This window comes from Cynocephalus volans, chromosome 12 (assembly GCF_027409185.1).
Source record: "Cynocephalus volans isolate mCynVol1 chromosome 12, mCynVol1.pri, whole genome shotgun sequence".
Lineage (NCBI taxonomy): Eukaryota > Metazoa > Chordata > Mammalia > Dermoptera > Cynocephalidae > Cynocephalus > Cynocephalus volans.
The window spans coordinates 50114028-50186116 of NC_084471.1; the positions used below are offsets into that span (position 1 = coordinate 50114028).

The window sequence follows — 72089 nt, forward strand, 5'->3', positions numbered from 1 at the left end:
TAGAAATGTGGAACTGTTTTGTATTTTAAAGTCTGCTGTGGGTTTAGCTGGCATCTGTGTGCAAATTCATTCCTATTTGTTTTCTAACAAAATAAGCTTAGATAATTTCTAGAATCTTCCTTATGGAAAGAAGAAAGTTTGCTAAAGTAGGCACAGCTCTCTGAAGATAATGCATATAACATGTACATACATACTCTATTTTTGATGTCCTTAATTTAACTGGGTTTCTTAGAAGGAAAATACAACTTTATGTGATTTTAAAAAGAAATCAATATGGATGAATAAGTTGAGCACAGAGGATTTTTAGGGTATACTACAACGGTAGATACATGTCCTTATACATCTGTCTAAACCCATAGAATTTACAACACCAAGAATGAGCCGTAATGCAAACTGCAGTCTTTGGGTGACCATGACCTGTCAAAGTAGGTTCATCAGTGTAGTAAATATACTTCTCTGAGGGATGTTGATAATGGGACAGACTATGCCTGTATGTGGAGAGGGAGTGAATGGGAACTCTCAGTACCATCTTTCAATTTTGCTATGGACTTAAAACTGCTCTTTATAAAAATAAAGTAAAAGAAAAAAAAAAAGAAATGAATTACCCTTTTCTAACTCCTGAGGACACAATTTATTACTAAAATGGCCCTATGCTGTCTATGCCAATCCTTCAGTCTGATCCAACTGAAATAAACAAACAAGGGTGCTTTCAATAGCCAAAGAATAAGATGTGATTAAACTAAAATCATGATCAGGTAATGGAAATTTCTCAGGAAATTATTTGGGGGAGAAAGTGCCCAAAGACAATTTTTACACTGATTCTACTTTAAAAACCATCTAAAGACCATGATAATTTTGTGAGGCAAATTTTCCACAGAAAATAGAATATTGTTTCCTGGTTTACTGTGAGAAAAGACTGTCCTTTGAATATTGCAAGGCATGATTAACATGACTGCTTTAGCAGGAAAGAAATGAAGTTGCTCAGGGAAATGCTTTGTCTTTTAAAAGGACTAGGCACATCTGTTCACAGCATCCATGTGGGACTGTTAAATCTTGAGTTGTACAACAGAAGCCCTATGAAGGAATAATTGTTGCATGACCTTTTTTCCCCCACCAATTTATTTTACTTATTTAAGACATAACAACTACAATTCCTTGAAGTGGATATGACAAGCAAACAGAAAGGACATTGTTGGGTGGGAGGGGGGAGAGGGAGGAGGGAGGGGGGTTTCGGTAATGGGCCACAATAATCAACCACATTGTATATTGACAAAATAAAATTAAGAAAAAAAAAATAAATAAAAAAGTAAAAATATATTTTTAAAATAAATATATTTTTAAAATATATTTTTAAAATAATATATTTTTTAAATATATTTTTAAAATTGTAACATAGTTGAATGTTCATATCTGTGGGGTACGGAGTTGAATATGACCTTATATTTATGTGCAGTGGACATCCTTGGTCTGTTCTTGTATAATACAAAATAATTTGCTGAGTTTAAAACCTATCAATTGTTACATTTAAACCACAGGGAAATTACTATGCACTTTATATGTCTTTATATAATATTACAAATACAGAATTTTCTAATCATATTAATATAATGCAATTTTATCATGTATGCAATATCACGCATATATATATATCATATATAAAATTAATCATATTTCTATACGGGTGCTGTCAAAAGTTCTCATTTTAAAATTAGTAAAAAGTATTTACATGTTTCCATCACCTCTGGGTCACGTGCAGAAGAGCAACAGAGATGGGGAATACAGTTATATATGCTTTTATTCCCAGCCATGGAATTCAAAGCTTGGTTCAAAAGATGATTCTATTGTTGCACTTTCTCCCAAACTCTCAGGCCTGGTACTCACTCTCAAGCTGTTCAAAGAAAGACATGTCACTTAGCCATTCTGAATCTCAATTTCCTTTTCCACATAACAGGGATAATAATACATAACTCATAGTGTTATTTTCAGATTTGTTAAGATAACACAGAAATAGTTTCTTACATGTGAACACACACACACACACACAAACACTCATATCCAAACCCTAGAGAATTCAGGAAAGATATTTGTAATAGGAGAGAGGGTGTTTATAAATTTTGTAGTGGGTGTCATCTGTTTTAAGGACGTGTATCAAATGTGCTATGAAATGAAAAGGAGAAGGCCTCTATGCCATCTTTTCTAAGGCCATTGCCAAGGTTTAACCCCTCATTCTTTTGCCTCTGGACCATGGCAGGCAGAGAAGTAGCACCACCTGCTATCCTAGAACTCTGGAGGGAGAAAGGCCTGAGTTTGAATGCTGGCTTGGTTACTTCAAATTCCTTAAAGTTGGGCTAATGTCATACGTATGCTCTAGGATGGCTGTTAGGAGAATAACATAAATTAATGAATGTATAGAGCTTAGCATAGGGTCTGACACACTGTAAATTCTCTATTAATGTCAATAATTTGTGTTTGAAACACAACCAGAAGTGATATACTAATAGGCACATTAATGTGAAAAAAACGGAAATTGAAAAATTAAACACTGTTGAAGAGAGAAGAAATAATTGATTACATATTGCTTTAGGGCTATGATTAATCACTGGGAAAATATAACCTTACAGGACATTGTTGGTGGCATCCCAGGCCAATGTAGTACTAGAAATGCATACAAAACAAAAATTGATGAACCTATGTTGAACTGCAGCTCCTAAGTTAAATGTAGAGTCTCTAAGACCTAGACTGGTAGCTACCACTGGATATTGCTGTTGCTTTAGTCTCCTTGAGAGATGCAAATAAAAAAATTTTTTAATTATATGAGAATACCAAAGTCCTCTTTGCTATGCTATCAGCATACTTTTTCCAGAAGGAATATTCTCAGTAAGCAGATGTCTATCAGTAAGTGAAAGTGAGTGAAAGTTGTGTGTGTGTGTGTGTGTGTGTGTGTGTGTGTGTGTGTGTGTATGAGTATGCGTTCATACGCACATAAGCACATGCCCACATTTGCCACTGCAGGAGTTACTTGAACAGGAGCTAGAAAATAAAGCAGGGATCTGTGTGTATATTGACCCTCCCCCCCAAAAAAAATAATAGTGAAGACTGATTCTGGAACTAGGAAGAGTATCAAATGTCTAGTGAAAATTCACATTCCATAATTCATTGGGTTTTGAGAAATTAGCATTGAATGTTGTGTATTCCTTTCTCTTCCCTGCCAGTGTCACCTTGAAATGATGTTTCTGCTGTTGATGAGACTGGCGCCATTTTAAGAAAACCCCTCCATTTTGTATAAACTCGGGTGGGAAAAACCTGGGTGGGAAAATGTGGGAGGGGCTGGGAGGAGCCATGCTAACCACAAAATTAGCTTATGTACTATTGGCTTGCTTGCATTGGCTAATAACTCCTAGCGCAGTGATCAGGCAACCAAGTTGCTGTGCTTGCAGCTTTAAAAACCGAAAGTAAAAATGTCTGGGGCTGCACTCTGAATTGGCTGGTGTGGTCCCGGCTGCTGGCAATAAAGACTTTTTGGGTTTTTTTTCCCACATCGGTCTCCGAGGGTGATTTCTCCTGATGCCTATAACAACCTCATTTTGGTCTGCTTCCTCATGTTACTTCCCTATCTTTCCTCAAGTTTCAGAGGAGGTGTCCCCTCTTCTGTTCAAAGGTGTGCTCTCTACATCAGTTCTTCCCACCCCCAGCAGGGCCAGGAGCATGCCGCTTCATCATTTCTTCTCTCATCTGTATTTTAAACCCCTCTTGATTTTCTGACTCTGTCGTTGCTACTTGTGTACATGCTTAAGCATCATGTATATATATATTAAAAAATCCTGTGTTTTTCTTTACCTACCTCCTATCAGTGGCCTTTTGTTCCCCATAGAGTTCATCCAAATATCATGTGTGCTTACCTTTACATCTTCAACTCTCATTCACTTTTTAAAAATTTAATTTAAATTTTTATCAAAATGTGAGATTTGATAAGAATCTCATTTTCAAGGGTCAGATAGTTCTCCAAGGCTTATAAGAAAAAAAATAGCAGTTTCCCAAGTTTTGTCTGTCCTGCAGCCCATTGGCAATACATGTTTATCTCATTTATCTTTGTATTCATACCTATACATAACATACTACTCCTTGATTTTTCAATTTTAGGAAATATCTATTGACCTCTTGTATACTATAAAAGATGAGGATTTGTCTCTTACTAACACCTCCCTTCACACATATACTTCCCAGAAGTCCCTTTCTGATATTGCTATATATTAACTTTGAGGTCACATGACTATAACTTTTAAATGCCATTCATAGGTGAATCACATGACTATATTTCCTTTCCTGCACACTTGTCTGTATTCCTTGGAGTTAATTTTCCCTTCTCTCATTTGTTTATTTTTCTATGTACTTGTTTACCCTCCACCCCCAGTTGTCTAAATCTGCTCTCATTGTGTTCAAACAGGCCAGGGATTCTATCTACTTAATCTTTTGCAGATCTCTCTCTTGAAGCCTTTTGACCTGCTCCAGTTTACACTGATTGTTACCTACACCTGGCACACAGCTGTCATCCTGAGGTCTCTCTTCATTATCGAGGATTTCCCTTGCTTCACCCTTGAAATGAATTCCCTGTTTGCACACCCTAATTTTGGTAGCATACCCCTTTCATTAATTTCTGGTGAAAGGCTGCATGAGGTACATGTGTAAATATTTTGGCTCCTTGCATGCCTATCATCATGTGCAGTCTATCATCACACTTAATTGGCAGTGTGGTTGTATATAGAATTTTGAGTTGGAAATCACTTTACCTCAAAGTATTCAAGCCATTCTGCCATTCTTACAGTATTGTTAAGAAATCTAGGTCAGTAAGATGGCAGAATAGGAGGTACTCCTGTACAAACAACAATCTGGCTGCTACAGATGAACAAAAGTGGACTTGTGGGAGCTTTAAGATCCCAGTGAAGCCCAAGACTGAGGAGAACCACTCTGAGGAGGTAGGCCTGAGTCCCACTGGCAGGCTCACCGAATATGGTCCTGGCTGTAGGCCAAAAATGGCCTTATCCCCTTATGGACTGGCTGCAGCTGCACTTCACCATGGTCTTGAAATGAGCCTCATTAACCAAGGGACTGGGGAGGAGTCACACCAATTGGTATCCCTGGTAACAGGCTCACTGACCTCAGTCCTGACAGCCCTGTGACCAGGCTCTAGCCCTCTTCTACCATACCTGGAGTCAGTCAAGGATCCAGTGAGAGACATATGTATTCTTGTGCCCACTAATAGGCCCAACAATTTCTATCGGATTGCAGTACTTGAAGCAGCCCTGTGAACCAGCTTAAGCCTACTCTATAATGGTCCCAGAGGCAGTCCTGCCCACTAAGGGAACTGGCAAGACCCACTCCCATGCATGCCCCTGATAACTGACCTGCTATCTTTAGACTTCACTGCAGAACTGGAAGCAACCCCTGACTTGGCTCTAGCCATGCTTTACCATGGTCCTGCACATAGTCCCATCCACCTGGGGACGTGGCAGGAACCTTACCTGCCCGTGTCCCCAGTTACATGCCAGTCAATGGTGGAACCAACTGTGCATGTGGCAGAACATGACCTGGCTCCAGCCCCACTTGACTGCATTTCCAGAAGCAATCACATCAGTTCAGGGATCCTGAAGGAGAAATGTCTGTATTTGCTGAAATTTGTAGATAGAAAGAGTTGTTTGCTCTGTAAAACACAGGCATCAGTGCAAGTCTACAAAGATCCTGAAGAATCATGCAAACATAACACCATCAAAGGAATCTAATAAAGCTACAGTATGTAGCCCTGAAGAAATTTAAATCTATAAATTGTCGAAGAATTCAAAATAATTGTATTAAAAAAGCCCAGTGTGCTCTAAGAGAACAAACATAGACAACTCAATGAAATCCAGGAAAATAATGCATGAACAAAATGAGAAGCTCAATAAATAGAGAAGAATCATTAAAAACAACCAAACAGAAACCCTGTAACTAAAGAATATAATGAATGAAATAAAAAAATGCAATAGAGAACTTCAACAGAAGACTCAATCAAGCAGAAGTAATCTGTGAACTCAAAGACAAGTTGTATGAATTTATCCAGTTAGAAGAGAAAAAAGAAAGAAAAAGAGTAAAGAAAACCTATGGGATTTATGAGACTCCAGCCAGCATACCAATATATACATAGTATGCAAAATGTGCAAAAACATATTTACATGAAATAACAAGAGGAAAATTAGAAAATTCACAAATGTATGGAAATTGAGCAACATAATGCTGAAAAAATGAGTCAAGAAAGAAATCAAAGAGAAATAAACAAATATCTTGAGACAAATGTAAACAAAAACACAGCATACCAAAACTTATGGCTGCAGCAAAAGCAGCGCTAAGAGGAATATTTATGGTGATAAATGCTTATATTAAGAAAATAATAACATCCAAAATTAACAACCTAACTTGGCACCTCAACAATCTGGAAAAACTAAAACAAACTAAGCCCAAAGAGAGCAGGAGGAAGAAAATAATAAAAATTAGAGCAGAAATAAATTAAATAGGGAATAGAAAAACAGTAGAAAAAGTCAACAAAACTGAGTTGGCTTTTTGAAAAAATAAACAAAATTGACAAACCCTTAGCTAGACTAACTGAGAAAAAAGAGAGAAGACTCAAATAAATAAAATAAGAATTGAAAGAGGAGACAATGGATGCCATAGATAAAACCCATTTCAAGAAGAAATAGAAAGCCCAAACAGACAAATAACTAATAAGGAGATTGGATCCATAATAAAAAAAACTCAGGTAAATCTTACCAAATATTAAAAGAATAATTAATACCAATCCTTCTTAAATACTTCCAAAATAACAGAGAGGGAACACATTTAAACCCATTTTACAAGTCTAGCACTAGCTTGATACCAAAGCCAGACAAAGATACTGCAAGAAAAGAAGACAACAGGTTAATATGCCAGATAAACATAGCTGTAAAAATTCTCAATAAAATCCTATTCAACTGAATTCAACAATACATTAAAAGGAACATACAGCATTACCAATGGGATTTATCCCTGGGAATGCAAGTATGGTTCAATGTATGTAAATCAATCGATGTGATACACCACATTGACAAAACGAGAGGAGAAAAAATACATAATCATCTCAATAGATAAATAAAAAGCATTTCACAAAGTTCAACATCCAATTATAACTGAACAAAGTGGGCATAGAAGGAAATTACCTAAACATAACAAAGATAATATGTGAAAAGTCTATCTCTAATATCACAATCAACGAGGAAAAACTGAACATTTTCCCTCTAAATTTCAGTAAAAGGCAAGAATGCCCATTCTCACCACTTCTACTTAAATAGTAGCCACAGCAATGAGATTAAAAGAAAAAAGAAAAAGAAAAAGAAATAAAAGGCATCCAAACCAGAAAGGAAGATTATGTCTGTAGATGACATAATCATATATGTAAAAAACCCTAAAGATGTAACAACAACAAAAAACTGTTAGAACTAATGAACAAATTTATTAAAGTTGCAGGATACAAAACCAACATACAAAAATCAGCTGTGTTTCTATACACAAATGATGAACTATCCAAAAGGGAAATTATGAAATCAATCCCAATAGAAGTGAAACAAATAAAATACTTAAGAATAAACTTAACCAAGGAGGTGAAAAACTTGTATACTGAAATCTACAAAACAGTGATGAAGGAAATTGAAGGAGACAAATCAATCGAAAGATCCTGTGTTTATGGATTGGAAGAATAAATATTGTTAAAATGTCTACACTACCCAAAGTGACCTACAGAGTCAGTGTAATCCTTATCAAAATCCCAATGGTATTCTTTCCAGAAATAGAAAAAGCAATCCTAAACTTCATATGGAACCACAAAAGACCAGGAATAGCCAAATCAATCTTGAGAAAGAAGAACAAAGCTGGAAGTATCAACTTCCTGATTTTAAAATATACAAAGCTACAGTAATTAAAACAGTATGGTACGGCATAAAAACAGACATATATACAAGTAGAACAGAATAGAGAGCCCAAAAATAAATCCATGCATTAATGGTAAACTGATCTTTGACAAGGGTGCTAAGAACATGCAATGGGGAAAGAATGGTCTCTTCAATAAGTAGTGTTGGGAAACTGGATATCCACATGCAAAAAATGTAATTGGACCATTATCTCACACCATATACAAAAGTCAGCTCAAAATGGATTAAATATTTAAATGTAATATCTGAAACTGTAAAATCCTTAGAAGAAAACATAGGAATAAAGCTTCTTGATCTTGGTCTGTGTAGTGATTTTTTTTTTTATATGACACCAAAAGCATAGTTGTTGGTATGCCCCAATGTTCTTTTCTCTCTTTTCTCTTCCAACTTTTCTGCCTACCTAGGGTAATTTCATTCCTTTTCATGGCTTCAACTACTACATTGCTAAGCAAAATTAATAAATTTTCATCACTGTGTAGACTTTCCCTCTAAGTTCTAGTCCTTGATATCCAACATTCTTCTAGATGTTTTCAGCTCAAACTCAACATGTCCATAACTAAGCTCGTCTTCCAAATCTGTTTCTCACCTCCCACCCCTCTTTTTTTTTTTTACCTTAGTGAATAATATCACATCTCTCCAGTAACTTAAAATAGAAACATTGCTACAAGTCATCATAAAATTACTGGTCTCTGACAGCCCTGTATCTGAGTTCTGTCAACTATACTTCCTTCATGATGTGTGTGTGTGTGTGTGTGTGTGTATGTGTGTGTGTGTGTGTTTATGTTTATTCCTTCTCTACCTCTCTAATATTGCTGCCTTGGTTTAGGTCTTTACCTCTTGCCTGCCCAACTCCCACAGTTTTTTAATAATTATCCCAGTCTCTAATCCATTTTCCATATTGCTATCAAAAGAATAAAGACCACAGTTCTTTCCAAAAAGGAAAAGAATCATGACTTTCCTCACCTTTAAACTCTTTGCCAGTTCTCCATTCATCATAGATATAAACATTTTTAGTTTGGCCTAAGAGGTGCTACATGACCTGGTCTCTTCTTAGCAATATGGGTCTTGGTATGTAGACTCCCCTTGCACCTTCATTTCAATATTCTTGACCTACAAATTGTTTGTCTTTGTATCCTCCTTTGAACTGTGTATAATCTCTTAACAATTCCATCACTGATGATGAGTTAAATAAAATCTTTAACACACGCTCGCTTGATATCTGTATGAGTCATGAAATTATCTTTTTTTCTTAAAAAAAATTATCCCTTTACATTGCCAGAAACTTGTCTAATGATGATCTTAGACATTTAAAAATATTTTATAAGATGGTCTAAAAAGGGCACACTCTAGAGATGATCTGAAATGGTTGGTACTATGAAATATCAAAATTGTCATTTAAGATTAACAAAACACATTAATCATTCAAAGCCAAATTTGAAGACTGTTTGTCTAATTGGAGGCCTGACTTATAGGTCTCTGTGCTAAAACTTTCACAATTCTTCTAACAACTCACCTCCTCCCATGAGGCAGAGAACAAAGACAATTTTTAAAAAGTATGTAGAGAATCATATGGGGACCTTATGGGACTCTGGGCATATGGAATCAGAGATGTGAGGGAATAGTCTTGAGGATTATAGAGAGGAAGATTTGGCAGAATAGTAAAGGAAGAAAAATTACATCTTGAACACCCTTTCAATTTTTATCAAATTATAACTATTGCAAAGATTATTTAAGCATAAAAGAGTCCACCTTAATTGGTTCCACTACCTTCTGGAAAATGACAAAGTATAAATTATCAAAAGCTATTAAGGGAAAGCAGGTCAATTTAGGACTGGTCCCACAGAAAAGTCTAATTTGGACTAACTGAAGAAAAGAAGTCTAAGCAGCATAACTTATTTATGGCAAACTTTGTCAAGAAATACAAGTTTACAAAGGTTGAGTGATATAGTAAGGTCTTACTTGCCTTGCTTTAATGAGAAAATCCAGGCCATCTGTAATCAACACATTAATTATATGCAAATGTATGTGGATAAAGCTACTCAGAAACAAAAGGTTTCCTTAATTAAATTAAACTTTCTCCCTCCTTCCATTTTGATTGTATTATTCACTTGCTTCATGGAACAAATATAGAATTCCTAATTATCAGCATATGAATTAGTGAAGTTTTGCCATAAAACTAAAATTCAGATAAGGGATTAATCAAGGACAGAACAGGAAAAGGATGCTGAATTTCTCATAAAATTTTCTCCAGGCTTTGTAAAATGTTCTCTACAAGGGTGCTTCAAAAAGTTCATAGAAAGATTCCTATTGTCATTTAATTCCATTTTTCCATGAACTTTTTGAAGTACCCGCGATGATTTCCTCTTCTTTAAAGATTTAACTGCTGATTTAAAGGTGTAATTGCTTATTATTTAAGCGACTGTTAGGATTTAAAAGATTGCCCAGTAATCTGTATGTTTTAATAGTCTGGCTACAAAGTATAGAAGGTCAACCACCTTAGCAATTACAAGAATCATCACCTGCTGAGCATTTACAATGCACCAATCCTGTGCCAATCACTTTACATGTAAACTCTTGTAAGAGCTCCCATTTTGCAGATCAGGTAAAATACCTTTCCTATCCCTCATTAATTATTTCCTCCACACTCTTTGTATGGCTGGTTTCTTATTTTTTGTGTCAAACAAAACATTACCTCCCCACAGGAGTTCTTCTAGATCATGCAATCAAAGTAGTTCTTATAATCACTGACATTCTTGACACCTTGTGATTTTCCTTCATGGCACTTATTATAACTTTTAAGTATAAATTGATTTATTCGATTACTTGCTTTTTGTCTATGTTCTGCTAGACTGTCAAATCTACCAGGGCTGAGATTACATTTGCTCTATTGCCTACTGTATATCCAGCACTTATTAGGCACTTAAAAAGTATTTATTGAGTAGTATTTATTGAGCTGGCAAGAAGAAGATTGTTACTTTCAAACCCAGAACTTTGTGAAGACAAAGCCGACACTTTTGCCAAGAGCCTTCTGCTTGCACCCCTCTGGATAGTGTGTTATTTCCCTTGTTTTGCCCTTCACCTCACAAACTCTCATGGAGCCATTTTGTCTTCCCTGAAAGCTGAGCGACTTCTCACATTACTGTTTCTGGAAAAAAGTGGTGAACCTTTCATTTTTGAAAACATTGTATTATTCTAATCTCAGTGGACACCGTTTTCACCCTGCTGTCTGTTAGCTTAATTGGAACCTGCCCTCCTCTTGGGAGGGCTGGGCTGTGCAAGGTGACTTCATGACAAGCATCGCTAACATGAAAGCCCTCAAAGGATGTCAAACAGTTAGGAAAGTTGGAGCAGGATTTTTGTCAAGATAAAAGGGATACAAAGAGGAATGCTGACAAGCCAGAAGGCAGTTTTTGGTTTTGCTTTGTTACTTTCACATTAGGTTAAAATATTAGAGTAGGTTTAATAACAGAAAGCACAGGGTTTTCTGCCAAAATGCCCAGAAAATCTGAAAAATATCTCTGATTATGGTAATGATGAAAAAAAGGAACAGTTGTTTTGTTGATAAAAGATGACAGTTTCTCAAAATTATACCTTTTTTCTCTAAAAATTCCTTAGAAATATACAAAAATCACAATATTTACTTATTCTTTCATTCACTCAATATTTGCTAGACATAGTTCTTGGTATGAGAGACACAAAGCTGAAAAAATATAGACCCTAGTTGCTTTCTTGCTAGTAGAGAGAAAATACAAATAGACAACTAACTGTAATAGAGAGTGTTTAGCTTGAGTTATGGGGGGAAAAGTGCTGTAAGAGTTTAGGAGAAGGAAGAGATCCGTTTTGAAAATGCATCATGTGAGAAGTATCATTTGACTTAATGCTTGAACAAATAGATCTGATTGTATCATTGAAGTTGTTGTTATGAGGAGAACATTTGAGACAGAGAAGGGAAGGAGTGAAAGGATAAAACTGATTAAAGAGAAGAAAAAGGCTGGTTGCTTAGCTCAGTTGGCTAGAGTGTGGTGTTACAATACTAAGGTCAAGGGTTCAGATCTTTATAACAGCTAACTACAAAAAAAAAGAGAGAGAGGAGAAAAAAAGCTAAAAAATATATATATATATATTAGCTGGTATGGATGATATATAATATTGGGAAGTTTTAGGAATTAAGATTAGAAGGGATAATTGGGAGACTGTTACTCAATGGTCTTGATGCTGTGCTAAGGAGTTTATCTCTTGTTTAGTTAATAGAGAACCATTACAGATATTTTTGTTAAACTTAAGAAGCTTTTTAAACATGAAGTACTTATCCTGGCAATTCACCATCACCCGGAGAAGTGAAAGCTTATGTGGGGAGACAATTCTCCACGGGTCACTCATGTTTCTGCATGTCTTCTGAGTAGAGGCATTGACTGCTTTGGTTCTAGACTATCATTTCAAGAACATTTATATAGAAAATAGACTTGGAAGATAGAGACGTGTCTCCCTTATGACAGAGGGGAAGGAACGCCTTTAAAATTGGGGGGATTTCTAAGTTCAGAGTCCCTCAGTACAAATTTACCGTGTACTCCACACCCACCTGGGCTGCTAGACAGCTCCACCATAGGAACTGGAGAAAAAGAGAATGCATACAAACTTGAAGTGCATAGAGCTTGCTGTGCCTGAGTTGTAAAGTCTTTTGTGTCTGACCCAGGAGTCTTATGTCTTCTGAAAGCAACCATTAAACTGTGGTGGGTTAACTTGTTAGTTTGCAAGTAGGATAAAATCTCAGAGCCCTTACATTTCATGACAGACTGAAATGTTGAAGTCCAAGGAAGGAGCTATTGTAGTAATTTGACAAGGCATGATTAGGTATTGGCGGTGAATACCAGACTACAGTTATTCCAGAGATAACAAAATGTGTCTATAAATTGGGAAAATAGTCAAGAATAATGGTTTTTGGGCCTCAGTTTCACTTGGGATGATATTTATCTCGTTAAAAATAAGTTGGATTAAGGGCCGACCCCGTGGCTCACTCGGGAGAGTGCAGCGCTGGGAGCACAGCGGCGCTCCCGCCACGGGTTCGGATCCTATATAGGGATAGCCGGTGCGCTCACTGGCTGAGCACCATCACAAAAAAAGACAAAAAAAAAAAAAAAAAAAAAAGAACAGTTGGATTAAGAGAATTCAAGACAAGCCACAGAATGGGAGAAACTATTTGTAAAACACTATGTGATAAAGGATTGGTCTCAAAAATATACAAAGAGCTCTTAAAACTCAGTAATAATAAAACAAACAGCCCAATTAAAAACTGGGCAAAAAATCTATAAAACACCTCACAAAGAAGACATACAGATGGCAAATAAAAACATATGAAAAGATTCTCAACATTATTAGGGAATTACAAATAAAAACAACAATGAAATCTCAGTACGTACCTATGAGAATGGTTAAAATTCAAAAAACACTGAAAACACAAAAACACCAAATGCTGACAAGGATGTAGAGCAACAGGAACTCATTGCTGATAGGAATATAAAATGGTACAGCCACTTTGGAAGACAGTTTGACAGTTCTTAGAAAACTAACCATACCATATAATCCAGCAACTGTGTCCCTTGATATTTACCTAAGTGAATTGAAAACTATATTCATAAAAAAACTTTCCATGAATGTTTATAGCAACTTTATCCATATTTGCTATAACTTGGCAACAACCAACATGGCCTCCAATAGATGAATGGATAAACAAACAGTGGTACATTCATTACAGTGAAATATTATTCAGAGTTGAAAAGAAATGAGCTATTGAGCCAAAGAAAGACATGGAGGAAACTTAAATGCATATTATGAAGTGAAAAAAGCTAATCTGCAAAGGGTACATACTGTATGACTCCAACTGTATGACATTCTTGAAAAGACAAAACTATAGCGACAGATAAAAGATCAGTTTTTGCCTGGTGTGACGGTGGGGAGCACGGGAGGAAGAGAGGGCTGAGTCAGTGGAGCACGGGGGATTTCTAGGGCAGTGAAACTATTGTGTATGATACTGTAATGGTAGGTACATGTCATTATAGATTTGTCAATATCTATAGAATGTATGGCCCTAAGATTGAACCCTAAGGTAAACTATAAACTTTATTTAATAATAATAAATTGATATTGGCTCATCAATTGTAACAAATGCACCACATTAATGAAGATGCTAATAATGCAGAAACTGGTAGGGGCCATGGGAAGGAGTATAGGGTAACTCTCTACTTTCAACTCAATTTTTCTGTAAACCTAAAACTGCTCTAAAAAATAAAATGTATAATCAAAAAATTAATGAATAGCAATGATAGGAGATGATGGTTGTTTGTTTGAAGGAGCAAATCAGTTTAATTTGATTAAGTCTTGAGTTTGGGGTTCTGAGAGATATAAAGACACCTGTATTGCACATAAAGAATTTAAATGGTCAGGAGAAAACGTGACCCATTAGGAAGGCCAGAAAAAATGCTGGGTGAAACAGCATAAAGATTGAGAACAGTAACCCACCCTGGTGGGACTCAAGGGCCTGTCCACTTTCAAAATACTGCTTGTATCTGGCTGACACACACCCTAGGAAAGACATAAGAATGCCGGGGCTTGAACTCGGGGATCCTTCAGAGGAACTAGCCCTCTTTCCTTGCTGTCCTCATTAGCTTCCAGCTTCAGCAGAACCCACTTTTCTCCCCTTCTGGATAATAGTCTACATGTACCAAACTAGAATGTATACTCTGAGAAAAAAGTTAAAAATCAAAGAATGGAGCGAAAAACCCCTGCCCTGGGATGGATGCTTATAAAACATTGTTCTTATATATATATATATATTTGCTTGCTTGTATTACATCCATGATAATTATGCTCAATTTCCAAAATCTGAAAATTTCCCTAAATGTTTGATTAGGCCCCTGGTCACTGACTTCCCCTTTATATATTTAGGCTCTGTGTCCACTCTGCCAACATAGAGCTCATACCACGCTGTTTCCCCTCTGATACAACCCAAAGCAACAAAAACTGACTAATACACTGGGGTTCCCCACTCAGTCCATTAGTGTTAGATCATACCATTTGCGTCCAATTGCATTTCTACAGTTTTCTGAGCTTCAATCATGCCTACAAAATGAAGCTTCCATGAAAACTTAAAAGAGGTGGAGCTCGTGTTCAGAGCTTCTAAGTAGCTGAACACCTGGAGGTTCCTGGATGGTGTGAAATCCTTTATAATAAATGGGTAAATGTAAGTATGTGTTTTCCTGAGTTTTGTGAGCCACTCTAGCTAATCAATTGAACCGAAGGAGAGGGCTTTACAGCTGGTCAGTCAGAAGTTCCAGGGGCTGGACTTGTGATTGGCATCGGAAGTGAGGGCAGTCTTGGGACTGAGCCTTCAGCCTGGGGGATCTGACACTATCTCCAGGCAGATGGTGTCAGAACAGATTCGAATTAGAAGACACCCAGCTGGTGTCTGCTGCAGAATTGGTTGCTTGCTTACTGGTGGGGAGAAATCTTCACACATCTGGTGCCAGAAGCATGTTGTGAGAGTATAGTGGGAGAAACTGAGTGTGTTTTTGCCTATCAGATTGAAACTCTGGATTTTCAAAAATTTAATTTTCTGAATAGCTAATACATTTGCACAGTTCAAAAATCAAAATAAAATGAAAACATTATTCCATGAGAAGTCTTGCCCCCACTTAGTCTGGATCCATTCTTTCACATTAAATTTCCTTGCTTATTTATTTATTTTATAATTATGTGTAAGCTGCCTAAGATTCTTTCTGGAACATTGCGTAATATAACTATTAAAATTCTCACTGTAGGTTTCCCTTAATTTTCCATCCAATATTTTAAATATTTAATTAGATTTATTAATGCACCTGTTTTATATCTTTTTAATATTGATCGTATAAGGTGCAATTCCTAGTTACTGTAGCATTTGAGAGAGATTTATCTAAGAGTCTATCAGAGGCTATTATCCAAGAAAGCTTGCATTTCTATTTTTTCTGTTTTATATTACACTTATTTAGCTGTGATCTGGATTTATGATTTCCTACAGGATTTCACAACATCAATGGAATTTAATTCTACATAATACAACATCATAATCCTAACTGTACATATGGCAGGAAACTCTTCTATTCATTTTATATGGGAATAGATTGTTATATCCCTCTGAAATTCCCAGCAGACAGTGGAACAGTCTACATGAGCCCATGTTATCACAGCTTCCATATACTGAGTGCTTCCCTTTACAGCAGGACTTAATTTGTCTAAAGTAAATGACTTCACTTTCATACTTCTCATTCCTTGTTTGGCCCTTTTCACTTAGTCTCTGCCCCACTATATGACTAAGACTAGTCTTCACTCAGACACGGAGCAATCTCCACACTGCCAAAACCAGTGGTGACTAGGAGTTCTCATCGGACTGCACTTCTCAACAGCACTTGGCAGGCTCCTCACACTCTCCTTAGACACTTTCTTTTTCTTGCTTCCTGGGCATCATACTGCTGGCTTTCCTCTTAACTCCCTGTTAACTGTTTTTCAGCCATATGTATTTACGCCTCCTCTTTTCAACTTTAAATATTGGTATGCTCCAGGGATAGGGTAAAGGTTCTGATAATAGGCCTTCTCCTTAGGTAATTTTTTCCAGTACTTTGCCTCTAAATATCTTCATGTGGTAATGACACCCAAATCTATATCTCCAGCCCTGTTGTTTTCCTTGAATTCCATATTAGTATTGAACTGCTCACTTGATATCTCTCCACTTGGGTATTTGATAGGCATCTCAAATCTAAGATTTTCAAAACAAAACCTCAGTTCCTCCCTCAGTTTTCTACCTTGGTGACATCACTAGCAACCAAGCTGTTCAAGTTAAAATCTAGGTGCTGTCCACGATCTCCTCTTTCTCTCACTCTCAATGTTGACTTTATCTCTAAAGAGTATCCTGAATCTGTTTACTTTTCTTCCCCTACACTACTATCACCCAGATACCACCATCTCCTGCCTTGACCACTGGGTCAAGTTACTTCATTACTTAAAATCTGCCTTCACTTCCGATACCACTTTAATAAACTGCATTCTCTTTTCCCTGGTTTACAGCTCTCCACAGGATCTGGGCTGAAGAGCTTCCTCTCTAAACTCATCTCATACTATGCTCCTCGTAACTCCCTTTATGCTACATACACGCTGGCCTTCCTTCTCTAGCATGCCAAGTTCGTGCTTGCCTTAGAACCACAGTATGGTTACCATTGCCTGTCTGGAATGCTCTCACCCTAGATCTCATCATGGCTGGGACCTTCTAATCTAATCAGGAAGTGCTCAGCTTAAACGTCACCTCCTCAGAGTTCCATCCAATGTGAAGTCATTCCCTCAGTTTATTAGCACAGGAGCCTGCTATTTTTTCTCTTACTGGTGTTTCCTTGCACATTTATGCATGTATTTGTTTGTTTGCTGTCTCCAATTGGTGGAATATAAAGCCCAGAAGAGCTGTACGGACTTTATTTTTTGTTTGCAGTGCGGTACCCCAGCACAGAGTGGTAATTATAATCTGCCCGTCACTGTGCTAGCAGTGGGAATGCAACAGTGAACACAAACAGATGCTCTGTATTATTTTTAAAAAATCAATTAGTATATTTACATGACCTGGTTAGTCAGTCATTCATTCAAGAACATTTATTGAGCCCGTATTATACTCTGGGCCCTGGGGATATGGCAGTGAACAACACAGAAAATGCCCCTGACCTCCTGAGGTTTGCATTCCAGAAAGGAAGCAGGAAAGAAAACATCAGATACACAGATGCGTGGAGAGGATGAACCACCTAGCTTTGTGGATGAAGAAGATTCCAGAGGGGAGGAAGCGGGAAGGCCCTGAGTTAAGAATACACTTGGCAAGTCCAAGAAGCAGCAAGGAGTCCACTGTGGCTGGAGCCACAGGAGTGAGGGAGAAAGTGCGGTAAATGAGGCCAGAGAGGCAGCCAAGGGACCATCCTGTGTGGCTTTGGATTTTATTCTAATTGTGATGGGAATCTATGAGAGGGTTCAAAGCCGGAGAGTGACATAATCTTTTACTGCACAGAGAATTGCTTTATGAAATATTTTCTTCTCAGAAAGCTCCGTAGGGGATTGGCTGGGAAGACAGTGATTCTGGAGAAACTTCAGATTTCTGGCTGTTACTTCTTATATATCAGATCCTGTGCTGGTAGCTAGAAATCCTGGAATATGTTCCCAGATTTGCACATTCCTTTTTGAGGGGCCCTTGTTAGGCCAATTTTTCTGGCTTAACAATACCTCTTCACACTCCTACTTTCAAGAAAGCATGAAGAGTGAAGAGGAAAAAGAGCAGAGCACTTACAGGAATTCCCTGGCTCTCTGAAGCCTCAAGTAGGAATATGGTATAAATAAATTAGCATGCAGAAAGCGTTTCGGTCCTTTCCATAGTTAAAAAAACCAGTGAGCTCTCTTTGGAATGTTTTCTGAAGGTTTAATGATTAGTGTAGGCAAAATTAGAGATCAACGTGACTCTGTAAAGCAAACAATCCCTGGGCTTTGTTGGACCCATTGGTGCTTGAATGACCCCCAAGAGTAGCTTATTTAAAAAAAGACCTCTGACTTCTTTACATGGTTGACTAATGGATGAGGCACTTTCTGAATCAACCAGGGTGTTAATAAGTAAGAGAATTGCCAGGAAGGTCAGGAAAGGATGCTTTAATGCCTGACCATAAATGCAGGCAGGAACCAAAAGAGAATTCTAGGAGAAATGGTATATTCCATGTATGACTTCTGGAAAGATGGCATTTGGAAATATATTCCTAAAGACATGCACCTTTATTTGACACAATTGAAATTGGGGTGGTCCATTCATATGAGATGACAGTGAGGAAAACACAGCCAGGCCATTGCCCTCTCCTTTCAGGAATGATGGTTTAGGCAGCCAGCCACAGGTTTCCTGGGGTATTGTTTCTTTGATCTTCTTCTCATATTAAGAGCAAATCATGTCTTCCAAGTGCTCAAGAAAAACCTAAAATAGATCTCTCTACAGTTAAAAAAAATCATTCAAACCATAATTTGAGTTATATTCTACCTAAGTTTGTTTGGGACATATTGTTCCTTCTTATAAAGGTATGAAATGGAGGTTTACAATTTCCTCATAAAAGACTTTTTACAACGGCTTCCTGTTGTTTTATTTTTCCCTGGCAACCAGAATAGCCATGCAATACACTCCCACTGTGTGAGGTTGAATAAATCTTTCTAATTTGGAATTAGTCACTTGTGAGATCCTAATTAGCATTACGAGTAAAATGTCTATGTTTACTTTTGATCAGTCATGGAATAAGCCTCTGTTAAATTCAGTATAACATTTTGTTGGCTCTTTCAGTTTGAGAAGCTAGCATTTGATACAAGTGTTAAACATCTCCACCCTATTCTTCTTTTCTTTTTTTTTTTTTTTTGAAGTTGTTTTCTTCTATGTTGGTGGCCTCGTCTTACTTCCTTACTTCTGAATCACTGTTAACTTAGAACCTAATCATAGTCAGCAGTTAATGTGTACCTTGTGAACTTACCAAACAAAGGACTGATTCAGAGAGAACTCACTGAAAATCAGGTTGGCATTTAAACTTTAAACTTTACAAGCAAAGAACTAGGCAAATATTCGGCATGAAAATGGATTATTCAATAAAGCTGGGGCGATTACAAAGTCTGTTTGTATTCTTCATTTTCTTGTTGAGCATTGTAGTCTGTACGTGGTCACAAGTCCTAATCTGAGAGAAGGAAAATAAGATGGACCTTTGAAAAACCAACTAGTAAAATCTATAGGAAAAGACTAAGAGATCAATTGTGTGTAAATGAAGAATTTCAGAGGTATCTAAATGAAAAATAAAATGTGATCTTGGAACAGGACTGAATTATAATCACAATCTGGTAAATGGAAACCTAGTCAATTATGAACTCTTGTCTGAAGATAGATTGTGATACAGAAGTCTCAGGGACTAGATAGAGTACAGAGAAGGCAACCTTGAAAACAAAGAATTTGGTGGTGTGTCACAGCAGTACTCAGGGAGAGGATGCTAAAACCACTGAGAGCTTCATCTGGAGCATTTGGCTGTTAGATCCCAGGATGGTTCTAGATTTACCAGCCTATCAAATCTGGGCAACACATACACTCACTCCTTTACTGAATTTATCCCCCAAGACATCATCTGTGCATGCTCTGGCTTCTGTGCCATTTTTTTACAGGGAGAGCATTTTCTGATCACCTACTAACTGTGTTGCATGGCTTGATGGGTGAATTTCTCATGATAATCTAAGAAATTGATGTTCTGGCTCCTGTGAGAGTATTTAAGGTGACTCTTTCCTAAGAAGCAGATCACCCCAGGAAAGACTGGCAAAGCCGAGCTTCAGGGGCTGCCAGGCCAAGGGCCTGACCCTGGGCCTTGCCCCGAAGCTGGCCTTTCTCAACTTGCTGTATGTATAAAAGGAGTATAAATGCTGTAGTGAGGCCTAATGGGAATTCACAGGCATCTCTAATCCACCACAGTCAGAAACTGCATTTTTAAACACTGCACCATTTTGCCTCAAACTTTACTTATAAACATCAGATTCACTTATGCAACATCAGGTTTTGATGATCTAAAGTCTGTTTTTCTCATACACATTTTCATATTTTTCCTTGCATGAACTATATGGTTAGAAACTTTATATCCAGGTGCAAATCATGAATATTTTAGAGTAAAAATATCTACAGAAGAGAAAGAATATTGGCTATCACATACTGGATACTTTTTCTCCATGAACACCATAATACTACTTCACAATGACAATCTTAAGCCACACTTTTTTTTCTGAGCTGGAATTACCACTACAAGTAGAGATTAGTGTTTTAAAATGTCCTGCAAAAACAGGAGAGGGCTCATTCTCACACCAGATGCTGTTCATCTCCAGTGGGAATACACGAAAAGCTTTTATGAGCCAGGCTCTGTAAGAGCACAGGGTAGGAAGCATACAGCATTGGGCTCACATAAAAGCCAAAGAGGCTCTGCTGCTGTGAAAGGGACTGTAAAACCCCTAAGTGAGCAATTTCAACTTTTCGAAATTAGAAAAAGGGTTTTCCAAAATGAGAAATGCTAAAGAGTACCAGAAATTTCTCTTCACTCCAATTATTTAGAGTACAGGATGTCATGCACTTACACACCCACCCCTAAATACAGTCATAAGGAAGAGAAATTTCAACATAATATTCTTACTGCTGCTTCCAACTTTTGAGAAAATTACTTGATTATTCACAATGTCATTAAAATAACATGAGGGTACTTCAAAATGTTCATGGAAAAATAGAATTGAGAGATAATATGAATCCTTCCATAAACTTTTTGAAGAATCCTTGTATAGTACAGAGGAGAGTGATAGTGGGAGAATATATAAAAGAAGAGAAAAATAATCTCTTCTCTAAAACACACGATTTGCTTTTTCACTATCTACTCCATTGACAAATATGCTGGGTTAACAGATTTTGGAAACAAAAATTCAAAGAGGAAGTTATCTTTCATTACAATGTAACCTCCACGAAGGCAGGGATTTTTCTTGTTTTATAAACTGCTGTATCTCCAGCACCTAGTACCATGCCTGGAATGTAGTAAGCATTCAATACATTTGTTGAATACATTTTCAAGTATATCTTATTGAGGGAAGATGATACCATGATAAAAATATGAATTCTCTATGTCTGCTTTCTGATTCAAGTCCCAAATGTAGGCCTGGTTTGCTTGATGACCTAGAGAAAATACCATATTTGATGTAGGGTATGTGATGGTCCTACTTGTGCATTTTCCTCTACTCTGAGCACAGGAAATTCTCTCTTTCTTCCTTGTCAGGGTTCCCATACTCCTATCAAAACCTAGTTCAATGGTGTCTGCCTTATGTACAGTTTTCATAATCAATCAGATCCAAATCCTTATCTTGCTTTACCCTTTGCACTCACTATGAGTAATAATAATTAGCATGATGGAAGCATTAGAAAAATGCTATTCATTCTCTCAGCTGTCATTTCTTCTTATGATATCTTCATTGCCTCTTCTTCCTGGCTTGGTCTTTCATGGGGTCTAAGGTTTATTACTGACACTCTCTAACCTTACCCTACCCCCATCATGGTTAAAATATCTGTTACAGGACAACTTCTCAAGATCTAAGGTGATAAATGACTCATACTTATATGACATAACATGAGAGACAGTTGATGCTGATGGGCAGAATACTGATTTGATAATCACATGACTTCTTTCTAGAAGGAGATCTGCTACTAACAGTTTTGTGAACTTGAACTACTCATTATCCCTGCACTGCACTTTTCTCATAGATAAAATGTGGGGATTTGTCTACATCGTGTTCCTGTAAGTATGTGTGTATGTGCTGTAAAACTGGTCATGCGTATGTCTTTCAAAAATATGCTCTAGGATCACATTTATTTGGGAATAGCTATATATTACCTTCATGAATATTAGAAAGTTAAAGGCTCTGACAAATCCTAAAATAAAGAAACTTTTTTTTTTTTTTTTACCTAATAATTGACATTTTAGTGGGTAGGGGTGGAATATTGGAGTCCCCTAAAAAACCCTATGAGGGAATCACTAGTTGAACTTTCTGGGGAACTTGGCTGTAATTGCACATCCTTTTATCTCTAATGCCGGCTGTTGTGGATACAGAGATGAGTAGGCCAGGATGTATGCCTTCCAGGCATAAAGGATCAAATGGAAGAGATGCAGATAAATGTAATATGGGATGGTAATTATAGACCAAAGCTTGTTCAAATCATAATGGGCATGAGGACTGAGAAGCAGGTAAGTCTGCCCAGAGCGGGGCAGTGGATGAGGACAGGAAGGCTCCATAGGTGAAGTGCCATTGGAGCTGAGCACTGAGAGGTGTTTGTAATAATTCACCAGATGGAGAAGGCAGGAAAGGATATTCCAGGTACAAGGAACAATATGGCGCAGAGGCATAAAATCTGAAGGTATGTTCTAGGCCTGTGAAATAATTTTGTGGTTATGGAGTGTAGGGAGAAAGGAGCAGGAGAAAGTTCTCGGGAGTGGGTAGATGTCTGATTGCCATATGCTGAAAGTGCGATTCTAAGGAGTCTGAAATTTATCCTGTAGGTAACAGGATAAAAAACCATCCTTAGACTGGTTTTTAATCAGGAGAATTACCTGATCAATAAGTATTTTCAAAAGAGAATTCTGGAGTGCTAATTCCAGAATTCAGGGAAACTAATTATGATTTTACTGAAAAGACTCAAGTAAGAGATGATAAAAGGGATGAATAATGATAGTGGCAAAAGAATGAGAAGGAGGAAACTGATTTGAAAGAAATTTAGGAGGTTGAGAACCATGAGGAATGGTTGAATATGAGGAAGGAAAGACAGAGGAATACAAAATAACTCTATAGTAATTAGCTTGGGCAGGTGTTGTGTGATTATAATACTGCGAAAGAAATTTAGGGAAGCAAACTGTCTCATACTGGTTTTGAATTGGACTGGGGAGTTCTATTACATGGTTATTTCCCTTAAATACACATCCATTGATTTTTGTGTTTCAGAGTTCAAGAATGATTTAACTATGACTAAAGATTACTGTATTCCTTTTAAGGAGATTCAGCATCCACCAAAAAAATCTATTTCAAAGTGAATTTTGGTAGGTACTCAATACATCCATGTCAACAAAGCAGCATTTAAAGCTGTATTATGTCTCTTTATTTTTCCTCTAAATGATAAATAATCATTTCTGGGACTATAAATCAATTTTTTTTTAATTCAACCTAAAACTTTTTTTTCTTTCAGGCATTGATTATCCTATATGTACTAATATCTCAATACAAGTTTGTGGAATTATTTCCATTTTCTAGGAGGAAACAGAACAAAATACTGACAATTTAAGTGATGATTTATATATTAAACCATTATTTTGGGAACTAATCTTAAATTTGGCCTTTAACATTAAATTTTATTGCCCACAATGCATTAAAATTGTGTTTATAGACAGGAAGTGGGATTGTTTCAAAAACATCTTCTTATGTCAGTGAAAATTAGAAAATATTACTTTGGAAGACATCGATGGTTTCTTATAGTATAGAACTTAGCAAAGATTTAAAAGAATTATTTTCCCAACTACTTTTTGAAGTATAGGGTTCTTTTATTTAGGGAAAGAAGAACTGCCTTGAGAGGCAGGATGTGGAAACTAGCATGACCCGGGTTGTTTACACAAAGTAGTCCACACCTCCCTGATTAGGTCAGAGAATTTTGCTTTTACCTGGGACAGCTGCCTTCTATTAGTACTAGAAGCATATTGTACAATCTATGGTCATTGATCCATGACCACCTTCCTATTTTGGATTTTTTACTCAAGAGAACTCAGAATGCAGAAACTGAGTTGGTGGAGAGGGGCTGTTGCTAGAAATAATTTGCTGGAAGGAGAATACAATGTCCACCTTAAAAACAAACCAGGCTATCAAAATGACTACACGTTATAAAATGAACACAATAGGGGCAGTCAGAGAGTGACTCCTAGGAATTATTTTTCTTTTATGTCATAAAGAAATAAAGATAAAAGGTGAATGATGTTGTCAGGACAGATAAGGCTGCCTCTCCATCTCCACTTCCCACAACTGTGGGACATTTAAGGCAGCTCTGTGGAATTATTTTGAAGTAAATTCAAAAGCTTTGGAAGGAAGGTACATGTAATGGTTGTTTCACAATTCTGAGGTTAATGATAAAAGATTGTTGTGTCTATACCTTGAGATTTTTCAGATTCATAAGTGCATTTTATTATATTTAGAAGAAATATTGTATTCTTGAGAAAATGCAATGCAAAAGTAAGTTGAGTCACAATGTCCACTTACCTCAGAGCAAAACAACCTTATTTCCTTGTAGTTGAAATCAAGGGCAGGGAAGTCAGGCTGTGGTTTCTGAAATCCAACAACCTAGTATCGCTGTGCCATTCTCTCCCTGGATCCAGCGCCACTCCCTTCACTTGATATCTGTTTACTTTACAGGAGGCAGTTTTTGAGAAAGGATCATAAATATCCTGGCCTGGTGCCCCAGGAGCCATGACAAGCAAAGGAACATACTCGCCTGGAGATAGCCTCTGTGATATTTAAATGTGTAGGTTAATTTTTTATCCACTTTAATAACTGGGTTTTTTCTCCCTCTACTTCTTTGCTTTCTATTTCTGCTCTGAAGCCGTGGGCACGGAAATCTCTGCAGGCAAATTACTCCAGAGCACATTGCAGGACAATACTATAACGAATAGTTAAATTTACGGGCATTTGGATTCCTGATCCTCTTCCGAAATGGCAGGTGTGAGTGGCTGTATAAAATATTCTATGTTTATCTTCAACTTCTTGTTCTGGGTAAGTGTTTTTCTTTTAATTATCAATTTTATGCAAGAAAGGAGATCTTGATATAAATATCATAAATGAGAACAGACTCTGCACTAGAGAAATAGGAGGAGGAGGAAACTGTATTTTCCATTGACTTGTTTGGATTTGTTTGTTCTTTCTTTGGCTATTTCAGTAATTGAAAATGAGCCAATGATTCAAAAAAGTGCACTTCAGGATCTGGGAGGATAAACATTTCATAAATGTTTTGATATTGTTGCAAAAACAAGCACAGAGGAAAAAATACCCCTTAATTAAAGGATAATTATTCTTAGTTGTATATCAAGCAGGCCTCCCTGGTTTAGGGACCCTGTGGGAAAAACATGGTCTGGTTCCATCCAGTGCCCAGCCCCTTAGTCCTGCCCTTCACACCTGGTTTTAAAATAGGTGAATAATGGGGTGTGGAATGATAAAGACAAGAGAAAAGGATCATTTTTAGAGCCCCAAAGTAAAAACTATGGGTCAGGAGGAAAACAATAACATTATTTCATCATAAGAAGATTAAACTAAGCCCATAGATATGTATTGGCATTTTAAAGTCAGTATTTTGATGTGTCATCATCCTCTCTTTTAATCTATGGTGTTTGTGTTTTAGCAAGTTGCTGTGTTTCTCTTGAAAGTCCATTGACATAGACATAGCAAATAATAAGTAGCATCCATCATTGGAAAATGTAAAAACAAGGTATGAAAAGGGTGGGCTGGGATGCTGGGAAATTGACATTATCATTTTTAGTTTACATGCTGTAAGTAAAGACTGTTCAAAAAGTGAATCAGTGGAAATAGCCCAAAGCACTTAAATGAAAAAAATAATTTGTGTAGTGGATTAAAAATCAGCTTATGCAGTATAAGGAGGAAAGAACTCTCGTTTTGTTTTTGTACCTGGTTGCCTTAGTAAACAGACAACTAGTAGGTACATGTTGGTAAATTTCTGTCGTATTAAAATAATGATGGATTTAATTAAGCTTAACTACATGAATACAGTTTTATTGAGTAGAATGACTTTCCATTCAATGGTCAGTAGCCCTAATGATATAAATGATATACCGGTAAATTAATAGATGTGTATATGAAGAAATAAAATAAAATAAATAAGGAAGGTTTGTCTTTTGTTCCTTTTCTTTTTCCTAAAATATGGGCTGCTTTTGCAAATATTAAATGAAGCTCATGCATATATGCCATTTTTTTTGTTAGTTTTGATACATTTTTTTCTTTGAAATATTTAAATTGGTTAAACATTGGCAGTAAAATATAAAGAAAGAAATGCCTGTGTTCTTTGGTTTGGTTTGGTTTCTAGTTGTTATTATGAAGAACTTCATAAAAGAAGACAGAATAGGGTAACCAACCCCAACATCTGGCCCCAAAAGCCATGAAACCACGGCCAACTTTTCTCCATCCCTACTCTCACTTCCCCCACCCTGTATTATTTTAAAGCAAATATGAGATAGATCATTTCATCTGTAAATATTTTACTATATATCTCTGAAAGGCAATAATTCTATTTTAAAAACTGTAACTACAATATCATTATCATACTTTAAAAACTTAAACAGAATTTCTTAATCAATGGTCAGATATCCACCAAGCGTTAACATTTTCCAATTGCCTCACAAATATTCTTCTTTGAATCAGGATCAAATAAGGTCCACACATTGTGATTGGTTGTACATCTTTTATGTCATTTTTAATCTGTAAGTTCTCTCTCCATCTTCATCTCTTATCATCTCCCTTGACATTTTATGAACTGGTGTGTGTTATTTGTCTTCTCACATTTTCCATGGTCTAAATTTTGCTATTTGCATACTCATGGTATAGTTTAACCTGACTTCTGTATCATGTGTAAGTTAGGACTTGCATATGGCAGCTTGATAAGATTCAGGGTTTGTTTATTTTGGTTCAACACTTCGTAAGTGACACTATTATTTCATCTGGAGGAATATGATGTCTGATTGTGGCACCTTTTTATGATGTTAGTAGCCATTAATGCACAAGTACCATTATTAGTTTATTAAAAAGTTCAAATTGGTGATATTCTTGTTCCATCAATTTATTTCATTTATTGGCTGGAACACTTTAATTAAGGAGATATTTCTCATTTACTGCTTATTTTCCAGTGACCTAATTTTTACATAAAAAAATGGTAGCATAAATGCTTCTTTCTTACTCAACGGATATCAAAATGGTGATTTAATTTTCTGGTATCCAACAGTAATAAGTTAGTATTTTTTCAAGTATCTTTATAAATGATAGATTTAAACTGCATTACAATTCTTATCCTTATCAATGTGCAATTTATTCCATCTTTGGCCAGTAGGAGCTTTTTCAAGTTGGCTGCTGAGTCCTTTCAACATGACCCTAATAACTTTGATAACCTATTCACCACTTGGTATGATAAGATGTTCCAGGCTAACTTGCCTATTTCTTGCCCAGACTTGGAATCAACTATTTTTCTAAGAAGTTCTGATACCTTCTTTTAAAGAACTGCAGCCACAGAACATATTAACATGCTAATAAATGCATGGGTCCCTGTTATTAAGATGTTCCAAAGTACCTAAACCAATAGCAATCTTCAAATTATAAAACAAGTAAAATATATCTTTGATGTATAAGTGCTGATGGTTATTGTGAAAACATCAGAGGTTAGTATTTATTAGATACCTAATCAGGAATTTGGAATAGATCTGAATTTTAAACCAAAATGATAAAGATCGTCCAGAAAAGGGGTATGTTGTAGATTCTGGATTGTATATCTAAGATTAGGGTTCAAGGTGAGTTGTAGAGACCTATACCATACCATTCCAAGACATTGTCACTTTTTCTGGGGTGCTCTGATTATTTTATGGTTACTATTATCTGCTTGCGTCTCTGATAACACAGAAAAGTCTTTCTGATGCTGTGGATTTCAGATAGACATTTCTAACTGTCCCCAAGAGTTCTTGACATCAGCGAATGTGGTGGGTGCCACAATTCCTGTATAAGAGATCTTAAAATGAAGTTTTTCAGTGACAGCAACAGTTGCAAAGACCAGTGATAACTTCTTAGCCATCAGGGAGCATCAATGTTTTAAATCAAAATTTAGGCAGCAGGAGGAGTCTCTGAAGTTAGGGAATGTTTCTATTTTTATTTTCCCATCTATCCCCAACCCAGAGCTCTCAGTTGGAATTTTATGATCCTTCATAGGAAATTAGCAATTTGTCACATTCCTAATGTTTACTTAAGCAAACATTTTAACAGTCCCACTGATGTGGTTTTCTTGTAGATGTCCATAGCTTTATGTTTTCAAATGCATTCTTTCTGGTGTGACTTGCAAAACTAAGCCTTTTCAAAGTAGGTCCAGATGTTGAAATATCTCTAAGAAATGCATATGGTCATTTAATCTAAACATACCAGTTTCTTTTGGGGGAGAACTTGAAATATGCCACATAAATTTGCAGTGATTTCCATTCATTAGAATTACCAATTGAAGAAAAACATGTGAAAGTGAAGATCATTCCTAATTATGTCAGAGTTTCATACAAGTTAGAGAAATAAAGGTGCTATAGATAACAGATAAATTATAGGTACAAAACCTAATTTCCTTAGTCTTATGTCAAAAAAACCATGAAATACACAAGTTTTCTTATATTCCTCTCAGATAGGTCAGGCCTGGGAGTACTATAGATGCTCAGAGTGTCCTAAGTGTCTGGGTAAGCATGGGACATGGGCCTTTGGTTGGTGGATGCAGTGGACTGATGACCAGAGACAAAGAGCTATGGAGAGGCCCGCTATTGATGAGGAAAAGCAGAGTGAGGCTACATTACCAGTCTCAAATGAGGCAAGGTGAGAAGAAGGAGTCAAGCTGTAAAGCCAGATGCATGAAGAAAGCCAATGCACGAGGAGGTTTGAAGAGAGCAGAAGGAAGTCAGAACTTGGAGGAAGTCCAGGAACCATCCTGGGCCTCTAGATTGGATGTGTTGAGAGCAGTTAAAAGATCGGAGGCAAAGCAGACATAATTAGATATAAAGAGACAGAGGTACATTAAAAAGAATAGGACACCATTATATTTTATTCTGTCTGTTGATGAAATCTCCCAAGGTAAAGTCTTAACAATGGCTGAAATGTATGAACTTTGTACGTGGAGTGGCTGCCTGCTGCTATGTAGTCAGTGTGGAACTATAACAATGACAAAAGGCATTAGACTCCAGAGGTGGAGAGCTCAGGTTGAAATCAGTTCATTCATCCCTAGCTGTGCTTCCTTGGAAAAAAGTAACCTCTCTGTGCTTTATTGTTCCTCTTCTGTAAAGACAGGATTAGTAGTAATATCTAGCTCATGGGGTTATTGCGATGATTAAATGAGTTAATACAGATAAAGAACTCAGAATAACAGTAAGTAAAGGCTTAAGAAAAAGACCTTTCAACTAACATTGTATAGGCATTTTTAGGAAACAGAAATATGAAACTACTCAGCATAGTAATAAATAATTTTCAATGTTGGATTTTGAAACAGAGGAGGACATTAGATGGCAAGAACTGTGATAAGGCAGGAATTCTTCTATCATAAATTAAGGGAATGAAAAAAAGTGAGTTTGTAAACAGACTGATTGAGATTCAGATCCTGAAACTACCACATTGCTTTGTGACCTGGAACACGTATCTGGACTTTCATGTGCCCCAGTCTGTGCAATTGTAATATGGGGATGATAATTTTATCTGGCAGAATTAACTGTAAAGATTAACTAAGGTTAATTTTTAATGGAAGCCTATAACCAAAGACTGACACATAATAACAGTTCAATTAATGCTATTTTTCTGGATTCCAATCATCATATTGCTTTTTAATGTAAAAGTATTAGAATCTGTTGTTTTAGTATTTTATACATAACAAACTTTTAAAATTCAAATATAATTTTAGCTCTACTTTGTCTCTTCCCTCTCCTCACAGGGCAAGGAATCTGTAGGGCTAGAGGGATAAGCCCACCATGAGGCTAGCCTCCATTTTGGATACCTGGGACCCCAAATTTCCCCATCCAAAAGGCCCTAAACCTGTTTCCAGGGTCTGCATAGGCTCTTCACCAGGAGTGATCAGGGAGAGCTATTTTCAGGAATGGGAGCTGGTTGTAAACAGAGTTTGGGCTTGTAGGCTGAGGTATCCACACCCATTCCTGTTAGGTCCCTCAGAGATCAAGACAGAACTAGGAGTGAGTGCTGGGGGTTGGAGCTAGCTCTTCCCATGCCACCCCCTTCTGGTAGGCAAACCCCAGGAGTCTGAGAATTCTAAAGCACATCTGTCTTCCAGGTCATTAAGTAGGCACATTTGTCAAAGATAGGAAGATAGAACACATTTTTTTCTATGCTTATTATCTTGAGTTAAAAGTTCTTAATGTGGAGACAAATGGGTGGTAGACTGTTATTCTTGTTCTTGCCGCAGGCCCTGCAAACATATGTACCAGTCTGTAGGTGTTACTTATAAAGAAGCTGTACTTTTGAAATGATGTGATAAATACTTTCCTGAATTTGCATCATTTACGATTCAGAAGCATTGGATGTGGGTCAAATGCTGAAAATTCATCTCTGCCTACATATTTTGAAGTTATATAGACTCTAGTGATTTAGCCTTTAACCAGGTCCTATTTGTGTCAGAAAGATATGTGGTTGATGTCTTCCCCCTAAATTTAGAGATGTTTAAAATTAGAATTCACAGCAGTGCACTGGGTGCTTGATTTACTTAACAGATTTAGAAGATGCACATGAATGCAACCATAGAGACACATGCGCTATGTACTAAACACTCATTGCTCCAATAAACATCATTCACAGGGGCTGAAGATAAACAAACAAACAAACAAACAAACCCATGACAGTAGAGCATGCTAAAAATTGAAAACTTTAATTTACTCCACTGGTTCAGAGCATCAGAAAATGAGATACTGTGTGAAGGGTAGGAGGTCATCTTAGTAAATCAGAGCTGCGTTAGGCCAAGTCTGTAGAGGGAATGTACAGCATCCTCTCCTCCAACAGGAGATCTGAGAATGACCGTGACCCATCACCCGTTAGAGAGTGATGCAAAGCATCCATCTTTCTCTTAATAATTTATCATAATAGGTCTCAGCTTACTCAAGGATTAGTAAAGAAAAATTTAGCAGAAGGCCTAATAGAAAGTACTGTTGAACAAGTGAAAGATAATGTCATCCTAAAGACTTAGAAGACAAGCACACATCCTTGAAAGAGACACTCCAGAATCCTGAAAAATGTTCCTGGAAATTGGTATCTACAATGTAATGCCAGAAAATACCCCCCCTCCCATGAAACAGTGCCTGGAGGCCATAAGAGAAGATAAAACTAATTGGAAAATCATAAGATGAGATGAAGACGGAAATGGATAAAATAAATAAGAACTCCAAGCAAACTAGAAACACAATAGCAGAATTAAAATTCACTTTAGATATTACATGAAATGGAGACAGTAGTATAGAATCCCAAATTGAGATATTCTCCCAGAAGAAAATCAAAAATAAATAAAAATGGTGTAAAAGAAGGTGATAGATACAGAGAACAGAGAATGGGAATCCAAAACAAGTTGTATTCCTGAAGGAGAGAACAGAATTAGTGGAACAAAAACAATAATCAAATTAACATATGCATATTTTGTGGAGCTGAAAATATACCCTGTATGCAGATGAAAAGTGCCTGTTCTGCCCCAATGAAAGAAGACATCGGTGTCTAGATAAATATTAGAAAAAATACTGAATTAAAAGATAAATAAAAATTTAACAACTATCTAGATACAAACAACAAAAAGAAAATAAGCAAACAATGCATGAATGAAAATAAGACTGACCATAGACTTTTCTTATTGCAATCAATATTAAATGTCAAAAGACAGTAAAACAATGTTTGCTGAGAGTATTCATAGCCTTTCATAGTGAACAAGAGAGAAAGATGTCTTTGGATACTCATATTGTAAAATCTACTAAAACAAATTCCAAATCATTAAGTTGTGATGTAAAAATGAATAGTTAAAGCATGGGAAAATCATAGTAACAAACGTCTGGAAATAAGCAAAGTAATCATGTGTCTAAATAGTTGTATTTTTTATTATAAACTGGGGTGCAAATCAGAAGACATTGTTGAAGGAGAAAAGATATAATAGAAAATACCAATTTGGTAACAATTTGACCTAAAATCCAAGAATGAATACACTAAATAGCATTTATTGGATTATATCAAGTAAACACTGTTAGAATTGCACAGTAGTAAACACAAATACTATAAATTCAATATAACACATCTCTCAGTTTTTGACAGCTCAAGAAGGAAAAGAAAAACGGGGATCTAGAAGATCTAAATGATATAATCAATAAGATGTATTTAACAGATTAGTAATAAACTTTGAACACTCTTGAGACTTTATCGTCTTTTCCAGTATCTCTGTATCTTTAGAAATTGATGAAAGAAATGAAAACAAATTCTGACAAGCAAAAATTTTGTCGTTTGCATTCTTTTACTACAATACAATTAAACTAGACTTTTAAATAATGTTTAGTAAAGGAAGAAACTTGAAAATTAACAATAACAGTAATAGTAGCAGTCCTTTGCTAATAATATGTTACGGCTGTCAGGGTCCTTTTGCCTCCTGTAGTCATGGCCTTTAGTGTTCTTGGATTACCATAAAAAAATTCTTGTTGTTATCCACCTGGATATTATTCTTTGTGCCCTCGCAGGAGCAGCATAAGAAGAGTTCTCTTAAGCTTATCTAAAAGGTGCTCATTTTGGACCAATAATAATATAGCTCACAATCCACTCCTCCTCCTAACATCACATTTTGAGTTTTCTTTCAATTTCAGCACTCTCCAAACAAACTTCGTTAAACACCCAAATCAAAAGATAGAATTAGGAAGAAGGGAGTTGGTATGCTTGGGAGACACATTATCAGAGAAAAAGACAAATCCAAATCATCACTGTACCATTTATCTTTGTCCTGGATGGTGTCATCCCATTTTCTTCCCAGCATTTTATGATTTTCAGTTTCTGCCTTGTCTTAGTCTGCTTGAGCTGCCATAAAAAGATGCCATAAACTGGATGACTTTAACAGAAATGTATTTTCTTATAAGTCTGGAGGTGGCTGCAAGTGTAAGATCAAGGTACTGCCCAACTGGGTTTGTGGTGAGGGTCCTTTTCCTGATCTTCATCTTCTGGCTTTGTTCTCACATGGCTTTTCCTTGGGTGTGTGAGTGGGCAGAGAGAGACGGGGTGGGGGGAGGGGGAGTAGGAGAAAGAGAGAGAGAAAGAGAGGAGAGAGAGGGATCTCTTATAAAGCCACCAACCCTACAGGATTAGAAACCCACCTTACGACCTCATTTAATGACCTTAATTATCTCCTAAAAGCCTTATCGCCAAATACAGTCACGTTGGAGGTTAGGGCTTCAACGTATGCATTTTGTGTCGTAATTCAGTCCACCACATACCCATAGCAAACATTAAAATTGCCTGATTTCTTTGAGTGCTGGTTCAGGCTAACTGCCTCCTAATTCCAAAATGTCCATGAAAGCTGAGTGAAAACCACAGTTATTCTCTTCAAAAATAAACCATAATTGAGGGTAGGGTGAGCCTGGTCAGTTCTATAGTTTCCACTTACGGGAGGCCTGGGGACCCAATATATAAGCCAATTTCCTTTTACATTCTCACCAACAGAAAGTAGGATAGAGGTGAACACTTATTTCTTAATTTGAACTTTTAATTGCTTAAGAGTATAAAAAGATTGAGGGACAAATCGTTAAAGCCAAACTGGGGACAGGGCTCAAAGAACCATTATAATGGTCAATCTTCTAACAAGCGAGATGAGATAGTTCAGTATTAATCATGACTTTAGAATGATTATTCTTCATATATATAAATTTACTTTTAAAGTCATTCAACAAATTTATGAATAATTTAATGATATTAAGATTCTGATCTTTACATGTGAATTTCTCCAATAAGGTAAGAATGCTATATTTTCTTTTCTCTTTTTTTTTTAATTGAAGCATAACTGATTATACATATTTGGGGGTACAGTATTGACTACCATTATTTGTATTCAATATGTGGTGATCAAATCCATATTATTAACATATTCATATATTTTAAATATTTATTTCTTTTCATTTTTAAAATGGAGTTTGAAGAAAAGGTAGAATTAAGGATGGAAATAATAGTTTGGTCAACTTCAAAATTCCTAAAACAAAATTGTCTAATTGTGAAAAATGAAGTTGAGCAAAATCAAAATATTCTCGACTTCTGAAATTGGGTACTCTTTCTTTCAAATGTTACAGGTAACTTTCAGGGGCTGAGAAGACTTAAAGTTGTCATTTGAGGCGCAGATATGGTTGATTTTGTAAGATTTATGAATGGTTTGATACCTAAATACATTGAAAAAGTAAATTAGATAGTAACACACAAACAAGTTAAGGTTTTGAAAAATATCATACCCTTGGTCTTAGAGTTTTCTCATTGATAGATTCATAAATATCAGGTAAGTGTGATAACCATGATCGTTATTAAGATAATATTATTCTTAGCTAAAGCTAAAGGCCATAGTGACTACTAATCTATTTTGGAAAGGAGAAGAAAAAGAAAGAAAGGAAATATCAGCGAACAAACCAAATAATAAACAAAAAATCCAGTTGGCATAAAATACTGAAAATCCCGGAGAGTATGCATCAGTTGACATAAATTCTCACTTGCAGACGTATTAACAAAGAACTGCTAAAATGAGCATTTATCTCCAATTGCAAATGACATCAGGATTTAGTGGAAGGAGGTGAATTTAGAGGAGTGAAGTAAGGAGAGTTTTTCAAGCTCTAAAGCCGGTTTTCTCAATGGATTGTATTTTATGGGTGTGTATGTATAAGATAATTAAGTTGCACAAGTTATTCGGCAGCTTGATAAAGAACTTTGGTTTTTAATTGCTTTAGTTATTTTGTAGGAGTTGAAGCATGTAGTAGAGGCAGATTGGTTAGGCGTTGCCCTGGATTTTCATGATGTAGCTGTTATCTCTCAGGAATCCAATTTCTTTACCCAAAGTGAAGGGTTTAGACCCAGATCATTTCTGAGGTCTTTTAGAGAGCACAGATTCCATAGCTATTCAGCTACTCATTGCACTCTCTATTCCTTAACAAAGCCCTTGACCACATTTCCACTAGAAATTTAATGAGAAGGCTTTAGAAGTGAAACTGCTGTTCAGGGGTTACAGGCATTTGGCTCAAGCATGCATGAAAGCAATGATGTTCCAAGGACATTGGGTTTTGGAGGACTTGGTCATTTCACTGTCAGAGCACGGAAAGGCCAGAATCATCTAGAAAGCCCTCCCAGGTCTGCTGTGTCTGGCATGTTACCAGGCCTGCTCTCAATATCTCTATCTTATAATAGATCTTCAATATATTTCTTTTTGAGGCCACAATATATCTTTTTTTTTTTTTTTTAACTCTGAAAGACAAGGGTTTTCCTTTCGCTAAAGTAAAATGTGTTTCACATTTTATGTGTTGGCCGTGATCCAAATTAAATAATCTGGTAAAGTCATTAAAGGAATTTAGGACTTTAAGTACTGTTCCTCATTTTTCCTTCCCTCTGGGTAAGCTTTACCACCTACAAGAGTTTGAAAGAGTTTATTTGGGTTCAAAAAGTGTTGGCTAATATGTATTCTTGTTGCTTAACTGCAAATTTTGTCAAATGTTCTACTGTTCCCTGCTATCCCAACTTCTCCCTTCCTCTTGAATCTTAAGTGAATGTTTGGTGGTTAGTCAGTTATTCCCTTCTTTCTTGGTCCAAGATAGCTTCTCGAGACAAAACCAAGGGCACGATAAGGATATTTTATCTTTAAACTGCTGTGACTTGCCTTTTGTATGCTACAGTCTAGCAAAAACACAGGGTTGGAGTTAAAATGTGGAAAATCATCTTTCCCCTGCCTACTGGAGATGACTTCTTGTATATAGACTAATGAATGGACTATAGACGAGAAACAGAATTATTCTTATCAAGCTTGTGAATTACAGTGAACATTTTAGTGATTATCTGCAGATGAATATGTCTTTCAGATCGTATAATGATCTAACTAACACAATATAATGACATAACTATAGTTAATGATTTATTAACTAACGGTATGGTTAATGATAAACTGTTGTAAATGGATGCATGGGGGTGTGTGGAATTAGAGTTTCATTTTAATTGTACTCCAACATTTTTAATTTTTTTCTGCAGCTCTGTGGTATCGTGATCCTGGGAATAGCAATATGGATACGAGTAAGCAAAGATGGCCAAGAGGTAAATGCTTCTATAGCATTTTTCTTAACTGCCTCATGTAATCATTTGTGCTGATATGTGATTTTATAATTAAATTCATTCAATCAAAATTAATTACTAGGTGCCTGCTACTGTGCTAGGCATGAAACAATCCTTCTGAAGAATGGAGGAGGTTTTACTCTGACAATAGGAAGAGCTCAATGAAAGTGGAGGTGGGAGGGGGACAGTATGGAAATTTGTCTCCTTTGCTATTTGTTTAAGGCCAGGCTTCTGTGCAGCTTCTGGATACAGACCATCCCTCCTCCCCACCAAGGAGAACAATTTTTATAGTACCAGGTATTCATGGTAATTTATCTGGCCCTAAGATGGTTGGTCCAAAAGAAAAGAAGGGGAGAAATTCTCTCAGAGAAGAAGAATTTGAAATTGTGTTTTAAAGGCAACAAAATGCAAGGGTAGTTGATATTTAGCTGTGGCAGCTGGCATTGAAGGTAATTCCTTACAGCAACCAGAGGCTGGTCATGCAAGTGCAACTCAGCAGTTAGCTGGTGCTGTCCATCTTCTTGCTATGTGTACAAAATTAACATGACCCATTCTCTCCCCCTGCCCCCTCCTTCTGTGCCCAGTGGCAAACACTTATCAAGATTTCCACAGGTCCGGGGAAAGTTTAGTTCATATGCTTAATTGTGGCTTCAGCCTTTGGACTTTGCATACACCGTTTCTGTTCCATTCCACTGTGTCACAAATGTGGGGGGGGGGGGGGGTGTTGGAAGGGGAAGGTTCGTGTGTGTGGGAGTGTTGTACTGTCAGTTCAATGCAACATAATATCACCTGGTACCATGTCCTCCATGGTAAGCTCCCTTGCTTCCATTCCTTTCTCTCCCCTCTTGTTTTCAGGGGCACTGTCCCACAGATCCCCAAATTATTATTCTTACCTCATAAAGAATGGTTTATTTGTTCTTCTCTGTTGTCTGTGTTCTTTCCACTATTCAGGGTCACATCTTCTACTGCTTGAGCCTTTTCAAGATACTTGCTCAAGTAAAGAGTGTTTCTCTCCCTAAAAGGAATTTTGATTCCTCTTTGATAATTAGGATATTATTAAGCCAGCAATTAAGACAATGCATTTTCTATTGACTGTGATTACACCATGGTGCAGCTAGATGCCTTTGGACATAACCTAGTGGAAAGAAAGATTAAAAGTGAATTAACATCTGTTTTTTTTTTTCTTTTTCTTTTTTAAAGTAGATGGCTTTTCTGGAAATTTCTTTCTGTCTGTCTGTCTCTCTCTTTCTCTTTTTCATTTAAAATTTGCTTTTTACCCTTAGAGAACCCAGGGAATCATAGTGGAAATTAGCTGCTTCCTCATTCTATGCCTCATCACGGTGAAGAAATTGGGTGGGAAATGGGCATAGCAACTAGTTGGTAACATCCTAGATTATCAGGATTTCATTTATTGTTTTATACTGATAAATTTAGCGTAACTTCATGATTGCCTGGGGCTCTGGTTTTGGAAACCAAGAAGAGTGTTTGAAGGTGTGCAGAATCTCCACTGTCTAGAACCTGACGTCTGCCTATGAAACTCTGATAAGCACAGAGATTAACAGCCACCTACTTAGAGGGTGCATGGCCTTTTTAAGATATTTGTGAAGCCTGCACTTTATTTCGTTTTATTATTTTATTTTCAGTTGATATTTTCTTTTCCCTCCAGCGCTTCTTGTAAACAAATTTGGTGTTTAGTCTGCTAAGAAATGGCACATGCTGATTGTACTAAAGGAGAGCTGTTGTCCTTGAGAGGATGTTATTCCACATCTGGGGAGAAGAGTAAATTAATAGTGCTAGACAGCATCTTTAGTTACATTTTGACTCTCACCTTGAACAAAAGTCCATATCTGACTGGGCAATATTAACCAGCTTGACTTATATGAAATTGGCTTGTTTTACATTCATCTGAAGTCAGTGATAAAAAATCAAGACTGGGCAAGAGTTGATTTTTATTAGCAAAAAAACAGAGATAGCAGTTTTGGGAGGGGGAACAGGAGCATAAAAACAGAAAAGGTTGTCACCAGTGGTGACATCTCTTTCTGCGACAGTGTTTCACAGGGATACTTTTTTCTCCTTCAGTATGAACTTGGCACCCTGAGGCAAAGCATATGGGCAGCCACCCTTGTCTCAGGAGATCCCTTCTGATCCAAAGAGGATCCTCAGATGTTCTTTTTTTCAGGCCTGCCCATTCTTCCTTTAGAAATTCTCCCCCTGTCCTAACACACACAGACACAGTGTTCATCCAAAGCAGCTTTTAAAACTCGGCTATGTTTCTCCTGGAGCAAACATCTGAACTCAGATTTCCACTTCATTCTTGAATAAGAATAGCCTCTTGTTGGGCTGTACTTGAAAAGTGACCCCAGGCAGTCATTGCACTGTTTTCTGGGCAGTCTCTGGCAGCGGGTCACCCCGCATAGGCCATTCTCATGAGAAATATCTCCCTGCCTGCTCCACAAGTGCTGGCCACACTGTCCAGGCCTCACGTGTGGATATTTGATCTATGATTTCTATTTCTGGGCTATCCGTCCTAAGTTCTGATAACTCAGCTAGTGAGGTTTCAACTGTTTCAGACACTTCAGGGTTTTTCTGTGCTGGCCACAATATTCCAGTGAAGTAGTATTTAGCGGTGAGTCTATAGAGCTGGTTTCCTAATTCTGCTTAATTGTCACATCTTTTTTAACCCAGATGTCATGCTAGTTTACTAACAAAACTGATTTCCTAGCTCTAATCATAATAAGGAAACAAACAAACAAACAAACAAAAAACGAAGAAACCCCCAAACAAACAAAACTTAAGACATAACTGAGCTTTCAAAATATGTAAATTAAAACATTATCTGTAAGCATAGACTTTTAGAGACAAAGGAATCCTATTACAAAGGCTGACCCAATTCCCTTTTATAAATGGGAAACTGGGGCCCAATGGGTTAGAAGACTATCCCAGGGTTACAGACTTAGTTTTAGGATGCTGACTGGAATAACATCTACACTGATGTTATAATGCTTTTATAACATATTCCTTCCTACTGACTGTTGAATAACAGGTTCCTCTAGATTTGAGTGGTTTTAAAAAGCCTTTAAAAACAAAACAAAACAAAAAATCATTAGTAGTAGTAGCAGTCAATTTTGTATTGACTGTTAAGGGAGCTGACTTATATGTGCATATAGATTCTAGAAGGAGGAATCTTTGACTTAGTCTAGGAACTAGTGTTCTACACAGAGATAGCCCAGTAGGTTGAGGTTATAGGAGACAGATGGACTGTATGAAGCACTTTTGTATAATACAGACGCAAGGTTTCACTTCTTTCTTGGGATTTACTTCTGGATGTATTTGGAGCACAAGTGGTAGATTGAGGGTAGGTGTCTCGGTGATGAAGAAGAGTATGTGTGTGTTGTGGGGAGAAAAACCGAATTATGCCAGATAGAATTGATTTGGAATACCAGGAACTGGACTGACTTTTTTTTTTTAAATCAGGATGTAAAGCACTATTATTAACCCATAAAAGTTCCCTCATGTTCATTTTCAGTCAATTCCTGTTTTCCCTCCTATCTTGCTCATAATCAAGCCCTGCTTTGATTTTTATCACCATAGTTTTGTCTATTTTTGAACGCCATATAAATGGAATCATACAGTATTTTTGTGTGTGTGTGTATGGCTTCTTTAGCTTAACATAATGATTCTGAGATTCATTCATATTGCTTAAATTTAATTTAAAGAATTACCATGAAGCACATACTTTATAATGCTACTTTATGTATAAAACTCAAAATATGTGAACCAAAGATCACATCAAGAAGAGTAAAAGTAGCTGTCCTAAGTTTTAAAATATTATTCAAAAAACCCATCACATTTCTTTCATCCAACTTCCAACATATTTCAGAAACGTATAAGGCTTGAAACATTATTCAGGCAAGTAGCATCTCAATAGAATATAAGCTCCACGATGAAGGGATTTTTGCTTGTTTAGATCACTGAAGTATATCGATATCCTAGAATAGGGCCTGAAACATCGTGAAGTACTTAGTGGATATTTGTTGAAGGAGCAAAATAAACATCAAGAAAAGGGATTTTCTGCCATTAATGTCTTTCTTATTTTCAGATTCTCAGTTCTGCAGACTCTGGCACTTACCCCTACGTTGCTGTGAATATCTTGATTGCTGTGGGTGCCATCATCATGATTCTGGGTTTCCTGGGGTGCTGTGGTGCCGTGAAGGAAAGCCGCTGCATGCTGCTTCTGGTGAGCTCTCAGACAAATCCTAATACCCAGCCTTCGGACTCCTGAGGATGATCTCCATCCCCCCTGTCTGTCAAAAGGACTTGTCAATATCGATGAAACTCTAACTTCTGTTTAGAGGGTTTGATTGTGAAAGCTAATGTGGCTTAGATTTGGCTTAGTTTGGCTTAGATTCAAGGATACTCTGAGAGAACATAAATTTTAATCATTCATCCATTCAGTCATTCAGTCAACATTAATGTGTACCCCTATGTTCCAGGTACTGCACTAAATGATAAGACCTCAAGACAATTAGAACCTGTTAGAGAAGATTAATAAGTCAACCAGTAGCTACAGTGGGAGTGGCCCCATAAGAGAAGGGCAAAGAGAGGAGAGAACTCCAAGCCAGGGGCAGAAGTGAAAAAGGTGCTTGTATGGAAAAGGTATAATGAGCTCTCCAGGAACAGAGCGTGGAAGTACAATGCTGGCATGTTTGGGGGAACTGAAAGGCCTTGGGCATGGCCAGAGAGTGGCAGAGGCTATTTTCAGTGAATGATGGGAGATGAGTCTGAGTGTGGACTGTGGTCAAGTTATAAAGTGTCCTATATGCCATACTAAGAAAATTGTAAGAGAGTGAGATAATCAGATTTGTGGCTTAGAAAGCTTCAAGGAGATGGATGGGATTGGGATAACCCATCATTCACTTTTCACATATTAGGAAAAAAATCAAGTGTTTGTCAGATATAAATCAGATATAAGAGTTTGTCAGAGCTAGTCTAAACTTGCCTCTCTAATAAAGTGAGTATTGTGTCAGTTCCTGAAACATTTTTTTAACTGTGTATTATGAGAGAAAGTAGAGAGAATTTTAATGGGATTCTAATAGCATCCCCGAGTGGTTGTTTATTGATTAGTAAGGCCTCATTTGCAATTCAGGGAAAAATTACTTGAGGAGCTTGTTTAGAAAAATTAATCTCTGGGCTGCATCCTCCAAAATTATGATTCAGTAGGTCTGAGGGAGATTTTAGGAATCCACACATATAATAACAGGACACCGGGTGATTCTGATAGTGCTGGAAATGCTGTTTTGAAACCAGTTCTTTGTGTGAGTTTGTGTCTGATGAAGACATGAAAGGAGAAAGATAATGTTGAAATAAATTTACCCAAGTTTCAAACTTCCCTCCATTCAATATCATAGAGATACTAATAGTCCTACCAATGTATTTTTGTTTGAACCACTTCCTTGATCAATCTTTGAAGCAAATGTTTCTGAGTAGTAATAGACCCAAAATTTGCAGCTGGAGGTAAAGGGTGAAACAAATAAAGAGTGCAGCGAATACAAATGAGATATGATCCCAGTTGTAGAGAGAAGTGCTGTGCGAAAATGTCCCAAGATGTCACTGACTGCACTGAGGATGATATATAATCCTTTTCCTTTTTTTTTTTTTCTTCCAGTTTTTCATATTCTTGCTTCTGATCCTGCTCCTGCAAGTGGCAGCAGGTATCCTAGGAGCTGCTTTCAAATCTGAGGTGTGTTTTCAAATCAGAGATGATGTTTGAAAATTTTGGAAAAGTCTGAAAAACTGAAACGCTACCTCTTGCATGAATAATTTAACAATACTTTTCAATTTTCAGTCTCAGAGCATTCTGAATGAAACTCTTTATAAGAATGTAAACCTTTTGAGCTCAACAAGTGATGATGCCAAAGCATTCCAGCAAGCCGTGACTGAATTTCAAGAAGAGGTAATTAGAATTTGTAGCTCATTTGGGGAGTTGGACATAGTTCTGTGATTATTTAATTTTTAACTGGCATATTCCTTAAAGATTGAAAAATGTCTCCATTTGTTAGATTTTGACTGATTATTCTGTCACCACGCGATAAAAAAATACAAGAATATTTGTAATTTTTTCCTATCTTCGTATGAAGTTCTGAAGCAGTTTAAAAGTACAGAGATGAAAAAGATATGTTTATGACAGATCAAGCCTTGACTGGGTCAAATCAATAATTGTTTTAAAATTTGCCATTTAGAAGGGTAGTACATTTGAAGAGTATCTCACTGTCTCTCTGTCTCTCTGCCTTCACTGCCTCTCTCTCTCTCTCATAAAAAGAATTATTGCTACTTACTATGTACCAGGTTTTACATTCAGTAGCTCATTTAATACTCACAGCAACCTTACAAGATGGGTAATAATCATTATCTTCATTAGCCCTATTTTACAGATGAGGAGACTGAGATTTACAGAGGTTTGATAGCCAACAAGTGATGGGTTGGAATTTGAACCCAGATCTGTCTGACCAGTCTGCTATTTATTAATTGGTACACTTGCCCTCCTTTTTTTTTTTCTCCTTTAAAGTAGAATCAAAACCTTGGTAGGCATTGAAAGTATTCTACTACCTGACTTTTGCCTAATCTTTTAACTTTACTAAACACAACTCCGTTAAAACAAACGAAAAACTGAAAAACAAAACCCTCTAGTCCAGCCAGTTTTGTCTACTCAGGGTCCCTTGAAAAAGTCTGCTTTCCTGCCTGTGCTTCATTTGCCATCTTTGGAATGTGCTTACTGCTTTTCTCTTTCTTTCCAAATACATGTATTTTAACGATTGCCTAAAATATTAGTTACTCTGTGATACTTCTCCTAACCACACCTTCTTTTTCCCATTATATTAACTACACGTCGCATGGACATTTTCAGAGTCTTAGAGGGGGACTGGATTCTGCAGGTCATTTAACCTGACTTTTCATTGACTGAAATACTTTATTTCACCCTCTAATCAAATATTGAAGAGCTGAAAGTTTACCAGTTTTTGTCCATCCCACTTATGTACATATCTAATAATCAGTGTGTTTTTTCTTAATTTGAAACAAAATCTGTTTCCCTAGAATTTATATCATTTAGTCCTAGTTCTTCTAGAGTTTCAGAGGGAAAACAAAACAAAACACAAAACTATTGATGCATCTACACGTGGCAACTTTTTCTCTGAAAATGGCTACTGTTTGAATTCTAAAGCTTTGATTTTCAATTGGAAACATCCTTGGTTTCTTGAACTATTCATCAGATGACATTTTTTCCAGAGCATTCACCCATTCCTATTTGGATAGACCCCAGTTTGTAAAAATTCTCCTTAAAGCATCGTTCCCAAGGGCCTAAACCTGATATGGGTCAGTCCCTGTTTAACTTCCTTTGAGTTGTGCTTTTTTAGCTCCCACTAGCTGCATCCTTTGATCATATCCCCTGCTGGATCATTCCCACTCCAGAGCCCAGACTAATACAAGCTTACAGCAGGGAGAACTTAGGCAGCCTCAGTCCCGCCACTGGGTGGGACTGAGCATCCCTGACCCTCCCTAGTGAGTTGACCTAAGACAAAATGTACTAGAAGTAACCATTGGGCCTCTGGATTGGGTCCTGAGTCACACTTGCTGCACTTTCTTTCTGGGATTCAAGGTTTCAGTGTCAACTGTGGGTTTCTAAATGTTCTGTTAGCTGTAGCATGCTTTCCTGAAGTGCTCCCATTTTTCTACACAAATCCTATGCCTGAAGCTCCCTGTGTTCATAGGACTGTATCTCTTTTTAATTGACCATTCTGAGTTTTTATTTTCTTCTCCTTCTGCCTCTTCCTTTTTTCCTTCTCCTTCCTTCTCCATTGTGATTTTCTTTTTTTTAGTTATGCTTCTCTGGGAAGAGTCCTGTCCCAAACTCTGGCTGGGTGACCTGGGGCCCACCCCACATGGACGGAGTTGCTGATTGGCTTTCTCTTTGGATTTTAGGGAATTCCCACACAAATTTCTTGTTAACATACTGATAGAATATGCCCCTCTTGGATTCGTGGTGGTGACTGTTTGTCTGCAGGTGTTATATCATTCACTGCATAGTTCCTTTATTGTCCAGCTGCTGTTATACCACTTTCAACAAGCCCTGAGCACTTCTTCCCTAATTGCTCCCACCTCTGATCTAGTGACCAGATATAATGACAAGCTTTCGCCTTCCTTCCTCCTACCCTGTCATCTGTTAGTCTCTATGCCTCCCTAAGGAATCCTGAGGTATACTGTACTTTAAATATACTCATTATCCATGAGTATGAATAATGAGATATATTCTATTTGATATGGAATGTCTGTATCAATTAATACTATTCAAGAGTATGTAATCAGAAAGAGTGACCAATTAATTATGTCTACCATGAAAACAGGAAAGGAAGTTCTTTCAAGATTGCCCTCCATGCTAATATTGACCTTGGAGCCAACTGAAATTTCCAGATCTTTGTCATGTAAACAACTAACTGTTGAGTCATGCATTTGGCAATTCAGTCTTTGGGCCAAAGTGCAAGACTTATATCTGCCTCAGTTGAACTCACTAGTTTAAATTTATTGTTTAACCTATCTTTGAAATTTGATTCTGTTCTCTTGCATATTAATCATCACTCCCAGCTCTACAACAACTACAGAGTTGAAAAGATACTTTCTATGTCTTTACCAACTCATAGATAATAATGTTGAACAGGACATATTCACATGAGAGCATAAAAAAACAACAATCAACACCAAAAACAACAATAGCAGCTAATGCATATTATCAAGTGCTTTCTACAATCTAGGCACTGGGCTAAGCACTTCTTCACATGGATTTTCTCATGTTTATCTTTACAACAAATTTGTGAATTAGATTCTATTAGTAGCAATTATTATTATCTGTATTTTACAGAAATAGAAACTGTGGCACAGAGAAATTTAAGTAACATGGATAACATGGTCACCCAGCCAGTAAATGAAAGTTCTTTCAATATCCTGGCATTGCAATACATCAGAACCTGGAAAACTGCCCAGTCTTGGTTCTTATTTCTTAAGCAATTTCTTTCCCATCATTTCTACATGAAGAGTCTTCTCACAAATAGAGCAGATATGAGCAAGATGAGGAATATTTACTTTTCTTTCTCTCATTTAAAAATATTACATGCCATATGCCCTTAGTACACTGGGCTTAGCACTTTCTTGTTTTTCGTCCTCAAACATGGCCACAAATCCTCTTTCCCCTCTCCTTAGTATTTCTGCATGCATGTTTCAGTTCATTCCAGACCTTAATCTTCCCAACATTATCCTAAGAGCTTTGTCCTTCATTTGTACTCCTTTCATATGTTAAAGATGCCCCTGAAAATTTAGTCTAATTTGAGGACCCTTGAGCATCCTCTTGGTGTTTGAGATGTCTCTCATCCTTTTCCTTTTCTCCTCCAAAAGTGATCAGAGATCGTGGGATGGGAATTTCATTTTTAAAACTTCTCATCTTTTTTGAGTAACCGTTCTTTACCGAGATCTTGACTCTTTCATGAACTCTTGGAAACTTCCTTGCTAAAACCTAGGATACACTGGTCTGACTCTGCCCCTCTCTTTTGTTGTTAAAAACTAGACGGTAAGTTTTTCCATCTTCTTTCTGAAGTTTTCAGACTTTGTGTCTGCAATCCCATTTTTCTTTCACTAATATTAAGAGCAAAATTTCTTCATTTTTGCTTTTATATTCAGAGAGTTGCATGAGGTGACGTATGTGATATTTTAGCATAAGAAACATTTTAATAATGATTCAGAAGAATATAATTCAATGTGTTGGCAATGTTTTTAATCTTCTTAGTGACCACTTTTCATTCTTCTTTTGATCAGTTTAAATGCTGTGGATTGGTCAATGGAGCTGCTGATTGGGGAAATAATTTTCTACAAAATTACAAGTCATGTGAATGCCCAAGTTTGACAGATTCTTCTTGTACATCTTATAAAGGCAAAATTGTTTACAAAGAGGTGAGAGCTAAATCGGATTTGGCACAATAAGTGATTCTGTTATTTTCTTTTCACAATGAAAGTCTACAAAAAAGTTAAATGTAGCAAGTACAATGATAATCATGATATAAAAATCTCAGGAATTTCCCAAATAAGAAAAGAAATCCTTAAATATAAAAACAGATATATAAAAAAGAAAGTATTTTATTCTTTCTTTGAATCTGGTATCATTTAAGCCCAACTTTAATAGGTCAAAGAAACATTCTACTGCAAGGGGAGGCAAAGTACAAACTAACATGAAAGTTTATGTTGTCCTGTTTGGTGACCTTAATAATTATTCTCCTTTTAAAAAAAATTTAACATAAATTGTAGAAATCAATATTTTTACTTTAAGTTTCAAAGTCAAGATTTTTGTTTTTTCTATACAAAGGTTCCTTTTCTCAAGAAATGGTAGAGGTATAAAGAAAGGACTCAGTGTTATAGGGGTTTAAGTTTTGGATGTTAAGTGTACTTATCAAGTTACCTAGTTATTTCTGCAATTGAGAGGTTGCCTCAGACATTTAAAGTCAACTGATAAAGATGAGTTTATCTTTTATGTGTGGTAGATGTCATATATATGTGACTTGTGTTTGTCAACATGTGGGTGTCATATTTCTTGTTAATGATCAATTCATCAAGTATTTATTGGCCTCCTCCTATGTGCCAGGCCTTCTATCAGCCACTGGAGAGCCATTCCAAAACAGGATACCATGTCTGCACTCATGGAGTGGATGCTCAAGTAGGGAAGGGAGAAAGATAACTAAGGGACTTCAATCCAATGGACTATTGGTATTATTTGGATAGGGGTAGGCCCGAGGTATTACGGGACCCCATTTAACTTGGTCTTTGGGATTCAAGATATGGCTTAATGGAGAACATGCATCTGTCCTTTACCACAGGGCTTTAAGTAAGCTGTCCCTTCTACCTGGAATGAATGGGTACAAAAATGATAATTGCTATTAGTGTTTCATTTATTCGCTGTTATTCTTCAGTGGCTACTATGTGTCAGGGACCCTTGCAAGGATCAGACATGCTTCTGGATCCTCTAGGAGATTGTAATCTAATTGGAAGAAAGATACATAATAGCTATTAGAATTTACAATGAATTAATTTCTATAATACCTGAATATTATTTTTGATCTATCATTGTTTTGGTTTAGCAATTGCTATCCGATTAAGATGTAAAAGGAAAGAGAAGTATATCAGGGGAAACTTTTCTCCTCCCAACTACTGATCTTTTTCACTGATCTTAGCACAATTAAACAGGCTCCATTCTGAAGCGGATTGCCGTCACTAGTATTTAAAACAACTCATGGGGGAGAAGTTATCTGTTAGACTCCAGTGTTACCATTTCTTTTCATTGTCAAAGTAATATCACTAAAAAAATTTTATTCTAACTTTTTATGTCTCTCCCTGTTCCCCTCCTCTCCACCTAATTTTAGCAACAATATTTACAAAGAAGGGAAATAAATATGGTACAAATGAATGTAGTTTCCACTTAAGGTAATGAGGAAATTAATAAATTTGATTACAGATTGTTATCTATCTCCTCTTAAAGATTCAATTCAAAATGGTTTTCCTAAAGATAGATTCTCAAAATGCTCCTAGCTTTATCCTAATAAAAAAAAAAAAGTACTCCCTGCAAGTTCACACATAATTCTGCTGAATGTAGACTGATGGCTGCACCAGTTTCCCAGAAGGAAAATAATAAATTCATAAAATACTTCCGTCTGTCATGTTTCATTTGCAAGAAGTCTGGAAAAATAAGAAATCTGGAAAGGCCATAATTCACATTTTTTTCCCTTCCTTTTGCTAAGATAACTTAGTTATCTTGGGGGAAGGGAGAATGAAAAGCCCTCAAATATATGAATGTGACTCAGTAGATATAATCATTACTCTCATAGTTAACCTTAAATGACATGATTATTTGACCAGTTTGGATCAGATGTGAATGGAAGGATTACAGTCAGAGGTGAAGGGGGAAAGACTTAGCCTTATGGAGAATTTTTATTTTATTTAACAAATAGCAATATCTTGTTAGCCCTTTGCACATATACCACTATCATAGGGATGATATATTTTATGGCAACAGAAATACTACTACTAGTACATTGTGTAGTATTTTTCCATTTTTAAAATTATCTTTAATTTATAATTGTTGAAATTTTTAGGTCTGATCCAAAATGTTTTGAATTGGAATTGCATGCTGGTTTGAATAAATTCCAAAAAATGTAGCAGAGAGGTAACTTTCTAAATTCTCTTTTATCTAAAGTCATGTCATAATGGTAGACATAATTTTTTAAGGCAAAAATAACCCTGATAAATATTAAGGGTTTTAAGAATACCTTGTTTTAAAAATAACAATTTACAATATAATTAGCTAAATCTCAACCAGGGACCTCTCTGCTGCAGATTACAAACCTAAAAAATTTGTAGTCAAGGTGATATCAGCTCTAAAATGAATGATCTGAAGTTAGGACACAATTACTATTTTATAAATAATAAATTACAAAATTTATAATTTTGGGATATGTTGTTAAAATTTTTTTACTTAGAATTATCAATTCCTATACTCAGCAATTAGGTAATTGAAGTGAAATGTTGCCCTTCAAATGCTCCTCAAATGCAGGGAGTAGAGGGAATAATTCAATTTCCTTTTGTTGAGTGTGTTCCTTGGTAGCAATGCAAAATGTTAACCAAATGAATAATAATCTTAAGTAATATAAGGTCAAATTTTATTAAAGATAACTTTTTATGTTTTGTTTTTTGATAGCCATGCATTTCTTTCATAGAAGAATTAGTTGCAAAACATCTTATCATAGTTATTGGAATAGCGTTTGGACTGGCAATTATTGAGGTACAGTATAATCTTGCATTATTGACTGTTTATTCATTTTCTTTTTTGTTTGTTCATTACTTCTTCTAATAAGTGTTTATGGTGAGCCAAATAAAAACCAAGTACCCAACACCCAGCATTGAGGGAGACCTCAATCAGCTTTGTGTCTGGAGAAGAGATTACAGTCCTATGAATTGAGCAGGGCTGAGGCTATTGTTTCTGAATTCTCTCTACTGAGAAAAAATATGTAATTAATTTCCATACAATTCTTAGTCCCAAATATCCTTTCGCATTGAAAACTAGCACAAGGGTTAAAATTTCCTGAAGTTAGAAGAAAAAGCACCAAACAAAAGCTAAACACAGCTTTTACAATTTTTTATCTCTCTTTCTGATTTTGAAAGAGAAAATAAAAACTGAACACAAGAGTGTGGGGAGTTGCTTTCCTATTACTCCTTTCTAGAGAAATCTAACAGGTTCTGCAAACTAGAGATAGTTGCCTCCAATTTTCTTAGTTCAAGTGCTATGGACTTAGAGAAGTTTTTAAGGAAGCTCTGCTTGTGGCTTATGTATTATGCTCATCAACTTAATTATTGATGTTGAAAAAAATGTCATGCATAGGAATTTTCTCTTGATGGACTTTCTTGGCATGGTTTTTTAAAAACCTGAAGGATACTTTTTACATGGCCTAAAAACCTTTGCCAAGAAGATGAAATAAAACTGTTTCAGAAAAACATTTTGAAATCATTCCAGATCTTGAGTAATTTAGATATCAAGTGAGTCAAATTCACTCACAATCCTATTTCAGGGCATGAGAAAGAATTCTAACAACGTGAGGTCTCTCCCTGGTTAATGCCTCTGAGAACTGGTTAGCTCGACTGAGTGACTTCTGCTTTATTATCACGCAATGTTGTGCAGCACCCTTCTTGGGCTTTCTGGTAGCTTTCTACCTTTTATTTGGGCCATGCCACTGCCAGAGAGGAATTTTAACTGGGTGGAAGCAATTTAGTGTTCTAAGTGGTCAGTTAGGTTACGGTGGAATTTTCCAGCCAACCATTAGAGAAAGGGTAGGGATTATTAGCAGTAAATTGGGCTGTTGAGTAGCTCTTCCTTGTAGCCCAAATGAATAGGTTTAAATATGGAGGATTCTCTGTTGGTAGGTTTTGGCTGTCTATTTTTTTTTTATGTCTGATATATAATAAAGTCAAATGGTGCTGTGCACTAGGTCTATTTCTCTTGATTCTGCCTTTCATAAAATGTCTTTGTTTCCTCTTTGTATTCCAGGTTTATGGTAATTTAGAAGTAAAAGCTAATGGCCATAGAGATGAATAAGGAATCACATACATATACACTCATACATGTATAAACATAAAATGTACTCGCACATCTATCTTGGTAGAGTAGACCTTAAACGAATGATTGAGAGAGAAGGCTTTAAGCGAGGTATTCAATTTAAGTGTTAAATTTCATGTTAAAACAAAATTCAGACAATTGACTATGACTGGCTAAAACTCACAGGTGCTTTTAAGAAGCTTCTCAAAAGCAAAACTGGAAAAAATAAGTACATAATCAATTGATGTCTCTCATAGTATAGCCAAAGGTGCTGCCATGAATCTGTATACATCTAGGGGAAAATAAGATTGCAAGAGGGATAGTGCATTTCAGTATTTTACGAAATTGGTATACTCCATGTTTTTGTTATTTATTTAGATATTTTATTGGTTTTTCTAAAGATATATACAGGGAAATACCTTAATAAAAACCTTCTGTACAGTAATTTCTAGATATGGAATTTTTACGGTAATTATCATAAAACATAACCATTTTTTGAGTTAGACCAGTTAAATTAAGTGTAATTTCTAGACTATATGTAGATATGATAAATATTTGGTTCAAAGAACTGTGAAATTTTTTTGAGCAGTACCTCAGTCTGAAAGTCTGCCCTCCCTCTAGGGTTTGAACAGAAAGAAAATCATTTTGTACTCCTTCTACCTTTATTCAAAAAGAGCTTTGAAAATAGTCTTCTGATATCCAGTCTATAAAAATGTATCCAAAATGTGTACTTAGGCCCATCTCCCTACTCTGTTTCCCAAGTTTAAATTCAAGAAGACACAAAGATATGCTGAAAGAAAAACTCCTCTAATAAATATTTTTAAAGAAACAGAAGCAAATATTTCTCTGCAGAAAATGTATTCAGACCATCTCCAGAGAAAAATATCATATAAAAAATATCCTCCGACATTTAGACCTTTGGCATTAGTCTGTTAAGGCATAGGCTTTGATGGGGTGGGACAATAGTTATTTTCAAGGCTCTGTTAAGACTATATACCTGTGGGATTCTCAGATTAGATGCTAGGATTCTATGCGAAATGCTTTATTCCGTAAGAAAAAATTATCTATAGATATTTTTGGAGTTCCCATTATTCTGACTTAAGTAACCAGACTTCTTATTGACTACAGCAACTTATAAGCACAAAAAATAATCAGCACTTTCTCTCCTCACTTTAATAAAAGATTTTAAAAAGCCATTGACACTGATAGCCATCACTTTTAGGAAAACAATTATCCTGAAAGGAGGTCCTAGAAATAGAGCAGTTAAGAGAAAAATGATAATTTTACAACGTTTTCAGACTGCTTCAGAATATTAGAAGCTGAGCAAAGTGCTCTGAAGTTTATCATGAGTCTTAGCACGTATTATAATATGAGGAATCTTTTTTAATTATTTGCTATTTTTCTGAACAATGATAAATGTTCTTCTCAGAGACAGCAAAATGTAAGAAAATGTGAATACTAAGTTTGCTGATGAATGGTGGACTTCTATTTCAGGAATGTGGCAGTGAAAGACATTAGTTATCCCATTATTTTGCTCTTTTTCTTTATTCTTTCCTGATACTTGTCCCCTAGGCTTGGGATCAAGGCAGACAGACTAAATTTTAGTCCTGAAGTTTAGAACATTCTGAATGAAAATCATTACTTTTGCAGAGAATTGATTTTTATTAGTATTATTTTTTTTTTAAGAAGGAAGAAATATTGAGCAGCAGTTCTTATTTGAATGACATTTCCAGGAAAGTATTAGTAAGCAGAAAGCCTCAACTCAGTAGGAGCATTTGAGATGACTCAGCATGAATGGCACCTTGCCTTCCTCCTGCCTTCCCTCACTGGGGGCTGGTGGGAAGAAAACTTTTGATGTGTAATATACAGGTTCTGTCATTTCTACATCAAAGCCACAGTATGCAAGTTACCAACTGCAGGGCAAATTAGAGCAAGTTTTGGGGGTCCCTTATTCTTGAGAGAGCTACTTAATGAGATGGAAATTATGCCCTATACTTTCAGTTATGCTTTTTCACTTCAAAAGAAATTCCTGAATTAAGCTATTCCCCATAGTTTAGAAGCTTTTTAAAGAAAGCTTTTTAAAAAAGTTACTTCATTTTTTTTGTTTCTCTTGGCAATGCCTAAGACTATGGCAAGAGAAATCCTAGACTCCTTTATTTTTATGATCTAAACCAGATGATCATAACACTTTCATGGAAACAATAGGTATGTTTAGCCCCCTGCCTCCCCAGAGCTCCAAGAGAGATGCCCTACAGAAAGATGTGTGTGTTCCAGAAATAGGAGGGGTCCTCTGGTGGCAGCAACCAATGCAGAATTGAATGGGCCAGTTAGAGGCTGATTGGCCAGCTGAAAAACCGTGATTAAAATACACACACACACACACAAACACACAAACTTGGAGAGCTTTCTCAGTAGTCTTTTGTCCCATTGGATTCTCTAATATCTCAAGAGAGATAACTTAGATAAATAAAATAAGAACTGTCAGTAGGCAGAATCTTTTCATATACAATATTCTTTCTGTTTATTTATAATGTCTCCAGTGTGTTCATTAAATTGTATCTTAATTCTGTTATTTTATTCTCTAGACTCTTGGTTTGGTGTTTTCTATGGTCCTGTATTGCCAGATCGGGAACAAATGAATCTGTGAATGTGTCAAGCTATCATCAGGCAAACCCCTTTAAAACTTTCCTTTGGCTTTGTAACTTCAAATATATGAGTGCTGTATATGTCAGGAGCAACTGTCCTATTAAAATGTTTCACTTAGCTGGGACATGGATATCTTCTAGACATGTTGAACATATTTAAGATTTGAGGGACATAAGGAAAATGATATGAATGTGTATTTTTGTTCAAAATAAAAGTAATATTGTTTACACTGGTGCTTTTTTGTGTCTGATCATTCTGTTCAGGTGGTACTGTGCTTAAAATGTTCATCTGGAGCCACCCAGTGGAATAATCTTTTTCTTTAAGTGACAGGGCCATAGATAGTCAAGGTAGTAAATCTGGGAATTTCAGCAACAACTTTCTCTTTTTTGTGGTGTATTAGCCATTGGTAATAAGACGGAATTAAGTCTGAAGTTGAAATAATTGAGAGTAGTCTAGCTAAAAGAGTTGCCATCTCTTTTTTATTTTATGTATGTCAATGACTACTAATGTTGTCTTTCCTTTGCTACACACCTGTTGTGGGAATGAGAAGATCTGAGTGCCTACCTCCCAGCCACTGAATCTCTGGTACCTCTGGGACACAATAGTTATAATTTCTTTTTCTTTGTAGTTCTCAGAAACATTTAAAAATATTGCTTCCTATCGAAGTAAAATATACATACAGTAAAGCGAATATATATTAAGTGTATAGCTCTGTGAATATATACACTTGTGCAAGATCAAGGTGTAGAACATTTCCATCACACCAGAAAGCCCCTTCATGACAGCTCCCAGTGGTGTGCTGGGACTGGCTCACACCGACTTGCCAGAGCAGATTGTACACACATTCATGTCTTCCCAACTCTGTGTTCAGTTACACCACACTGGTAGCTTGAAATTTATAGTATTTGCATTGTGGAAATCAGGGTTTGATATATATATATATATTTTTTTGAGAACTGGTTGATAAACATTTACCAGTATACTGTCCCTCTCCGTAGATACCCCCTAAGGATAATCACTCTTCTGACTTCTATGACCATAGATTGATTTTGCCTGTTCTTGAATTTTCTCTAAATGGAATAACAACATATGCACTCTGGCTTCTTTTGCTCAACATTTTGTCTGTGAGGTGCATCTATATTGTTGCATGTAGCTGTAGTTTATTCTCATTGCTATGTAGTATTTCACTGTATATAAATATATCACAATGTATTTATCCATTATTCTGTTGATAGACATTAGATTTACTTTCAGTTCGACACTGTTATGAATAAATCTGCTATAAACATTCTTTTAAGTGTCTTTTGGTGCATATACGTACTCATCTCTGGGTATACACGGGGGCGAAACTGCTTTGTTTACTTATGTTTAGCTTTAATAGATTAATTTTCTAAAGTGGTTGTACTAATTTATACTCATACTAGAAATTCGTGATAGACTCAATCTCCTCTTCTGAGGAGGAAAAGTAAGGAAGGCCATTACTGTAAAGTAGATCAGAGTGACTGCCAAGGAGTAGGAGACTTGGAGGAGCCCTGGGCAGGGTTAGGTACTCCTATTCTGTGCTCTTCTATTAATGATAAAAAATATTTTATCTATTTTTCTCTGAGCGCATGTCATCTTCCAGGAACTATGCCAGAAATTGTACTTTTATTATTTCATTTCATTTCACCACGTCCTTTTGAGGTAGATACTATTATTATTGCCATTCTGCAGGTGAGAAAATTGAAGCTTAGAGAAGTTAGGTAACTTGCCCAGAGTCAAACAGTTAGTAATTGGCAGAACTGAGATACAAACCTTGACAAATGCCTCCTAAGCCATGATTTGATTATGACTTTCTCATAATATCAATAAACTTGCAATATTTTATTATAATTACCAGTTCAGGTGTTCACCTCTGTTAGTACAGTATACTGAAACTCCTTGAAGGCTTGATTGTTTCTTATTTGCCTCTACATCCCTAATGCAGTGCTTGGCACATAATTAGCACTCAATAAATTGAACCTAGGGCCGGCCAGTTAGCTTGGTTGGTTAGAGCATGGTGCTGATAACACCAATGTCCAGGGTTTGATCCCTGTGCCGGCCAGCTGCCAAAAAACACCAAAAAATAAAAACAAAAACCAAAACCCCACAAATAAGTTGTAGCTAAAAATAACAGTTAAGTTTATTGAGGGCTTACTATATGCTTAAAAATATTCTAAGCACTTTACATAGAGTAACTCATTTAATACAGAAAAACCCTACTAGGTTAGTACTATTATTAGACCCATTTTACAGACAAGGAAACCAAGGCCTAGGGAGATTAAATTTTCTTAGGTCATGTAGCTAGTAAGTGGAAGAAGTTGTGATTAATCTAAGTGATTCAAAACCTGTGCTCCTTATGTCATGTCATTTTGTCATATCTTACAGTGCTACTGGGAGAAATAGATAAGGAAATAAATATCGTGTCTTCTGCAGAATCTTAGGCACATAATAGGGTCTCAATACATACTATATGGTATCAAAAATATAAAGAATTTCTGTCAGTCAGTGTTGGCAGGAAAACACAAACCCTCCAGCTATTTTCAAACAATGAGATATAATACAAGGAACTGTTATATTAGTCAGTTCAGGCCCCCATAACAAAATCCAGCCTACTGAGTGGTTTAAACAACAGAAATTTCTTTTTTCATTATTCTGGAGGCTAAGAAATCAAAGATGAAGTTGCTATCAGATTTTATTCCTAGTGAGGGCTCTTTTCCTGGCTTGTAGATAAACTCCTTCTTGTTGTGTCCTCACATGGTGGGAGAGAGAGAGAAAAGAGACAGAAAGAGAGAGCACTCGCCCACACTGGTGTGTCCTCTTATAAAGACAATAATCCTACCAGTTTATGACCTTATTTAACATGAATTACTTCCTTACTCCAAATTCAGCCACAGTAGAGGTTAGGGCTTCAACATAAGCATTTTAGGGGAACAATTCAGCCCATAGCAACTACTTACACAGTTGATAAAAAAAAAAAAAGTAAGATCTAAATGAGATGCCAAGATAAACCAGAGATTAGCAACAATATAAGGTTGCTACCACCCTTAAGACTGGAGGAACAGAGATAACATTACCAGAGCGCAAGATCCAAGGCCACCTTGTAGAAGATGGAGCCATAGCAGAGACCACAGAGGAAGGGCTGTGTAGCAGGAGTAGGAGCCATCGGGGTGATAACATCAGCAGCTGTTATCAGAAAAGAGAACTGCGCTGGCTTCTTTTCCCTTGCCCACTCGAGTCTTTTGCCAGACCTACTGTTGGCTGAACCCACATAGAAACCAGAAAACCAGAGAGCCTGGGAAATGTAATGGCCTCTGGTAAAAAGCAGAGCCGGGAATGGCAAGGACCCGGCTGAGAGCAGACAGGGAAAAGATTGTCATAGCAATGGGAGAGTTAGAGAGCAGGCATATAGGTGCTGAACTTTTTGAGAAAAGGGTATGAAAATTGTGGAAAGTATAACAGATTTAGAATTTTTATGAGAAGTTTCTTGGGTTCGTTCTCTTTTGGCTAAAGTTCACAGCATTTTAGGGAAAGAGAGGACTTTAGAGCAGTTGTTCTTAACTGAGGGCCATTTTGCCCCTCCAGGGATATTTGACAATGTCTGGATACATTGCTAGTTGTCGAAACTTGGGTAGGAGGGGGAGTGTTACTGGCATGTAGTGGGCAGAGACCAGGAATGCTGCTGAACATTCTAAAATGCATGGGAACATGCCCCACAACAAAGAATTACCAGTTCAAAATGTCGACAGCACTGTGATTGAGAGATCCTGTGTTAGAGAATCACATATGAATTACAAAATATCTTTCTTCGGAGACAGTAAGGTTCATGTTTCTGTGGGAAGTGAACGGGAAGTCATCCTAGACCAGGCTCTGACAGCTTGCTGGCTTTGTGACCTTTCAAGTCACTTAACTTGAGTTTCCACATTTTCAAATGAGAGATTTCATCAAGAAAATATATAAGTTCTCTACCATTACTCAGATATCTTGCATGTACTAACTTCTTAAATGTGTTTCATTTCCTGCTGAAAGTATTATTAGATATCAATATTTATTTGCTTATGATATTTCACCTAAGTTTAATTTTGATCTTTGGTACTGAAGGTGATTATGAGGGAAGCTTTTACTCTCTTGAAGGATATTAAATTCAGATTTAAGAATAAGCTCATTTTCACTTTCATGCTTCCAAGATCAAACCATAGTATTTGAAAAATATATTAAATTTGATTAAATTACTTAAGAAGCATAGCAAGAACAAAATAAAAGGAAATCTTATCAAACTGATAATTAAACATACGTGGAAATGTTTCTTCCAATTGAGAGAAATGTAGGAATAATCTTCTTTATGCTTGACTGTACAATTGTACTAATTAGATGTATGGAGTTTATATTAAAGCTTGGCAAATGCTTCCCAAATCTGTCCACTTCTCTGCTTGCCTGTCACTACCATATTATCTTATCGCTAACAATCTCCCCTGAGGTATGATCATTGAGATAACTGCTTGATGGGTTTTTCTACATTTGTTTGACCCTTCTTCACATCCATTCCTCGTGGTGCCACAGGAGTGATCTGTCTAAAAGACAGATGTTATCATGTTATATGACTCTCTCCCAAGTTTAGAGACTCTTTAGTGGTCCTCCATCGACTATAAGGCCCTTCATTAGAACTAAGTCCGCCTTTCCCCACTCCTCTGCAGACACTCTTCCACAAGCACACACGAGCCTTCAACTTTCTGCTCTTCTCTTATCCCTTCACATCTTTGCCGAGCTACTCTCTATGCCTAGAATGACCCTTCATGTTCATTTGATTAGATATCTTCAAGGCCTAGCTCAAATGTCACCTCCTCTATGAAGCTTCTCTGGATCCAATCAGTACTGAATTAATTTTTCCATTTATCTGAATTTTCCTAGAGCACATCATATTTAAATATCACTTATCCTGATTTATTTTGGCTAGTTTTTTGTTGTCTGCATTTTATTATAAGCTTCCTGAGGACTTCTGAGCTCCTGAATTGAATTTGTACCCCAGACCTTAGCATTGTTTCTAGAATATATTAGTGGCTCAATAAGTATATGTTGTCATTAATATCACCTGGTCCATTTGAAGAAAGTTGTCCATTCTTACATTATGAAGATGTTCCATTGAATATTGTTATATTCATTTATAATTATAAGAACAATAGCTACTATGTGTAGTGCTTATTGCATGACTGTTACTATTTTAAGGATTTCACATATATTAACTCATTCAATTCTCACAATTCTATAATTAAAGTTATCTTTATTTTACAGATAAGGAAACTGAAACACAGGGAAGTTAAGTAAGCTGCCCAAAATTAGTAGAGCCAGGATTCAAGTTCAGCTACTCTGGCTCCACCAGCTATATTATTAAATCACAAGATCATATTACATCTCCTGGGGGAAAAGCTGATTTGGTTAAGAAACAGAGTTTTAGATTCTTTCCAGAGTAGCTGAACTGCTGAGGATAATACTTCAACATCAGAGTGTGATGGCATGTTGCCATAAATCCAAACAGAGTGGTCTTCTTCCCCTGCCCTTATACTTTGTGTACACCCCCATCATAACATCTATCACACTGTATTTCAAAGATTTGCTTCCATGTTTGCCTCTTTTATCAGATTGGGAGCAATCTGAAGCAAGAAATGTGTCTTTTTTTCTTTGTGTCCTACCCATACAGAGCATGGTAATTGGCAGATGTTTGCCCAACCAATGTTTATTGAATGAAATAGTAAGAAATAGTTTACATTTTTAAAGACATTAAAATTGCCACATTCATAAATAAAAGTTGATAAGTCCTATGACTGACTACCAATTAACTCCAAGAGATGAGATTAAAATATCCTGTCCTTTTTCATGACAGCAGTTTATTAGTTATCACTTTCATCTTCTCTTTCTATTACAATGTGTGGTGATGAAGAGCTATAGAATCTGGAATCAGATTTGTCAGGGTTCAAATCATGGCTTCCCTATCTAGAAGCTGAGTGATCTTGGGCATGTTACTTAATTTCTCTGTGCCTCATATGTATATATATATCCTTGGATATATATATATATATATATATATCCTTGGATATATATATATATGTAAATAAATAAAAGCTCTATAGGGCTGTTGTGAAATTAAATGAGAAAATACATACAAAGTAGGTATTAAAACATGTAGTACAGTTGATATTCAATGTGTTAGTAGCTATAACATCATTATTATAAGAATAATTACACTTAGCATTAGTATTTAAAGATACACTTATCAAGTTTTGTTTTTGATTATGAAGTTTCTTTACACTTCAAAGAAAGTTTAGGACCATCAACAATTTCATCTTCAAAGCCCTCAGTTTTTGAAATGGATTTTGACAATAACTCCCACACAGAATGATAAATCTTCTCAGAATCTCTTTCCAAGGCTGCTGTCCAGCTATCATGTTAAGTAGTGAAACCAAAAAGACAGAGAAGGAGCAGTGATCCAGGAACTGAGCTGCCTGGAATGACAGACCATAAATGAAAAGAGATGTAATCTGGAATCATCGTGATGTTAAACAGCACATGTCAAGACAAGTGGAGAGATAGCTCCATCAGCTTTGCTGGCAAAGTGAGACCCAAATAAGTCATATGTATTTAATACAATCTGAGCATCAGTTGTGGCAAAGCCAAGAGCAATAACTAACTGAGGCAAAAATGACATTGCACCTGGCTCAGGATATCTCCAAGAGTAATTTGTGACACTATTTCAAGTGATTCCAATAGAACATGATGTTCTCTGCAGAAATTGTGATTTTGAAAACAGGTTAAGGTTCATGGCAACATTGGAGATGAAAATTATCAAGAATGGTATAAACAAGCAAGAAATCATTAATATGTTTATAGCTGAAAGCCATAAAAACTGGCAAATGGACTTTTTTTTAATAACCAAAAAATGATGCTTAATTCAGAGACAGGCAAATCAAGCAAAATAAGCCCAATAAGTACTCAGAAATAAAATAAGTATCAAATGTGTATAATGAACGTTAGGATGTGGCCGGTACTTGTTGAATTGAGAATAAGAGAGTCTCCCGGGTTTGAGAAGTTGGAACCATGGCTTGCAAGTCAGGCTGGGGGCCTGGCTCTGTGTGGTGCTGGCTAACTCCCCCAATGCCTTTTTCTCCTCGTTAATTATCCCTCAGTGGTTCAAAATTCTTGACCATAGAAAGCATTTTTGAAAGATCTAAAGATCTAAAAATCCTTAGAATGAGTAAGTTTCTGATGGAAGAGCCAACTTTCTTTCCTGGGAAGCATCCAACCGTTAAAAAAATCTAAAAATATCTTGGGAACACCATATATTTGAAAAAATATACAGCAGAAATTTTATTTTCCCAACTATCCAGGATACTCTCGTATGTAATTATCTTATATCTTTATGACCAAATTGTAGTAATGTGGATCCTGGTTAAAGAACTGGGAAACTGGCAGTATTCAGTCAGGGGTGAGGAAAGGGAAGGAAAGATGTTTGGGATTATGAGACCACGGAGTCTCAAAACAAAAATGGCTGTTCAAATAAGACTTTTCTAGCTAATGAACTAAATGACAACGTGGGATCACCCGTTGTGAAGAAAAATGTTGGTAAGATAACTAAAATTCCTTATGTAACTCATCCAATCATTATGGGAAAATGAAAGACCTCACTGCGTAAGAAAGCAAATTAGGGCAGGATCGAGCATTTATTTAGTAAATACAAGCTACTTGTTGGGTTCAAGGCTGGGCACTTTATCCCATGGAAATATTTCTGGACTGATGCCTGTATCCCACCTGTACCGATTTTGAATTAATCGGTGATTATAATGTGCAGCTAATGTTGAGAACGACTGCCCTTAGGGGGATCCACTGAGAACTAGCTCCTACTCCCCAGTCCTTTTTTCTTGTGCTGTTGAATTTCATAAATTTTCTCAGTCACGTTCCCTTAGAGCACCTGCATGCCACTTACAATAACAGGATTACCTTGGAACGCACCCAGTAATTCTTAAATATTTTCCACTCTTGAACCTGTGTACAAACCTCACAAATTCAAAGTTTGTCCTTTCATGGGTTCCTCCTTGGCCCGAAATGCAGAGTGGAATTTGGGGCAGCTGATTGAATGCTGCTTTTCTAGACAATGTCTTTAACAATTTATAGCCATTATTTCCCCAGTGTACCGTACTGCGTATAGGACTCAGCAGCCTTGAATTTAAAGCAGCAAAAACTGTTCTATTTGCCCTTGTCTAATGTGGAATGGCTGTCTTTTTCTTAGACTTGAAGCTTTGCTTCAGATGTGTCTGTGGATGACACCGCCTGCAATTATAAAGCCCCCACCATTTGGTTGAGAATGGTCTAATAGCACACACCTTTCCCAAGACTTGATATGCACCTCTTCACACCATCCCTGTCCTCCCACTCCATGCCTTTGCTGAGACCTGCACAGCCCCCAAATTATTTGCCTGAAACTGCTCACACATACAGTCATGACACTATGAAACAGCCACTTGCCTGTGGACAAAGTAGCGATAAGCAGCAGTCACCTGCCAAGGTCACACTGTAGCAGCTACATTTCAACCACACAATGTTAAAAATCCTCTTAGCATAATATAAGTAAGATTTTACCAAACAATAAGGGGGACATGTCACACTCAAGTGCAGGGTCCATGAATTCAATCCCTGTGAGAAGCATCTTGACATGTTACTTTGGTGTAAGGAAAGAGAAAGCAAATGGTCAGGCTCCCTGGCTGTTCGGAATCTTGCTGAGCATGACTTAGCCTTTTGATGTAAATACGTTAACTGTGCACGTGCGCCCAGGTGTTCCTTGGTTATCAGACTTAAGTATAAAGGACAAATGGCTCTGATCCACAGTGCCCTCGTGACGCCCCCTGGAGGCCACCGGGTCGCCACCGCTGCTGCTGAATCTGCTGTAAGCTGCTGCTGCTAAGGAAGCTGGGGACTCAACTCGCGTCGGAATAAAAGAAGTCAACCTTGCCAAGGGCTCCCAGGATCTTTCCAATTACATAGCCCGTGACCTGAATATGAGGGGTCAGCACAGGATGGGTTTCAAGGGTCTGTGACCCAGCCTGAAGCGGTCTGTGACCCCGTCTGTGTACAACTGGTATGAAAGGTCTGTGACCTAGCCTGACATTTGGTTTGCAATTTTACCCCCAGTTTTCTCAGAGTTCAAAGCACATGTACCAAATGTTGGTCTTAAGATAACACTCCCCAAATGACAAACTCCTACTATGGAGCAAGTACAGGCATACCTCATTTTGTTGTGCTTCACCTTATTTTGCTTTGCAGACATTTTATCTATTTATTTATTTTATTTTACAAACTGAAGTTCTGTGGCAATCCTGTGTTGAGCAAGTCTATTGGCACCATTTTTCATGTGAACAGCATTGCTCACTTCGAGTCTCTGTGATACATTTTGGTAATTCTTGCAATATTTCAAACTTTTTCATTATTACTATATCTGTTATGGTGATCTGTGATCAGTGATCTTTGAAATTACTTTTGTAATTATATTGGGGTGCCATAAACTGGGCACCCCAATATAATTATTGGATATCTTATTTGGATTAGACAGTAAACTTACCTGATATATGCTGTGTGTGTTCTGACTGCCCCACCTATCAGCTCTTCCCTGTCTCTTTTCCTCTCCTTGTGCCTCACTATTCCCTGAGACAGAAGAATATTAAATTAGGCCAATTTATAACCTTACAATAGCCTCTAAGTGTTCAAGTGGAAGGAAGTGTCGCATGTGTCTCACTTTAAATCAAAAGATAAAAATGATTAAACTTAGTGAGAATTGGCATGTGGAAAGCTGAGACAGGCTGGAAGCTGTGCCTCTTGTGCCAAACATTTAGCCAAGTTGTGAATGCAAAGGAAAAGTTCTTGAAGAGAATCCAAAGTGCTACTCCAGAACACATGAAAAGAAAACAAAACTGTCTTCTAGCTGATATAGAGGAAGTTTTAGTGGTCTGGATAGAAAAATCAAACCAGCCACAACATTCCCTTAAACCAAAGCCTAATCCAGACCAAGGACCTAACTCTCCGTTTCTTTGAAGGCTGACAGGTGAGGAAGCTGCAAAAGAAGAGTTTGAAGCTAGCAGAAGCTGGTTCATGAGGTTTAAGGAAAGAAGCCGCCTCCATAACATAAAAGGGCAAGATTAAGCAGCAAGTGCTGATGTAGAAGCTGCAGAAAGTTTTCCAGGTGATCTAGCTAAGATCATTGATGAAGGTGGCTACATTAAACAACAGATTTTTATTGTAGATGAAATAGCCTTATGTAGTAATGGAAGAAGATGCCATGTACGACTATCATAGCTAGAGAGAAGTCAATGCCTGGCTTCAGAGCTTCAAAGGACTCTCTTGTTAGGGGCAATTGCAGCTGGTGACTTTAAGTTGAAATCAATACTCATTTACTATTCCCAAAATTCTGGGGCCTGAAAAATTATGCTAAATCTACTTTACCTGTGTTCTAAAAATGGAACAACAAAGCTTGGATTACAGCATATCTGTTTATGATATGGTTTACTGAATATTTTAAGCACACTGTTGAGATCTACTTGTTGGAAAATGTAGGGAAAATATAAGAAAATAGTCAGGGCTCCCTTGGATGTTTGGAATCTTGCTGAGCATTTGATGTAAATATGTAACTGTGCATGTGCACTCAGGTGTTCCTTGAGTATTGTCTGTGGATGTGTGTGGGCACCCAGGTGTTCCTGGGTTGTCTGACTCACACCCAGGTGTCCTGGGTTATTGGACTTGAGTATAAAGGATGAATGGCTCTGATCCATGGTGCACCCTGCCCCTGGCACCACCACCACTGCCACTGGATCTGTAAACTGCTGCTGAGGAAGCTGAGGACTGAACTTGTGTTGTCTGCCAATGGCTCCTGGGATCTTTCCCAATTCCCTAGCTCATGGCCCTGTGTGTGAGGGATCTGGTGATCCAGCCTGGCATGTGAGGGATCTGGTGACACAGCCAGGCATGTGAGGGTTCTGGTGACCCAGCCTGGCATGTGAGGGGTTTGTGACCCAGTCTGTACAATAGGTTTGAAGGGTCTGTGAGCCCTAACCCCTAGCCCTGACAATACAAATGGAAAACTTAGTGTAACTAAAATAATGAAACATTTTGGCTTTAGTTATGAATTACCTAGCCATACAACTGGTGTAGTCACGAAGCTTTACACCTGCTTACATAACATCCACTCTACAGTTCCTGGATCAAGAAGTAATTTCAACTTAAAGTCTTATTATTTAATAAATACATTTTGTAAGGCTATAGCTTCCACAGATAATAAATCATCTGTTGGATCTGGGCAAAGTAAATTGAAAACCTTCTAGAAAGGATTCACCATTCTAGATGCCATTAAGAACATTTGTGATTCATCAGAGGATATGATGTAAAATAAATGAGATAAGACCGACCATGAAGTATGTTTGCCAAAATTCTTAAACCTAAATCTCATCACACCTTATGTGTAACTTCCAGTTTACAAAATATTCAGTGTCTAGAGGTATAGGTTAAATGACACCATGGTGGGGGCATGAGTGCCAGACAAAAACAGAATGGGGTACTACAGTGACCATTCTGCTCTACTGGCAACAACACTTGTTCACTTGAATCAACAATCAGACTGACAGTACTCAACAGGCTTCACCCAGCACCATGTTTACTTAGCTCTAAGAAAAGATTAAGAACAAAAAAGGACACAACATGCACATCACCAACATAGTGACGGTCTTCCAAGGGGCAACTCTGCATTTGGGACGTGTGTGGCCACCAGAGATGAGGCTGAGCTGGCTCTGGCTGCCTTGGCTCTAGGAAACCATCAGCTTTCATACAGCTGTTGGTGTCCTGTCTCAGGAGTATGTGATTAGCTCCCATTCTCCAGTGTGGGTACCTCTCTTCAACACCATTTTCTCAGTACTTGATAAACAGTCTAGAAAATGAGGTGCAGGTGCTTGACCTTCTACATAGTTCTCTCCTGGCTTCTCATTTATCTGGATTTGGTACAGGTAAACTTCTAACAATTCCTTCAGTTCATACTGAAAGGAAGATTTCATCGAGTCAGATCCTGTATGTCCTCGAGGCTAAAGTAAAGACCTAGAGCCAGCTGTTAACCTTTTCCACATAGGGGCATTCACACAACTGGCCTGGACCTTTTAGAAGGTCATGAAGAAAAAAAGAAATTGGGGAAGGCTGTTTAAGATTTTTAAAGACTAAAGAAAAAAAAAAAAAAGACGAATCCAATGTAATGCGTGGACTCTTTGTTCAAATAAATTAACTATACAAACCTTTTTGAACAGTTAGGGAAATTTGAATATTGGATATATTAATAGTAGATGATATGAGATTTATTAGGTGTATTAGTATCAGGTGATTTTTGGAACTATCGTTAATTTTATTAGATGGAAGCTGTGTTTATTATACTGCTTTAATTTTTCTGTGAGTTTTTGAGCATTGTTAGAATTGAAACCTGGGAAAATATTTAAAGGATAGTAATACCAGTTATAGATTGATACAAAGTTGAATAAAATATGGTGGTGAATGAGGTATATATTAAACAGTAAATTTCAGGTTTTCTTTTTAAAATCACACCCAGTTAGAATTCTTTATTGAGAATTATTTGGCATTAATTATATACTGCAGAGTGAAATTTAAGCAAGGCAACTAATTATGGACTTCCTTTATCAATGTGAGATTGGCTTTGATTCTCTTCTTCTTTTGGTTTCAAATTTTATAATTTAAAACATTTCAAACATATAGATGAGGAAAGAGTAAAACAACCTCCCATGACCAAAGTGCATTATTTAATTAAAAATCTGTCTTATACAAAAAGGAAAAGATGTAAATATTACAGACATAGCTAAAGTCTTATTTTCCCTTGCCTTGCACAAACTCTCTCCCCTTTTCCTCCGCAGAAGTAACCATAGTCCACACGTTAATGTTTACAATTCTCATGTATGTTTTTATGCTTTAAATATATGTATACATAACCATGTAACTTGAGTTTTAGGAATTTAGATTAATGGTATCAACCTGCCCACATACTTTTGTAATTGACTTAAGAAAAATTCGACGTTGTGATTTTGAGATTTGTTGAAGGAGAGCTAATTCATTCTGCTATAAGATATTGCATTCAATGACCACAATTTATTCACCCACTGAGAGACAACTCATTTACTTCTATTTCTTTTGAATAACTAATAGGCTGCACTCAGCATCCATGTACACATTCACATCTTCTTGTATACGTATGCAAGAGTTTCTGTTGGGAATATACCTAGAAATGGAATTGCTAAGCCACTTGTGAATGCTTATCTCTAAACTGACGAATCGTTTTCAAAGATAATTGTATTGTTAATTGTCACACCACCAATATTGATTGTGTGTTTTGACTGCTAGATGATTATTTTCCTTGGAATTTTATTATTTTATTTGCTCATACTCTTCAAGGCCTGAAATGCAGCTGAGTTCCTCCAAGTTGACTTGTGTTTACTTCTAGTTATTGCATGGAGATACCACTAACCTGGGACCACTTTAAATAAAACTCTCTGAGGCTTTTCAGACCATTTAGGTAGCATGAATTCAGATCATCATAAACTACTGTGAGTGATGACTTGAGGTTACAGATCCTCAGGGGAGATTTTTGTTTTTATACTTTCAGTCAATGGAAAGTTTCACATAGGTCTAAGTGTACTGCATAGAATCTTTATTTCTTCCTCACTTTCATATACAGGGTGGACCCCTTTGGGATACCGCTTTACATGAAAGTTTTCTGTTAGAGTCCCCACTTTAGCTAGACCCAAAGTCTATCCTCTGTCCTTGCTCCATGCAGCCATCAAAGTAGAAGCTCAGGGTCTCCAGGATTTAGCAAAATTCCCCAGGATAAAAGCTTCTTTGGTGCATATTGCATCACAGGATTCTAGCATTCCATTTTTTGGCCTCTGTGCAATTTTTTTCTTTTGGCCTGCTTAGCAATTCATTCAAGACGATTTTTAACATTTATATATATATTCTAAGAAATTTAATTCAATGTATCTAGTCTGTAATTTTTCAAAACCAGAAATTACAGTTAGATCTTTCATCCACGTGTAATTTTTTTGTGTATATTTAAATTTTTGTGTAGATATATATATCCCCCCATGAATAACCAATTGTACCAGCACAGTTTATTAATTAACCTGTTCTTTTCACACTGACTTATAATGCTAACTCTGTCACATGCCAAACTCATAGATATAGATATGTTCCTAAGTGTTTTCTTCCATACATTTGATTTCTGTTTCTACCCAGTTATGATACCATACTGATTTAATTTCCATATATTTGTAATTGTAAGAATTACGATTGTGAATTCTCCTTTTTAATATTTTTTCATCAAAATTTTTGTGTCTATTTTTGGCTTTTAATTCTTCAGTGTGAATCATGGGATGAGCTTGACAATTCTGAGAAAAGAAAATTGTTGGGATTTTTAATGGTCTTGCATTTAATTTATAGATTAATTTGGAAAAATTGCCATTTTTATGGTATTAAATCCTTACATCTCTCTTTGTTAATTTGTTTTATGTCTTTCAATAAAATGTACCAAGACATAATGATTCAAAATGTGTTTTCACTTAATTACATAGTAAAACCCAACAGAGTATGAAAGAAATATAGACAAAACCACAATCAGAGCTGAATACTTTAACAAACATTTTTCAGTAATTAACAGAAGCAACAAAATATGTTTATAGATAACTCAGATAACATTATTACTCATCTTGCTTTAATTGACATATAAAGAACAGCGTACCCAACAACTACAGAACACTTTTCAAGCACATGTGGAGCATTTGCCAAAAGAGACCATATGTTGGGATACACAGTAAATATTAATAAATTTTTAAAGATTAAAATCATACTCTTGAAGTTCTCTCACCACAATAAAATTCAATTAGAAATAAATAGCAACAACAAAAGTCCTAGAAAATGTCCAGATGTTTGGAAATTAAGCAATATGTTCCAAATGACCCATAATTCAAAAAATCAATTTAAAATTAGAAAATATTTTGAGTCTTAATGAAAACAAAAATATGACATCTCAAAGTTGGTGGGATGCAGCCAAATCAATGCTTTGAAGGATCTTCCATCTCTAAGAAGCTATAAAAAGATAGCGAATTAAACCCTAAAAGAGTAGAAAGGAATAAAAGTTGAAGATAAAAAATCAACAAAATAAAAAACGATGTTTGATAGACAAAAATCAATAAAATCAGAACTTGATTCTTTGAAAAGACTAATAATATTGATAACCCCTGAGCGGCATTTATCAAGATAAAAGAGAAGAAAAAACATTACAATATAAGGAATTAGAAAGAAGACGCCATTACTGATCTTTTAGCTATTAAAAAGATAATAGGATATTGTGAACACTTTATATTTTATATTTTATTTTATTTTTTAATTTTTTTTTTTGGTCTTTTTCGTGACTGGTACTCAGCCAGTGAGTGCACTGGCCATTCCTATATAGGATCTGAACTGGCGGCAGGAGCGTCGCTGCACTCCCAGCGCCACGCTCTCCCGAGTGCGCCACGGGTTCAGCCCGTGAACATTTTATACTGATAAATTTGACAACTCAATTTAAAAGAGCAAATTTCTTGGGAATCATAACTTATCAAAACTATATAAAAAAGAACCTATAAACTATTAGAACTAGTAAACAAATTTAGCAAGGTTGATGAATACAATATTAACAAAAATTATTTTTCTATATAGTAGCAACAAAGAGGTGAAAAATGAAATACAAAAATATACCTTTTACAGAGGCGTTAAAAAACATCAAATACCTAAAATTAAATCTAATTAAAGGTGTGAAAAGCACTATGATGAAAGCTATAAAAGACTTTTAAGAGGAATTATGGGAGTTCTAATTAAATAGATGGCTCTATCATGTCTGTGAATATATCCCTTTGTTTACCATGAAAAAAAATCGACATTGTAAAATGTTTATTCTTTCCAAATTGATCTACAGATTGATAGGACTCCCAATCAAAATCTCAGCATTTTTTTTAAATGAAAATTGATGAGTTGATTCAAAAATTTTGGTGGACATTCAGTATCTAGAAGAGTCAATACAATGCTTGATGAAAAACAAAGCCAGATGACTTACACTACTAGATATTAAAACTTACCATAATAATACAGTAATTAAGACAGTGTGGTACCGGCACACAAATAGACAAATAAACCAATGACATAGAGCAGAGGCCAGAAACATACCCATTTATACGAAGTCACCAGGTTTACAGTAACACTACACTGCAATTCAGCATGTGAACAGATGGTATATTAGTCAGGGCTCAGCCAGGAGATAGAAACCACCCCATTAAATTGAAAAAAATGAATTTAGTATACAGCACTGTTCACAGAGTAAAACGTTATTAACTACTGAAAGGGTAAATGGAGAATTCTAAAGTGGTAACAACTGCAGAAAACAGCTACAACTGTTCTGTATAAAATTTCAAAAGGAAAAGCTTTGAAAGTTAGAGAAAAGGCTTGCAGGGCTGATGCTCATGGGTGCTTGTGCTTATGATCTTGGAGGAAGAGGCCTGTGGGACTGGGTCTCAGGCCTCACAGGAATGAAACATTGCTGGTGTGCCACTCACAAAAATGATCATCATGCAAGAGGTCCTCAGGAAACAAATAAACAAAAAGGAAGAAAATCTTTTCCTTCCCCTGCAGTTTTGAAGCCTCCTTCTAGCAATCCTTATTGGTAGAGCCTAACAGTAAGCCAGCTAGCAAAGCAGAAATGTGGTTGGCAAAGACCCAGCCCCAGCATCCCAAAGCAATACATAGATGGGAGGGAAGGTTTGGAGCTAAAAGATAATAACCTAGTAATTGGCATATGTAGTCTTTGCAATAAATGTTGGAGCAACTATATTTCCATGTTGTAAAAAACAAACTTTTACCACTATTTCAAACTATACACAAAAATTAATTCAAGATGGACCATAGACCTAAATATGAAAGAAATTAAAGTTCTAGAAGACAACAGAATATCTATTTTTTAAAATTTAAATTTAATTTTATTTTAACACTTCCTTGTACATGCTTGTGGGATATAGTGTAATGATTCACTCTGAGAAGATAGCATAAGTTTGTACCCATTAGCCCACCACGTCTCTTACCCCCTTCTACCTCCCCTCCCAGCCTCTGGTAACCATTATTCTACTCTCTACTTCTACGAAAATCACTTTTTCTTTTTAGATTCCACATACAAGTGAGATCATGCAGTTTTTTTTCTGTGACTTACTTACTTCACTTAACATGATGGTTTCCAGTTCCATCCACGTTGCTTCAATTGATAGCTTGTCACTTATTTTTTATAGCTGAATAGTAATCCATTGTGCATATATACCACAGTTTTTTTAATCCACTCATCCGTTGATGGCATTTATGTTGATTCCATTTTTTGGTTAGCATTGCAATAAGTATGGGAGTGCAGGCGTCCTTTTGATATATTGATTTCATTTCCTTTGGGTATACACCCAGTAATGGTATAGCTGGGTCATAAGGTAGATCTATTTTTAGTTATCTGAGGAAGCTTCATGCTGTTTTCCACAATGGCTTTACCAATTTACATTCTCACTTACAGTGTAGGAGAATTCCCTTTCCTCTGCATCCTTGCCAGCATTTGTTTTCTTTCTTCTTGATAATCGCCATTCTAACTGGGTTAAGATGATATTTCATTATGGTTTTAATTTGCATTTCTCTGATGATTAGTGACTTTGAGCATTTTTTCATATACTTGCTGGCCATTTTGTATGTCTTCTTTTGAGAAATCTGTTCAAGTGGTTCTTTGCCTATTATTTAATTGGGTTATTTGCTTTTTAGCTGTTGAGTTGCTTGGATATTAGCCCTTTGTCTGATGTGTAGTTTGCAAACACTTTCTCCCATTCTGTAGGCTGTGTCTTCACTTTGTTGATAGTGTCACTTGCTGTGCAGAAGTTTTTCAGCTTGTTGTAGTCCAATTTGTGTAGTTTTGCTTTAGTTGCCTGTACCTTTGTAGTCTCACTCAAAAAAGCACTGTCCACTCCCATTTTGTGTAGCATTTCTACTATGTTTTCTTCTAGTAGTTTTATAATTTGGGGTCTTAGATTTATGTTTTTAATCCATTTTGAGTTGATTTTTGTGTGTGGTGAGAGAGAGGGGTCCAGTTTCAATTTTTGCATGTGGATATATGTTGATATCCAGTTTTCTCAGCACCACTTATTTAAGAAGTTGTCCCTTCCCCATTGCATAGTCTCAACACCTTTGTTGAAAATCAGTTGGCTGTAAGTACATGGGTTTTTTTCTGGGCTTTCTATTGTGTTTCATTGGTTTGACTATTTTTATGCCAGTACCATGCTGTTTTGGTTACTATAGCTTTATAGTCTGTTTTGAAATCAGGAAGTGTGATGCCTCTAACTTTGTTCTCTTTGTTCAAGATTGCTTTAACAATATGGGGTCTTTTGTGGTTCTATACAAATTTTAAGATCATTTCTTCTATTTCTGTG

The 72089-nt window shown here is 36.5% G+C and overlaps 1 protein-coding gene across 1 annotated transcript; it reads left to right on the forward strand.

The window, feature by feature from the left end:
- The first annotated feature begins 25065 nt into the window (after positions 1-25065).
- On the forward strand, positions 25066-54699 carry TSPAN8 (tetraspanin 8). The gene is made up of 8 exons (XM_063075668.1): positions 25066-25373; positions 36615-36677; positions 40795-40932; positions 42361-42435; positions 42541-42648; positions 46554-46688; positions 49480-49563; positions 53457-54699. Exons 1-8 carry the CDS (start codon positions 25314-25316, stop codon positions 53508-53510), a joined length of 717 nt encoding a protein of 238 aa, XP_062931738.1. The 5' UTR covers positions 25066-25313; the 3' UTR covers positions 53511-54699.
- The last annotated feature ends 17390 nt before the right edge of the window (positions 54700-72089 follow it).

Coding starts and splice junctions, on each gene's coding strand:
- TSPAN8 (XM_063075668.1), top strand. CDS start 25,314: ATGGCAGGTGTGAGTGGCTGTATAAAATATTCTATGTTTATCTTCAAC. Junction 40,933..42,360: donor GCCGCTGCATGCTGCTTCTG/GTGAGCTCTCAG, acceptor TTTTTCTTCCAG/TTTTTCATATTCTTGCTTCT. Junction 46,689..49,479: donor GCAAAATTGTTTACAAAGAG/GTGAGAGCTAAA, acceptor GTTTTTTGATAG/CCATGCATTTCTTTCATAGA.